This window comes from Anolis sagrei, chromosome 2 (genome assembly GCF_037176765.1).
Source record: "Anolis sagrei isolate rAnoSag1 chromosome 2, rAnoSag1.mat, whole genome shotgun sequence".
Classification (NCBI taxonomy): domain Eukaryota; kingdom Metazoa; phylum Chordata; class Lepidosauria; order Squamata; family Dactyloidae; genus Anolis; species Anolis sagrei.
Window position 1 is genome coordinate 112844915 of NC_090022.1, and position 72089 is coordinate 112917003.

General features: G+C 42.8%; 1 protein-coding gene across 1 annotated transcript; it reads right to left on the bottom strand.

Annotated features, from left to right (window-relative positions):
- Positions 1-565: 565 nt before the first annotated feature.
- Positions 566-12343, bottom strand: ASF1B (anti-silencing function 1B histone chaperone). The gene is made up of 4 exons (XM_060764893.2): positions 12098-12343; positions 7816-7931; positions 6042-6218; positions 566-2875 (listed from the first exon to the last, which is right to left on the bottom strand). The coding sequence occupies exons 1-4, from the start codon at positions 12204-12206 to the stop codon at positions 2678-2680; spliced, it is 600 nt and encodes a 199-aa protein (XP_060620876.1). The 5' UTR covers positions 12207-12343; the 3' UTR covers positions 566-2677.
- Positions 12344-72089: the final 59746 nt, after the last annotated feature.

Sequence of the window (72089 nt, forward strand, 5' to 3'; positions counted from 1 at the left end):
CTTTTTGACCATAATTAAATATTAAGTTCTTGAACCAGTTTTGCCCTTTATAGAGGCAACCTCGCTGCTATGAAGGCAAAGAAGACTTTCTCTAAAGTGAAGTGAGTTCCAGATTGATAGAACTCTATACCTTGTACTCAACTCCTTGATTCACACCTGGAGTCGTCATACACTGCAGGGTACAAGTATAATTGACTCTCGGTAGCTAAGATCTTCTAATAATTGAGCGACTTACTCCCTGGTTAGTTGAAGCTTAGAAATGTGCTAAGAGTAGCCCCAGTTCTTAGGTTATGAAGTCATGAACAATTGTACTAAATAGAATGGCTTGATCTCTGTAGAAGGTTGTGTTTTCATCATATTTTTTATCATGAGTGTAAAGTATGATTCCACATGCATGTAATGACTGGAAAGAGAAATTCTGGTCGCAGCTGAGGAATGGAATGGCCACATGTTAGAAAGGGAGGATACAGTGGGGTATTGGAGGAAGTGGCAGAGGGAAAAAAGGTACATTTTAAGAAGCAGTTTTAAAAGCAGCAGCAAAAGAATAACTCAGGACAAATCATAATTATTTTAAAAATATTTTTATTTAATAAAATCTACATTGAATAAAACGTAGGACAAAAACAAACTACAGAAACAACACAGTCCCTCAGGTACTGACCACACCCTGCTGATGTAAGTCTCCATAAAAGCCCTGCTCATTGTTAAGCCGTATCAGTCAAAGACCTAGTCAACTATCACTCTCATCCCCCCAGTTCAGGCTAGCTGCAACTCCCATCCCCTCTGGTTTGCCAACTCCCATTGGCCCCAGATTTGGCTGGCTGGAACTCGTTCTAACTGGTCAGAGGACCCAGCCTTCTTGTTGGACTGCAACTCCCACCATTCCCAACCTGCCTAGCGAAGGGGTCAGGATGTTGGGAGATGCACACTGGCAAGTAGGCTGAGCCCTGATTGGTTAGGAGAGACACACCTCAGTTGTGGTTGGGAAAGATGCAGCTCTTTGGATGTGGTTGGACTAACAACTCCCACCATCCTCCAAGATCTAGTTGGGTTGCAGCTCTCACCATTTCTTGACCAGGTCAGGTTGAAACTCCCATAAGCTCCAGATCTGGCCAGGCTTCAGTTGTGGGTGGGAATGATGCCGCTCTCTGGGTGTGGTTGGACTCCAGCTCTCATCATCCTCTATCAGTAACCCCAAATTCCACCAGTATTTTTGTTGTATCATGAAGGGTATGTTTACCAGGTTTGGTACAGATCCATCAAGCCATGTAGGAACCATTGTTGGCACATACTTATTTTGACTTTTATATATAGATATGTAAAATCTGACCAAGTCAGAGGTGAAAGACGTGAGTGACTTACTAAGAACTAAATTGTTGCTTTCCCCCATTATTGCTCTCTGTAACTTCTTTTTTAAAAACAAGGAAAAAAAAACTTCCTATATAAAAAAATATTTTAAAAATATGCATCTAAGAAAAACTTGTCCCACATAGCTGACTTAAACCAAAGCCATTCCATATCATACTAAATCCCACAGATATAATAGACCACACACAGTAATTGAAATATGATTCACCATTCCTGTTTGTAAAATGCAAATGTCATTATGCTACCTCTTTAACTTTTCCAAGCATAAATTTGTCAAATTGAACAGCAAATAACAATAAAATCTATGAAAGGTATACCACTCAGAATTCACACACATTTCTTCCAAATGCTTTATTGGTAGGACAGTCACTTCACAATGTGAACAAATTAAAAAGACCTGTGTGCAGTGCATATATTATCTATAATGCCAGTGAGAGAAATAGGCAGGCAAAGAAACAGGGCAAGAAAACCCTGAAAAGTAGGAAGCAGCAGGAAAGCTAAAACCCTCAATTATGCAGATACAGTTTTGTCCTATCTGAAAAGCCATTCTAATAAGGGCAAAAAAATTACAGGGATACTTGCGGAAACAAGACTTTATATATCAATCAACACCAAGAGTACCTCAGCTGCAGACTTCATGAAAAAATCCTGTCCAATACTCCTATAGGCAAGAGATGTCAAGTGGATTTCTAAACTTACCCACTGCCTAACCAAACTGATTGGGCTCAGAGAGGGCATCTTTTGGGATAGTGGCAGAAAAAGCAGCAGGTGCAAGATAAAACAAGAGATCTCCACAAAGGAAAGTTACAGCTCTTATGCAGGACTGCTGCATAACTGGGAAAGAATATTAGCTCCTAAGAAAAGAACCCCACTTTGTGGCAGAAGCAACTCTTCCAAGGCTTAGCTCTTTGATGGAATTGAATGATAAAATCAAAAGACTGTTTTGAAAGGAAAGTGCTTGTTGTATTAAGATTCTTATAATTTGGGTGCTCAGAGCATCAAGGCAGCCCACACTGCTCCCAATTTCAGGAAATATGGCAATGGGCTCTTGTTTATTCACTCACCTGGACAAGATGCTTGCCAAGCAGGAATGGCAGGAGGGTTCAAGTCCCTATTAAGAAACAGTATGGAGAACCTTCCTGTCATAACCCCAACAGGAAGGAAGTGAGCTCTGAAATGTCTGTTTAGAGAGAGGTGTCATTTAGGACTTTATTCATCTCCACTGGTCACAGGTAACCAAATCCCCAGTTACCACATAAATGTTTCAGTTGGCCTTCTCTACGCAAGGTCCTTAGGTCTTTGTCTTGGGTCACATACAGTCCATGGAATTCTCGGGCTGAAGAGCCATGGAAGGGGCCAACCCTTTGATGTATGCACAGTTGGGAGGAAGGAAGCCATCGGGCTCTGGGTCTACATTTTCAATATTGTCCATCTGGTCTCTAGGACTATCCCAGTTGATGTGGAAGCGGGTGACGCGGGGATTGGAGGCTAGGATATTCCTCTGCAGCTAGAAATAAAAAGAACCGTCAAAATTACCGTATATTCCGGCATATAAGATGACTGGGCGTATAAGACGACCCCCAACTTTTCCAGTTAAAATAGAGAGTTTGGGATATACTTGCCGTATAAGAGCACCCCTCTTCCATCGCACACCAAATAAAAATAAAAACATCTGATTTGATTTCAAATCCAAGACTATCAAAGCAGTATCCAGCTCTTCAGCTTAGAAATGGAGATGAGTGCCCACCCCCAGAGTCGGACACGACTGGACTTAATGTCAGGAGAAACCTTTACCTCACCTGTAAACTCCTGTATGTTTATTATTTATTTAACAGTTGTGGGTCCATGGAGCGTAATAAAGTACTATAAATTTCTACCTTACCTTACCTAGAGTGAGACCAGGGCCGGGTCCAATGTCCTTTCCCCAACAACAACAACAATGGAAACCTAGAATTGGAAGGGACTCCAATGGCCATCCAGTCTAACCCTAATTCTGCCAGACAGGAGCACACGTCCAAGCCGTCCCGACAGGTGGCCATCCTGTTCTACTTAATAATAGCAATAACAACAATAATAATAGAACCCTAGTGTTGGAAGGGACCTCAATGACCATTCAGTCCAACCCCATTCCTGCCAGGCAGGAAGGCACAATGCAAGTCCTCTTGACTGGTGGCCATAAGACTCTGCTTAACAATAACAACAGAACGCTAGAGTTGGAAGGGACTCCAATGGCCATCCATTCCAACCCCACTCACTCCTGCCAGGTGGGAAGACACAATGCAAGCCCTTCAACAGATGACCATCCAGTTACCATATATTCTTGAGTATAAGCTGACCTGAATATAAGCCGAGGCACCTAATTTTATCACCAAAAACTGGGGAAATTTATTGACTCAAGTATAAGCTGGGGGAGGGAAATGCAGCATCTACTGGTAAGCTGAGGGGACAGAAGTTGCCTTAAAGCCATCTTGTGCAGCTTCCAAAACCCAACACTTGAGAAGATTTTGCACTGCAGCCAGATATTTCCAAGGTCATGCCCAAAGGGCTTGATGAATTTTTGAGATGGATCTAAATCAGGCATGGGCAAACTGTAGCCCTCCAGGTGTTTTAGGCTTCAACTCCCACAATTCCTAACAGTCAGTATTTGAGAACACAGAAATGCTGGACCACTCTCACAACCACCATGTCAGATGACACAGGGAAGCCATTGAAATCCACAAGCATGTGGACAATTTCAACAGAAAGGAGGAAACCATGAAAATGAACAAAATCTGACTACCAGTATTTTGAAATCCCCTCTCTAAAATCAGGATAGTAAATAAAAAAACAACATTCAAAAAGAAGGGGAAATCCAGACAATAAAAAATCAGGACCAGCTAATACCTCCCAACAAAGGATTCCCCCAGGCAGGAAGCAGCCAGGCTTTGAAGCTGCAAGGCCATTCAGTGCTAATCAAGGTGACCAATGGCAACATTCCCACTTACCTCAAGCAGACAAGAGTTCTTTCTCCCACCCTGGACTTTCCATAGATATATAAACCCCACTTGCCAAGTTTCCAACAGACCTCACAACCTCCGAGGATGCCTGGCATAGATCAGGGCAAAACATCAGGAAAGGACACTTCTGGATCATGGCTATACAGTCTGAAAAACTCACAGCAACCCAGTCAGTAGGCTGTTAGGAATTGTGGGAGCTGAAGTCCAAAACACCTGGAGGGCCAAAGCCTGATCTAAATGCAACTTTTAGCATTAAAGGAAAATGTGTTCATGATTTTCCCACTTAATACACACATTGTTGGCATGGCTGGAAATGGGTTAATTTCTCCTGCTATTAAAAAAAAGCATGTTCTGGATATGTCTCAAAAGCTAAACTATCTTAGAACATTTCTGTTATTTTTCCAGAGGTATATCTGGTGATGGGAGTTTGTGCTCAACAAAACCGAGCCTTTTGTGTTTTTCTACAGTACAATTGATGTACCCCGAAGAAACGTAGGATGCTTCTCTACCAGGCATGGGCAAACTTTGCCTATGCCTGGTGTTAGGAATTGTGAGAGTTGAAATTCAAAACAATCTGATAGAAAACTGGGACTTGTAGTTTGGTATGGTACTGGCTCTCTTAAACAGGGAAGGCTAAGGACCTTGTAATACTACAACTCCTGTGATTCCATGGCACTGAATCTGTGGCAGTTTTTGGGGGGGATTCCCCTTTAAGAGTAGTTCGCCCTTGCACTGGGACTTCCCCTTTAAAGCTGCCTTGTTCTTGGCTGCAGAAACAAAACAAAACGGGGGAAAGAGACCTTTTTCTTCCTCCCTCTGCAGGCTATTTAAAACTTTTAAAACTTAAGAGCTGCTGTTCTTTCAGAGGGAGCTGAGCACAGAGAAAGGAAAGAAACCCCAAAGAGGGGAGAAATAAGAAGTTTCTCCAGCAGGACTTTCTCGGAGGTGCCTTTGTTTTGACTCTCCTTGAGTAGCCTGCCTGCCTGCACTGTTTGAGGAAGGAGAGGAGAGGGAGGAAGAGGCCTGAGCTGGCCGGGAATGGCAGCCTCTTTTTCCTTCAGGAGGAAGACGGGGAGGAGGAGGAGTGGCAGGCCTGGCAGGGATGGTGCCCAGCTGAGCTTGTGCAGGGGCAAGAGCAGCAGGCTGCGCTGCTTGGGGATGGCGAGGGGGAAGGAGGATGGGGAAGACGAGGAGGAGCGGGGGTGGTGGCCAGCTGAGCTGCGATGCCAGCAGGCTCCCTTTGACCTCTGCTGGCTGCCTGCGTCCCTCGCTCTCGGCATCCTCAAGTGGCGGAACTTATAGCCGGCGCACAAGACGACCCCCCCCCTTTTTAAGATGACTTTCTTGGTTTAGAAAGTCGTCTAGTATGCAGGTTTTTACGGTAGATGAAAGATGGACTCAAGGATGGCAATCTTACCATTATTTTCCAAGAATCCCAAAGAAGATGTTGTATATAATATTGTTTCCTTATAGGAGTGAGCCTCAAGCATTTCCAGAAAGACACACAGGCCCACCCATTCTTCTCTTCAGATTTGATGTCTCAGTTCTCTCACAATTCCACGGAGTCATGCCAGAGTAGTATTACACTAACTTTCAACAGGATCTAAACCCAGAACTCTGGGACTTACCTTTTATTTATTTATCATGCCAGTAACTTACCAGTAACCAACAACTTACCTGGGAAAAGTCTGGCTTGAGGGGTGGATTCTCCCTTAGCTCAGGATCCATATATTCATTGTTAACATAGTACCCAATACGGATAAATTCCTGTCCCAGGTAAGTACAAGTGATGAGTATTACTGTAACTCCCACAGCATCACTCTCAGGGATCAGATCAGGATTGGGGGCATTGGCCTAAAGAGGAAAGGGAGAACAGAACAAAATAAATGACAATTGTATCAAGACCCTCCTTCCAAAATGCCCAAAGTTTTTTTCCTATTTAGTCCTACTCAGTGACACATATCCAAAATACTAAATAGCTGTTACCTTTGAGTTCCTATAGACTGAGCAGAAATGTCAATAAAAGTCTATGTGGCCCTTGCCTAAGCTATTCACTACACCACACTACTCCATTGCAAAGCATAGGAAGTTGCTTTACACCAAACTAATATGTTGGTCCATTTAGCAGAGTGATACCAACTGGCAGTGGTCCTTCACAGCTTTAGAAAGGACTTTTGGGGCTTCTCCACAGCTTTAGAGAGGCCTTTTTGGGTTTAACTTAAGAAACGCCAGCAACTGAACTTGGGATTTTCAGACTGCAATATACGATTTCATTCACTGAGCTACAATTCATTGACCCTAAAATAAAGATACAACCTGGGATGGGCTATTTTTTAAGAAAAGAAGTTGTAAATGACAAGACAACAAATATCAAAATTTTATTAGTCTCATACTTATGTCTGCTCCCTCTGAACCTAAGGACTGTTCACTTTTTCTTGCCTATTTCCCTTTTAACTTGTTTTAACAAATTACACTTATCTTTATCCCAGTCGTATTGTCTAACATCTATTTTCCACTAAAAGTCCTGTTATAATTGATGCAAACATTAATCTGTTTCATGTCCTATCTCCTAATAACTTCAAGTAATGATTTCTGAATGCCTTGTTTTTCTTTTGACCTTTTGAAAAAGGCTCAACTGTTCGCAGTAGTTGCTTTTCATCTGAGCGCTTTAGAATATTTTTTAAAATTGTAACATTTTGAGCTGTCTTAATAGCATCATTGTGGGAGAAACAGAATCTAATTCAAATAGCATCAGCTGATCTTCTGCTGAAACACTGGGTACATGAAACAGTTTGGGGTGGGAATCCTAACATCATTGATTTCCTGGCTGAAGGGTCAGGAAGAAAGTGTTCCTTTCTCTTTGACTACATTACAGAGGGGTCAACAAAACATAATAAAGAGGATGTACAGAAAGGCCTAACAACTGTGTATGTTATAATTAAACAAAAATGTAAGATGAATCATTGGCATAAAGAAAAAGGGGCACCAAATATTTGCAGGGTCATTTATAATAATAGGCTAATATTTCAGGATATAATGCCAGCAGTATGGTAGATTGGGTCAATGTCCCTAAAAGGCAAAAGATCTTGTCTGATCTTGAAAACTAAGCAAGAGCAGCCCTGGTTACAACTTGGATGGGAGACTGTCTTTGAACACCAGGTGCTGTAAGCCGTATTTCAGAAGAAGGAACTAGAAGAACACCTTGAGTCTTCCCAGTATAAGAAAAAATGTGGAGTTGCCCTAAGCTGACATGTGACTTGAATCACATATACACACAAAAGTGAAAATAATTGTAGTGAACCTATTGGCTTCCATGTTTTTAGATTCCCGTTACCATTATTCCTGATCACTGGCCACACAGCCTTAGTCTGTTCCCTTATTCTCCTCTCTTCCCACCATCCACTCTTTTGGACTTTCCTCTCCTTTCTCCAAAATATAGTTGATAGCTTACTTCAAACAAAAACATATGTCTCCCAGCTGGAACAGGTCCCACCAACACTGAGTCAAGAACTTGGTCATATTCCTCACTCTCTGCAGAACCCACATAGATGATCTTCCACTCCAAGTCTGAAAGATAAAAATGTAGTCAGCAGAACCGTAGGTACTATAATCTTCGATCTCTGTGGGAAACATATTTATCCCCATCCTCAGAAGGCAATACACTAAGGAAAAATTGAGTTAATGTCAGTGTTTGAAGAACTATATATACACATGCTTGCAGAATGTTCAAGAGCTAGGCCGAGGATGTAAGAATAAGCAACTGTCAGCTCTTCTAATTTCCGATGCGTTGTAACTTCTGGTAGACATAATTGCATTTCACCAAGCCTGGGCAGGGAGAGGAAAGTCCCCTTCAACAGATGCAACTATCATAGAGTAGCTGAGTTAATTAACAATCAATTTTGTGAAACCCATTTTCTTTAGGGAAGTTGGACACAAGGAGAGCTGTCTGAGAGTTTACTGCAAAAGCGAGACAAACTCTAATTGACCCATGTCCATCACATCACCAAGACTCTTTTCCTAATCCTTAGAGCACTTTTGGAGCCTTTAAAGGAGTGTTTCCATTTTTTAAATGTGGACAAACATCAAATAAATATGCATGTGAAGCTCTCAGATTTTTTTAAAAAAAGAACTCCAGGCAAGTTGCCTGAAGCATGGAGGAGGAACAAGACTGACAGTTAACCCTGAGTTCAGCTAGAACAAGTATACATCTATCATGCAAATTACAAAGCGGGAGGAAGCCCGGATCTCAACAGGGGTAAAGAATCTGCTGCAGTTTCTCTTTAAATATTATGCCTGCCTTCAGCCTTTATGGATCATCTCATTAGGCAAAAGTCAGGAAACACTGTGTGCAATCTGCTATAATAGACCACCGGTGTAGCAGTGAAGGTTAATGCTTCTCACATGTGATACTGCTAGTTACAAGAATGTATGTACAGTATATCTAAACATCAGGGGTCACAAGTAGGCAAAATGAAGCGTATCATGTTTTAACACCAAAAACAAGGGGAGTCAAAAGGGACACTGGAGAAAAGGAAGAATGACGAAAAGTAACAAAGAAACGTAGCAACCTGAATGGAATCTCAACTTTGCAATATGTGTTTGTTTTCAAGAATGTTTACAGACATGTTGTATTTTTGTTTTAGAGCATAGACAACAGTACCAAGGCACCCTAAACATGGCACCATTTATAAATTGCTCACCATTTATGAATATTTAGGAAAAGGACCTGGACTATCCTGAAAGGGGTCAGCCCAGATCTTTCTACTACAACACTGATAATAATAATGATCCCCCCCTACTATCCCTGCTCAGTCTGCCCCAGCTTCCAAGACCAGATAAAAGACCAAAATAGTCAAAAGCCCTAAATGAATTCTAGTCTACCTCCCAGAATTCTGGATTTTAATATGACTTGTGGGGATCATTCCATGAGGGGGAGAAAGCAGCAATGCTACTTCAGGGGGGCATACTGGCATGTCCTTGTCCAGGCATCCAAAAAGGCCAGAAGCAGCACCATGTCAAGAGGGAGTGGAGGGGGTTGCTGCTGCTTTTAGGTCGGACTAAATTCATGCCTTTTGCCACTTTACCACTGAGAGAGGAGAAGGGTTCTTATTTTAAAATAAGAGTTAAGGTCCAATACTCACACTGACCAGTGATAAGCTGGCCCAGTTTTTTATATAGGGTATGCTAGAGAACAGAAGTTCAGAAGGAATTTGATTTTCAATTTCTCTGTCCAGATTCAAATTCAAACCCTTTCAAATTATGTAGGCCGCTATAAGTATTTTTAAAAAGAAAATCCACGTATTGAAAATGGGCAGATTTATTTTCATTTCAATTCCACTGAATACAACTTACCCCAAGCGCAAGTATATTAGGGCTCACATATAATATATATCATGAAATGGCCAGTGTTGGTGAAAAACATATGCAATAATAAGGATGTTAGTATTTGAGGTACCAAATGACTTTTATTGCTAATGCACCTACCCCTCCGGAAATAGCAAAAATTGAAGAAACCAAATGTGCACAGTGAGAAGCCAAGTACTATTAAAAACTGCAATAGTCCCTCCTATTTTAAAGAATGATCATTGTTGACGTGTTTGTGTTGTTTTGGGCACTGAATGTTTGCCTTTTTTTCTGTGTGTGTAAACTGCCCTGAGTCCCTTCAAGGAGAGAAGGTGGTCTTGAAATAAAGTTTTATTATTATATATGGTCAACATTCACCACTTTTACCAGTTAACAAAACCTCTCTTGTTATAATAACAGCGAACACAGCTGCTGTTTATAAGGAGAGAAGGGCATTTAACATGTTCTCTGCAAAGATGCAGCATGGCCAAGGGCAGAGTATAGGTATTCTACTCAACACTAGTCAACGTGGTGGCCTATACACCAATGCCAGTCCCTGGTGAGCTTCCAGGAATGAAACAACTGTAGCCAGTGATCATTAATATGATACCATTCCCTGGCACATTTTGAGTCAGAAACTACCAGTTAATCACATCAGCTGATCGGGTGTGAATTATTAGCAATTTTCTCATCAAATGTGCCAGGGAATGGTACCATATTCTGCCACTTTGTGTCTCATTAAGAGAGTTATAGCCTTCTTTGGACAGAGTGGCTGGCTTCATGGGTGTAGATTCCAGATTACTTCCTTTTCACTTTTTCTCCCCTAAATGGGTGCACATGGTCCTCTCCTTCATTTTTATCCTTACAACTACCATGTCCTGTGTGCTATGTCCTGTGTGCTTTTCCACTTGTTTGTTTATGTGACCCCAGGCATATGGGTGTATAAAATAGGTATAAAAATGAAACATTTACAGATAACAAGTCAACATTTGCAGGGTTTGCTAAACAAGCTAATTTCCCTTTTTTGTGGAGTACAAGCTGAGACATTTTCTGCAGAGTCCACTGTAAACACTGCTTGTTGTTGCTAACAGATTTTTGTAAATGGGTGGTTTTCAGAAAACTCTTACCATGGCCAATTTTTTGTGACTCCAGCATTGAGCAAAGGGGACTCCATTTAGGGCTGGGAGCAACAGTTTATGTGGCACTGAGCTATACTAAAGAGCCACCTTCTGTTCAGTCTCTGGGCCAAGCCCCTGGTGGCACAATGGTGTGCCAACAGGACTGCTGACCGCAAGGTTGGCAGTTCAAATCTGGGGAGCGGGATGAGCTCCTATCAGCTGCAACTTCTCATGCAAGAAGCCACCCACAGGATTGTAAAACCTGGTTGTGCAGGCCTGAACTACATCATTAGGAAAATGTGATTAATATGAAGACATTGGTTATTATGTTTTTAATGGGGTGAATGTAAAAAGAGGGGGAAATGTATAGTATATGTCTGTATAACTGTATTTTCTCTTCTCAAATAAAATTTTTTGAAAAATAAATGCTTTTTATTGTATCTTGTGAATTGTTATGGCATCAAATTGCTGCCAATTTGTAAGCCATTTTGAGTTGCCTTCGGGCTTGAGAAAGGTGGGATAGAAATATCGTAAATAAATAAATAACAAATAAAAGCTCTAGGTGTCCCCTGGGCAATGTCCTTGCAGGTGGCCAATTGCATTTTCTCAAGGAAAAAAAGATGTATTTGGGCCCTATCACGCTACACAGTGATAAGGAGATTCTTCCACTTTAACTGCAATGGCAGCATCCTATGTAATCATGGGATTTGCAGTTTAATGAGGGGCATTGGGAATTCTCAGCCAGAGAGCTCTTGGGCCTCACTAGACTACAAACCCCAGGATCCTATAAGATGCCATGGCAATTAATAATAGTGCTATAACAATGCAGTGTGGCAGCAGGGCCTTTCCCCTTGCAGAAACTTCTCTATGCTACGCCACCCCACCTTCGTAGGAGGCCTTTTGGGGCCTGCAGGGTGGTTCTGGATGTGTGCACGCGCCTTCATCCTACCACTCAAGGCAGGCCTCATCCACACTAACCATTTAATGCAGTTCCAAACTGCAGCGGCCAAACAACAAACTCCCACAAAAAGAGCGCGAAAAAAAGCCCTTGATGTGCTCCAGTGCTCTGTGGTCACCATCTGGGCCTCAAACTGAACCCAGGAGTAACCACTTTCTTCCATACTGGTTCGAAACTGAATTTAAATCGTCAATGTAGACGGGGCCTGAGTGCCGAGCTCGTGGTTTTCTCAGCAAGAGGCAGTTTGGCAAAGTCTTAGCGGGGAGAGAGGGGGGGGGGAGGGCAGGGCGGTTGGCGGGGCTGGGGGCACTCACCGTGGGGCAGCGCCTCTCCGCACTCGAACTGCACCTGGAAGCGGAGCGGGTGGCCGAAGGGGCTCGGGTTCTCCAGCAGCGACACTCCCAGGACCGACACCCGCGCCATCGCAGCAGCAGCAGCACCCACAGCCGCCTTGCTCCTTCCTTTCCTTCTCGGAGCTCCAACCGCTGCCTTGCCGCCCTCGCCCCCGCCAACCACTCACACACATACTCCGCGCGCCACCGGCTGAGTGACAGATAGACCCCGCCGCCAATCCCCGCAAGGCACTCCGACCGCCTCCGCCAATCGGCTTGCTTCGCGCCTGAGTTCATCCGCCTACTCTTCCCGCGGGGCCACGCCCACTCTTCCCTCCACCAATCCGCCGCCTGGGTTTTGTCCCTGGCGGGAGCTAAACCTAAACAATCAACGCTTGCGCCCTCCTCCCTCCTTGTCCTCTCCGCGCGCCAGTCAGTCTCCGGCCGCCCAACCGCCAATCAGCGCGCGCTCTGCCGCCTCCTTCCGCGCGCCCGAAGAAGCGGCAGCCAATGGAAAGCGGACTAGAGGGCCAGCGGGTTCCACGTCATCGCCAGGCCCTTCTGTTAACAGGAGAAACCCGATAGCCTTGCCAAAGGCAAAGGGAGCAGGGGAGTTTGGGCTCCCAGCAGTTCATCTGGCGCTCGGTTTCCGTTCGCCAAGGGATAAAAGATATCACAGAATGGGTGAAAGAGCGTTCTCAGACTGGGTACATCTATACTGTAGAATTAACGCAGTTGGACTCCACTTTAACCTCTATGGCTCAGTGCTATGAAACCACGGGGTTTGTGCTTTGGTGAGGCCCCAACATTTTGGATGAGAATGATATATGTGAGTGTGTGTGTTTTAATCTATGTATTTTCATGTTCATTTGTTTTTGAATTTATTGAGGCAGATAAATAATAATAATTATTATTATTATTTGAAACACAACAAGATGAGTCCACAGCAGACAAGATCACTCTGCTGGCTGTTGAATTGGATCACACGGACACTTTCCAAGTGTCTAGGACTGTGTGATGTATCGGCAAATAATGCGTGCAAGTCCCAGTAAGGTGGCCTTCTGCAGCTGGAAGATGGTAATTTTGTCAGTGCCGATTGTGTTTAAGTGCAGGCCAAGGTCTTTAGGCACTGCACTCAATGTGCTGATCACCACTGGGACCACCTTGACTGGCTTATGCCAGAGTCTTTGCAGTTTGATCTTTAAATCCTCATATCGTTCAGCTTTTCCAGTTGTTTCTCTTCAATCCTGCTGTCACTGGGATTGCAACATCAACAATCGACACTTTGTTTTTTAACACAATCGTGAAGTCAGGAGTATTGTGCTCCAAAACTGTCTGTCTGAATTCGGAAGTCCCAGAGGAGTTTGACGTGTTCATTCTCTGTAACTTTTTCCGGCTTGTGATCCCACCAGTTCTTTGTCACAGGCAGATGGTATTTGTGGCACAAGTTCCAAGGAATCACCTGAGCAATGGTGTTATGCCTCTGCTTGTAGTCTGTCTGTGCGATCTTCTTGCAGCAGCTGAGGATGTGATCTGTTGTTTCATCTGCTTCCTTGCAGAGTCTACATTTGGGCTCTGTTGTCGACTTTTCAATTCCGGCTTTGATGGCATTGGTTCGAATGGCTTGTTCTTGGACTGCCAGAATCAGGCCCTCCATCTCCTTTTTCAAAGTTCCACTTGTGAGCCACATGTTTTTTCTTTGTCAAATTATTACTATTATTATTGTTATTATATACCTTATAAAACTTGAATTCCCACGATTCCATAGTATTAAGCCATGGCAGTGAAGGCAGTATACTGAGCACCCTTGGGCACACTATGTCCCAAACTGGACTTCCAGATGTTTTGGATTTCAGCTCCCAGAATTGGCCAAACAGGCTGGGGCTTCTGGGAGCTGAGATCTGACTGAAGGTGAATGCTTCAGAACCATTGGCTTGGCAGAAGCTGCAAGATCACATAAGGAGATTTGGTTTCATATAAGTAAAGGGTAAAGGTTTCCCCTGACATTAAATCTAGTCGTGTCCGACCCTGGGGGGTAGTGCTCATCTCCATTTCTAAGCCGAAAAGCCGGTGTTGTCCATAGGTCATGTGGCCAGCATGACTGTATATAAATACTTGCATTGCCTAAATGTCAGTGGGGCTATTGCTCCCCTTCTTCATCCCTTCTTTTTCTTTCCTCCCCTCATCTCATACTTTCCCACTTTCCTTTCTCTTCCTTCCCTTCTTTTTCTTTCTATTTCCCTCCTTTCCACTCATACACAGGCCGCCTTCACTTAGCAACAGTTATTTCAGTGACATCGCAGAGGACAATTCACCTAGCAACAGCCTTTGTGGTACAAATAAACAAACATGCATATATGCATTGACTTTTATACATATAGATGTAGATACTATCCATATCTACAACAGAAGGAGCTAGTGTGATATCGTGGTTTGAGTTGGGGTAGGATTCAGTAAGAAGAGGCTGAAAGGGTGAAAATCCCGGTTCACTCATGGGGCACATCTACACTGAGCATTTAATGCAGTTCCAAGGCACCTTGAGAGTGTTGTGTTTAAATGATGTATGCCTCAAAGATGCGCAGAAATGTGCATTAAGGGCTCTAAACAGGAATAAACAAAGCTGGGGATACTCCGAACTGGAGCTCTTAATGCAAAGCAGCACATGGGAAAACCGTTTAAGGGGCAGGCACTCCACATGTGTCTTGGGGTGCTGGGAAACAAAAACACCTGTTTCCCCCCACTGCTGTGAAGCTGCAGATCCTCAAACCAGGTCAAAGCCAGCCTCTGCAATACGTATAGGCAATGTCCAGGCCTCAACCCAGTTCCAAGACTTCACATGTAATCACATTGAACTTGCTTCTTCCTCTGCTGATTCCACAATTTTGGATTTCAGTGTCTGGGATTTTGAAGGGATGTGCAACCTGTCATGGAGGGAAACCTTTGACTAGTTGGAGGAGCCCTGCAACTATTTATCATATCAGAAACAAATTGAGACTACAGTTATCATGTATAAAAAAACACAAAGTTAAAAACTTGGCATTATGTTAAATTTCCTTTAACCAGAAGCTGACCACTTAAGTGCCTCTTTTGTCGCTGTAAGAAGGTCGTCCGTTGTGCATGTAGAGGACCTTCTCCATTCTTGCATGCCGTGGACTCCACTTTTTGTAGCTCCGTTTCTTAAGGTTGGCTCTGCATCTTGTGGTGCCAGAGCACAGCTTGTCACCCAGCCTTCTGTGTGTCCAGGAGGGAGTTTCTCATCTGGTATCAGCCACTGATTTGAGGTTCTGGGTTTTAGCCTACCACTTTTGGACTCTAGTTTGCTGAGGTGTTCCTGTGAGTATCTTTAGATCTTAGGAAGCTGTTTCTTGATTTAAGTCATTGGCATGCTGGCTGATATCTAAACAGGATGGGCCTTCAGCCCTGTAACTGAAGGTTCATCACTTCTGTGGGAGAGCCAACAGTTCATTTTCAGAGATGGATGAGAAGGTTACAGTTCTGTTGGTCAGATTGTTTTTAAAAGCAATCAGATTTCCTTTTAAAGAAATACAAAACTAAAGCCAACCTTTTAAACTGCAGTGTGGCTGTGGGCTACAGGTGCACAGGAATGTCACAATTCTTGCTTTACTGATAAACCTAATGTTAAATAATTGGTTGGGCATATATTGTTTGTGCATTCTACATAAAATTTGGTTGAATTTCAGGATTGTTTGGAAGGTCTTTAGACTTGATTCAGAAGAAATGTGGTCTGTGAAAAGAAAGCATGTTGCTGTAGAATGAAATACATTGTTGTGTGCCTTCAAGTATTTTCTGGCTAATGGCAACCGTAAGGCAACCCTATCATGGGGTTTTCTCTGTAAGATTTATTCAGAGGGAGGTTACCTTTGCCTTTCTCTGAGCATGACAGAATATGACATGCCGAAAGTCACCTAGCTGCAAAGTGAGGATTCAAATACCTATCTCCAGAGTTGTAGACCAAAGCTCCAGTCACTACTCCAGATGGGCTCTAAACATGACCAGCATTGAATTTAATTGGTTTGTGCTCTCCTGAACATGCAGCAGTAGCACACACAGGTATCCCTGTATTGTGGATTCCAATTCAGAAGTGTGGACTGGTATCAAAGGCAGCAAGGCATTGCCTCATAAACCTTTGAAGGATGAGCTTCATCCAATTTCATATTCAAATCAACTTGAAAATATTGCCGCTTCACCTTTGATGACATCTGCTCCTCATCATGAGATGAGATGTCCCTGAACAGGTCATGCTGGCTTTTAAAAATTTCTAACCAATGTTTGTACAAGCTACACTTGTGTTTCTTCTTGTGAGCATGCATTATACTGTGATAAACCTCTCCTAGAATGTTAGATTAGATGCAGATCAGGGTGAGGAATATGTGGCCTTCCAGTGGTTGTTCAACTGCAGTTTCCATCATTCTTCATTATATGGGGGATAAACATGTTCATATAGAGATGAGATTGGAAAGTCCTTGATGCCTGAAAACTGAGCATGTCTAAGCCCATTAATTTCAATGGGTTAGAACATGAAGATTTTCATGAGATTCAGCCCTGAAGGATTAAAGACTGTTTAATAAGATCAGTAGCTTGTTCTAAACTTGTGTTCAAGTATTCAGTGATTTACTTCTAATCTGCTACGATGGTGTGACTTTGCCAGTTACTTAAATCTCATATTCTACCCTCAATTAGGATAAGTTCAAGACTGATTCTAGACATCTCTATCAACTAAAAGGCTATTGATGAGAAAAGGAATTAATTGTTTGGCATGTCATACTTCAGTGAGGTATTTGTTGCCTTCTGCCCTTTGCTCCCACATCTTAGTGTAGGGATTTGAGAATGAAAGGTACAGATCAGGTCTTTGTTCTTGGATGAAATTGACCATTTGGATTCATCGCAGTCTGGCTTCAGACCAGGTCATGGAACTGAGACAGCCATGGTCACCTTAGAGGATGATCTCCGTAGAGAGCTTGACAGAGAGTATGCCCCTGTTGGTTCTCCTGGGGTTGCCCTTTGATACAGTAGACCATGGTATCTTTCTGAGTTGCCTCGCAGGGATGGGTCTAGGGGGGAAATGTTCTGCAGTGGCTCCGGTCCTTCCTGGAGGGAAGCCATTGTCCTGTGGTGTCCCGCAGGGCTCGGTATTATCCCCCATGCTGTTTAACATCTACATGAAGCCGTTGGGCGAGATCATCCAGAGTTTTGGAGTCCGGTGCCATCTGTACACAGATGACGTCCAACTCGTATTACTCACTTCCACCAGATGCTAAGGAGGTGGCCCAAGTCCTGATTGGCCACTGTGACAGTCTTGATGAGGGTGAGCAAATTGAAGTTGAATCGAGACCAGACATAGATCCTCCTGGTCAGTCACAAGGCTGAACAGAGTATATGGTTACAGCCTGTGCTGGATGGGGTTACGCTTCCCTTGAAGGTGCAGATGTGCAGCTTGGGACTCCTGGACTCATCCCAGGTTTTGGCAGTGGCCAGGGGAGCTTTTGCACAATTAAAAATTGTGCACCAGTTGCACCTGTACCTTGGTAAGTCAGACATCATCATGGTGGTCCATGCTCTTATTACATCTGGGATAAACTACTGCAATGCGCTTTATGTGGAGTTGCCCTTGAAGACTGTATGAAAGTTTCAAATAGTCCAATGAGAGGCAGCCAGATTAATAACTGGGACAGCATACAGGGAGCACACAACTCCCATGTTGTGTCAGATTCACTGGCTGCCAGTTTGCTACCGAGCACAATTCAAGGTGCTAGCTTTGGCCTATAAATCCCTAAACAGCTCTGGCCCAATGTACCTGTCCAAACACATCTCCCTATACGAGCTATCACAAAGATTAAGATCCTCCAGGGAGGCCCTGCTTTCTGTCCTGCCACTGTCACAGTCGCAATTGGCAAGGACGAGAAAGAGGGCCTTCTCAGTGATTGCCCCTCGGCTATGGAACTCCTTTCCCGGCGAGATTAGATCAGCCCCCTACCTCCTGTCCTTCAGAAAGATAGTAAAAACTTGGCTGTGGGACTAAGCCTTTGGGGCAATGCAATAAGGCAGCAATAGGAAACCTTACCATGTCAACCGGATTCGATGTGGATGATTGAGACGGTTTTAAACAGTGGATTTTAATGTCGAGATAAATGCTTTCAATGTTTATGTATGTGTATAATCTATTTATGTCCCAACATTGAATGTTTACTGTTTATATGCCCAGAGTCCCCTTCAGGGTGAGAAGGGCAGAATATAAATGCTTCAAATAAATAAATAATAAATACATGTGTTCAGGATTCAACTCAATCCTGTTCATTTTTACTCAAAAATATGTTCTCTGAGATTGCAAAAAGATGTCCCCAGAAAAACATGCCTGGGAATTCAGCTTACTACCAATTTTTTCTTAGCTCCAGAATGAAATAACAATGGTTGCATCTCAGTTGCTCAACTTTTGAGAGCCATGTGTCTTACTGCTCTGGTTCTTATTACCCATTTGCCTGAAATGGCAATGAAGTCAGTATTTTAGTCTCACCAGCAGAGAGCAGGAGACCTCTTCATCTGGGCTGCAGAGTCACGTAGACAGGATCTAGGCTAGGGTTGGTCAGATGGCAGGATACTGAAAGGTTCCTTCTTGATAGACATCAGGATGTGTGTTTAACCAAATACATTGCAGTTCTCATATTCATATATGTACATACACCTTAGTGCATGTAGGAAAATATACTTGTTGTTGTTGCTGCTGATGATGTGTGCCTTCAAACAGTTTCTGATTTATGATGACCATAACTCAAATATATCACAATATTTTATGGTGCTGAGAGTGAGTAATTTGTCCACAGTCACCTTGGCTTATCCGGGTTTCAAACCCTGGTCTCAAAAGGCACATTCCAATCTCCACTCAAATCACTATGCCAGTCTGGCTTGCATGCAACATCAAAACACCACATAGGCAACATAATACCTTTTCCTCTGGGTACACCATCAGATGCTTTATGCTGTGCGTGCCCACATGGTTCTGAACATATGTGCCTGCAGGTACCAATGTGCAAATATGCCTCCCATATGCACATACTCTTTCTCACACAGAGAGATTTGCGTCCTCCTGTAGTGTGCTCCTATTATGTTAATGGCAGAAATAATCTTGCTTATCTCTAGAGAAACCTTGAAATTCCTCTCTAGTGTTTGTAGTAGTAATGATCATAATTGTTATATTATTTATATAGGCCCCCCACCTATGCCAATTGGTGCCTGGGGGCTTAATATAAAATGCAACAGTAAAATACAATAAGGCTAACATTAGAAATCTATTTTAAAATGTTTTTAATAAAGAGATAGTATATGATGAGACATATGTTTCAAATTTCTTATAGCCCAGCAAAGCTGCTTATGGCTAAAAACCCTTGGAAGGAGGGAAACCACATACGTGTGATGCTTACAGGTAAATGGTTAGACAGCAGATGGTATAGACCAATTAATATTTGACCACAAACAAGCAGGTAACACGTGAAGAAGCTCCTAAGCATTCATGCATTTCACCACATGCCCAGAATTGTATAGCTACATAAAACACAGCCATCCAAATAATAATAATAATAATAATAATAATAATAATAATAATTTTATTTCTTGCCCGTCTCTCCTCTCCCCAAGGCGGGTTACAACATTGCTAAAACACATAATCAAAACACATAATCATTTAAAAACACTCCGTAAAATACACATATTAAAACATATTTCCATAAAATACATATTAAATTACACAAAAATGCACTCAAATGTGCACTGAACTAACAGTACATTCAGACATGCTTCTTAAAGGCTGAATCTCCACTTCAGGATCCAGCTGTTATGAACCCTTCTGAAATGTATCCTGTATTGTGGCATGAAGGATTTTGCCAAGCTACCCGCTTTCCTAACCCGATACTCCCTAAATATGCTGGACTACTCCAGTCCCAGCCAGCATGGTCAATGGACATTGGATGATGGGCCAAAATAAATGGAGAGCAGCAGGTTGGAGAAAGTTTGGGTGGCACGCCTCAGAGGTCGCTGTGAGGAGTAAAGCTGTCTATGTGGGCATGGCAGGGAAAAGGCCAAGTGAAAATCAGACATTCTTAGCAGTGTTCATCACATTGCTAGAGATTCGGCAAAGGCGAAGAAGAATAAAAGAGGGAATTGATGGAGAAGACTTTTAAAAACTGTCAACCTAAAGAGTGTGGGAAGGAACGTAAAAAGAACAGGGAGAGAGAGATGGCAATGCGTCCTGCTCTGCAGAAATGCAGTTTTATAAAACGAGGCCCAAGTGGAATACAAACCAAGCTACTTGGAATTCACTGCTCTCTCTGACAAGAAGCAACAGAAATTGTCAGACTTATTAGGTAAACAAGACAAATGGGAATAAAAGTCCTTGGGAAGAATAATTCAGAGACAAGCTCGGTACAATAGATTTTGCGAGAGAGATGTTCTCATCCCTTATTCACCCTCCCATTTTATCTTAATATGCAGATATAAGGCATGTTCTCCCCAAATGTAGATTAGGAGATATACAAACACCCTTGGAGTGCAGACCAGAAAACACAGAGATGGAGAGAGCAAGTTGTACTGCTTCAGAGCTAGAAGGGCTCTGGCGTCACAAAAAAGATGCATCTGTCAGTGTTTGGAAGGAATTGGCTTTGTTGTCAAGCCGGAATAGATTTGGGATATAAGAGATGGGCTTGTGAAATGGCAAATGCAATCTGCAGTCCAGTTTTTTCCTAACCCGCAGCCCATTCTTGTCCTTCCTTAGAAATGTACACGTGCAGTCTCACATGCTCCTTATCCCACACCTTGCCAGCTGCCCCTCTATGTGGGATAATTAGCTGGGGCCTTGCAAACAGAATCAGATTGTTGTCGGCATCACTAATAGCTTGGAATGATGTCAGTTTGGAGCCATTTCAGAATCATCAGAGAAGGAAAATTGGAAATTCTAATGAGGAGACTGTAATTTTGCTGCTAGATATAAGGGGAAGGGCAGTATAACGGCTCATCTACTTGCAGGATTTGACAACACACATGTTTCCTAGTGAGAAAAAGAGTGGTGTGGGCCCATCAGGTGGCCTGGAAATTCACCCTAATTATTCCAGGAAATAATTGGAAGCCTTCATTGTGATGATTTCTTAGCAGAAGCAAGTCCAGTGAGAAGTAGATTACAACCCCCGTTTCCTCTGGAGATACATTCCTAGACTTCATGTGAATATGTGAAATAGCAGATAATAGCAAACCCTATTGAAATTAAGGATTTTTGACCTGAGAATACCAAGAGTCATGCTGGAAAACCTAGGAGAGGACACACTTTATGGGATGTGGATAAATGCAATTGCAGGGGTCCATGGTAAGATTTCAGGGTCTGTGAACTTGAATTTGAAAAAACAACAACAGCTCATTATCTTTATTTTCTCTGATCTCTAACTGAAATCTGGCATTTCCTTCACTTATGAATGTATGCAATGAATTACAGTAGCATTCATTTTATATCACATTACAGTTGTTGCATATCTCAAAAATTGCTTATGCTCATTTATGCTTTGAAATTATGGTAGTTGTTAGATCTGGTGCTAGATCACACATGGTGTTGTGTGCCACTCTGAGAAGGGGATCTGTGGTTTTCACCTGTCTGTTAAAGGGGTCCATGGAACAAAAAGGGTTAATAACCCTTGGTTTAAACCAGGCATGGGCAAACTATGGCCCTCCAGGTGTTTTGGACTTCAACTCCCACAATTCCTAACAGCCACAGGCCCTTTCCTAACAGCCTGAGGCTGTTAGGAATTGTGCGAGTTGAAGTCCAAAACACCTGGAGGGTCATAGTTTGCCCATGCCTGGTTTAGACTAACCTTCCCCAATGTAATGCCCCACCTGACATGCTTTGGGTTTCCCATTGGCTTCAAACAACATGATCAGTTTTAAGACATGCTGGAAGTTGTAACTCAAAATATAAGGGGGTGGTGGTACTAGGTTGTGACAGGATGATCTGTGTCAGATTTGGGAAAAGTTCAGTTTTTGGATAACAAATTTCAGAACTCTCTAACCAGTTTAGCCAGTGGGCATACAAGCTAGGGGATTTGGGGGGGGGGGGCGGGGCGGGGAGGGGAGGATGAATTCCAAAGTAAAAAAAGAAACTTTCCTAAGCTCTGATGTAGACCATAAGAACTCAATCAAAGTGGAAATTATCAGCTATTCTGCTTTCGAACTCTTAGTTTTGAATGGGACCCCCCTTCAGGCTGTTGTCTGCATCCTCTTTATTATTTCAGCAGTTTTCTTATTAGACAAGAAAACCCTGCCTATAGCTATCATGATGATCTCAAACATGTGCTCTCTGTAATCAAGAAAGAGCAGGGCCAAGCCATGGTTGGGAGTTTCAACTTGTGATGTGGTTTAATTTACTTTAGCATAGAGCTTCGGGGTGTGTAGACCTCCAGACGTTGTTGGACTCCACTTGCCATCAAGCTCAGCCAGGCTGGATGAATGGTGGTGAGGGATCATGGGAATTGGAGTCAAAAATATGAAACACCATGTATTCTCCAGTCGTAGCTTAGCGGATGACATGGCCACATTGTGTGGCTAACAACACAATGGAATTGAATGATACTGGAGTATGATTAGAGGTGTGAAAGACAGTAAAGACATTGAATGTTTGCCTGTATAAATGCTGTACTCTGCTCTGAGCACCCTAGGGGACAAGGGCAGAATATAAATAAAGTGTATTATTATTATTATTATTATTATTATTATTATTAGTGAACCTTGAACTGATGGTTTGGGACTGATTTCACACACAATTTACACATGGTATTTTTGTAAAGAGAGCACAATTTTCTCTGTTGCAAGCAGTGCGGTATGCAGAAATGTTGTTTTCTGGGAATAAAATGCAGCTCCCTCCGCAAACAATTCAATTTTCTATACAAAAATTGCACACACAAATATCACAGAGAATAAGTATCCAAGTCATTGAAAATGGGGCTATAAAGAAAATCCTTGTAGCTCAAAAAAATCCTAAAATTTCTTGTTGCTTCCCTCAAGGATGAAATTATTTTAAAAACTGCCTCCCTATGAAAATAGCTTGTTACAGATTTATTTATTTACAATATTTCTACCCTGCCTTTCTTGAACCTGAAGATGACACCATAGGCAGATAGCAATGTACTTATAATTGGTTCCTTTAAAAATACAGTTAAGGGAGAAACAAGTTCCATGACACCAGTACCTTAATGAGGGACCATATTCATCTGTTTGCATTGTAACTGTGCCTTCTAAGTGCTTTGTTAAGTGAGATAAAACCTTGCTGCTGAGGCCTCACTCAATGGCAGCTGGTTCAAGTACTGGGTCAACAGCACCTGACTGCTGTGGGCTCAGGCACTTTTATGAGGTTGAGGCAATGATGAGGTGGACAGAAACGAAGTGCATTTTGCTCTGCAGGCCAGTGGCTGTTGATAAAATTATTAAATCCACAGTAACTATAGTCAACCCTCCACATTTGTGGCTTGCACTTTGGTGGATTTGATTATTCGTGGAGTTGATTAATTGGGTCTCTCTGACAATTTCTGGGTCCTATAGCATGACTCTGTGGTCAACTTCCGCCATAAAAGTGCACTGGAGGACCTAGAGAGGTGTTCTTACAGAATCATGCAATTGGGAGAGACCCCAAGGGCCATCCAGTCCAACCCTCTGCCATGCAGGAAAATACAACCAAAGCACTCCTTGCAGGTGGCCATCCAGCCTCTGCTTAAAAACCTTCAGAAATTGAGACTCCACCATGCTCTTTCAAACAGCTCTTACCTTCAGGTGGAATATTATTTTCCTACAATTTGAATTCCTTGCTCCATGTTGTAGTAGCTTCTAGAGCAGTAGAAAACAAGCCTGCTCCCTACTCAATATAACATCCTTTCAGATATTTAGACATGACTGTCATGTCTCCTCTCAGCCTTCTCTAGTGCAGGCCAAACATACACAGCTCGCTAAGGCACTCCTCATAGGGATTCATGGTATCCAGGTCTTCGGTCATTTTGGTCGCCCTCCTCTGGACACCTTCCAGCTTGTCAAGATCTCTCTTGAATTGTGATGCCTACAACTGTGCGCATTCTTATTCCAGGAGAGGTCTGACCAAAGCAGAATAGAGTGGGACAGGGACCGGATCTACATTGCCATATAAGGCGATTCAAAACTGCATTATATGGCAGTCTAAATCCAGCTTACTACTTCCCTCAATCTAAACACAATCTAAATTCTTCCCAGAATTGCATTGGCTTTTTAGTTGCTGTATCACACTTTGTTAGGTCAAAATAGTCACTGGTAAGACCTTAACCCTAACACAGCGTTTGTCAACCTGGGGTTGCAAGGGGGTTTCAGAGAGGTGGCCAAAGACCATCAGAAAACATATCTTTCTGATGGTCTTAGGAACCTCTTTGGCAGAGAAGGCTGAACATTTCTCCACCTGTCCTTCTTTTCCTTTTTGGAAACAGACAGCGAGCCCTCTCACCAAATCTCTCCTCCGCGGTGATTGGCTGGCCTCTCCACCAAGGGGAGGGTTATTTTTGAGACTCCAGGTGGGGAGGGGAGAGCAGGCATGCTTGGTGCATGGCAGCATGGTGCACATGTGTGATGAGGGAGTGTGCGAGGCTGGAGGGAGACTCATGCCAGCGAGTCCCTTCAAGGCATGGGGGTTCTGTGTGGGAAATTTGGCCCAATTCTATTGTTGATGGGGTTCAAAATGCTCTTGGATTGTAGGTGAACTATAAATCCCAGCAACTTCAACTCCCAAATATCAAGGTCTATTTTCCCCAAATTCCACCAGTGTTCACATTTGGGCATTTTGACGATTAATACCAAGTTTGGTCCAGATCCATCATTGTTTGAGTCCACAGTGCTCCCTGGATGTAGGTGAGCTACAACTCCAAAACTCAAGGGCAATGCCCACCAAACCCTTCCAGTATTTTCTGTTGGTCATGGGAGTCCTGTGTGCCAAGTTTGGTTCAAGTCCATTGTTGGTGGAGTTCAGAATGCTCTTTGATTGTAGGTGAACTACAAATCCCAACAACTACAACTCCCAAATGACAACCCCACCAATATTCAAATTTGGGTGTATTGGGTATTTGTGCCAAATTTGTTCCAGCATATCAGATATTTACATTATGATTCATAAGAGTAGCCAAATTGCAGTTATGAAGCAGCAATGAAAATAATGTCATGGTTGGGGGTCACCACACATGAGGAATGGTATTAAGGGGTCGCAGCATTAGGAAGGTTGAGAAACCCTGCCCTAGCAAATGTGCGGTTAAGTTATTTTATAGCTATTTAATGCTGGAAGAGGAGGAGGTTCCTTTTAGGAAGGAAAGGTAACAATAAGCAACACAATAATGACTCTGGGTTATTCTGTCTTGAAAGAAGTATTCCAGTCTCTTCTACACGCTGGCCTGAGTTGGAGTGATTCAGAAGGTTTTCACGATGTGTATGTGATCACTGAGCTGTTAGAGAGAGATCTATGTTTAGTCTGATTCTCTCCCCACTCCTGACTTTTCCCTACCCCAGACCCCTGAGGAGGCCTGATGTCCAGTGGCCGCAGAAGAGGCGATTCCCCTTTCCCGCCCTCAAGCACCAGAGGGCGCTGCTGAGACACTTTGGGAAGCAGGCCTTTTGAGTGGGTGGGTGGGAGGGGAGGCATTTCTCCACATCATATCAATGTTTTGTAGAAAACCTCCGCTTTGTGCCTTTCTTATTGAGAAATTACCAAGTTTCCTGTGGGAAATTGGAGGAGGGGCTGCGTCTTTCTTTATTTCACACACCAAGGCTGTTTTCTAATAATAAACCCAGAGGCCTTGGAAGACCATTAAAAAACCCATCATTCCCCCCCCCACCCCGTTTTAATAATTTTTGCTATATTCCTTTAATTTTGATGTTTCAAATGTATAACCGAAGAATCCCTGCCGAGTGCTGCTCTCTACGCAATATTTAAAAATATATATCACTACCATCCAACATGAAAGCTCCATTATGTTGTGACAATCTTCTCTTCTACCAGCAGAGATCCAGCGGATCCTCGTATGTGTTTGAAGCTCCGTCCTCACCGCTGGATCCTTCATGCCTCATTTTATTCTGATTTGTTTTTCCTTCCTTTGTTCCTGGGCTGCTCTTTTTTGCCTTCCCACTCTGGTAAAGGGATACATGATGGAGAAGGAGCAAATAGCTGCTTGGGATGCCTCTTTGTGAATGGGGTTGCTGTGAGTTTTCTGGGCTGTCTGGCCATGTTCCAGAAGCATTCTCTCCTGATGTTTCGCCCACATCTATGGCAGACATCTTCAGAGGTTGTGAGGTCTGTTGGAAACTAGGCAAGTGAGGCTTATATATCTGTGGAATAATGCCCAGGGTGGGAGACAGAACTCTTGTCTGCTTGAGGCAAGTGAGGCCACCTTGAGTAACATTTAATGGCCTTGCAGCATCAAAGCCTGGCTGGTTGTTGCCTGAGGGGATTCTTCGTTGGGAGGTGTTAGCTGACCCTGATTGATTCTTGTCTGGATTTCCCCTGTTTTTGAACTGCTGTTTGTGAACTGCTATAAGTCAACATTTAGAAGGATCCCAGTCTTCTATCTGCAAGTCTGGCTGGGCCCTTTTGCTCAACAGCAGGTTTTGAAGTGGAAACCCTGGTTCAAACTTGGGGCACCACACCAGATGTAGAATGAATGCAGTTCAACGCCACTTTAACAGCCATAGCTCAATGGGATTCTTCTTTTATTCTGTTCTATGATTCTGTGATGTATAGTTTCATGCAGTACTAGTTCCCTCTGAACAAATCTTGCCAAGTAAACCCTAGGATAGGTTTGTCTTAAGGTTGTCATAAATCCAAAATGACTAGAAGGCACACAACAGCAAAATCCCACTGTGTACAGCAGATGTAATTTGTGTGTGTGTGTGTGTGTCAGGAATGACTTGAGAAACTGCAAATTGCTTCTAGTGTGAGAGAATTGGCTGTCTGCAAGGACGTTGTCCAGAGGGCGCCTGAATGTTTTGATGTTTTACCATCCTTGAGGGATGCTTCTCTCATGTTCCCACATAGGGAGCCGGAGCTGACAGAGGGGGCTCATCCACACTCTCCCCAGATTCGAACCTCTGACCTGTTGGTCTTCAGTTTAACCCATTGAGCCACTGGGTAACTATCTGTAGTTGCCAGGGGTGGGGTTTATGATGTAAGCTGCAGGCTTGAAATATCATTTACAGATGATACCAGGCTCCCAAAACATTAGTTTTTTCCAGCTGTTCTTAAAGGAAGCCTTTTAAAGATGCATGCACAGTCTAAGAGTGAATCTGCACCATAGAATTAGTGTGGTTTGACACCACTTTTAATCCGCAGTTCAATGCTATGGAGTCCTGGGAGTTGTGGTTTGGTGTGGTGCCAGCATTCTTTGACAGAGAAGGCAAAATGCCCTGTTAAACTACAACTTTCATAACTCCATAGTATTGAGCCATGGCAGTTAAAGTGGTGTCAAGCTGCATTTATTCGATACCCCTTATCTCTAGTATGATGTTAGTAGGTGCCTTTGGTAAACTATTGTCTCGTAGCCTCATCCTTTTCTATAACAGAACACTAATATCAACCAGCATGGTATAGTTAGGGGTTGGATTACGACTCTGGAATCTCCCCTCAGCCCTGGAAGCTCACTGGGTGACCTTAAGCAAGTCTCACTCTCTCACCTACAGAGAAGGACAAAGGCAATCTCCGCATGAGCAAATCTTGCCAAGAAAACCTTGTGATAGGTCACCATCAGTTGGACATTACTTGAAGGCATATCTCAACAGCAGCAGCAGTAGTATACCTTTGTAAATGTTTTTGAGATATAGCGTGTGGAATATTTTGAACTCTCAAACTCTCTTTAGAAATACTATATACAATTCGTCGATGTAGAAAAGGAATGGCCTTCCAAATGTCAAGAGTGTAGCTCCCAGTTTTTTCATCATTGGCTATGTTGCCTAGTGCTACTGGGACTGCCAGCCAGATAACACCTGAAGGAAGAGATGATTTCAGTGCCTAATTTTGACCATGACTTAGGTCAGTGCTGTTTAAGCATCCTGTAGAAAGACTGGCAGGGTTTTTTTCCCACTCTTCTTGCGTGAGAGAGTTGGCCATCTGCAAGGACATTGCCCAGGGGATGCCCAGATGTTTTACCATCCTGTGGGAGGCTTCTCTCATGTCCCTGCTTGAGAAGCGGGAGCTGACAGACAGGAGCTCACTCTGCTCCTCAGATTCAAACTGCCATCCTTTTGGTCAGCGGTCCAGCCTGCACAAGGGTTTAGGCAATAGTGCCACCGGGGGCTCCAGGTGCCTGGGATTGACACCTTGTCTATGCCCGTTGACTATAACTATTCTCACTCTTTTGGAAACTCAGTACGGACTGGTGGCTACAAGCTTGCAAACCAGCGCTGGTCATCATTTCAAAAATCTCAGCTAACACCATTCAACATTATTTACATGATAACTGGACTTCAGTTCCCATCAGCTTGCCCAGTAGTGAAGTTGATGGAATTAAGAGTCCATCAGCATTTAAAGGGCCGCAGGTTCCCCTTCTTTGCCTTAAAACATAATTTCTGGGTTCTGCTTCTTGTGATATGGTTATTTACAAGATCTACTGACCAGAGAAAAGCACAACATAAGTGGTGTAGATGAACACAGCATTGAGGACCAGAGCAGCTCAGGGAGCAGGCTCACTCAGTCTCAACTCAAAGAAGTGGTTTTTGCTTCAGGACTGAACCCCCTGCAGGAACATGTTAGGATCTGAAGGAACCTTATTTGCCTTGATCTTGTTCAACAGCTGTGTGAAGAATGTTTCCCAAGCTATTGAAAATACTTCAGAGATAGGCTGTAATGCAGTGGTTCTTAACCTGTGGGTTCCCAGGTGTTTTGGCCTACAACTCCCAGAAATCCCAGCCAGTTTACCAGCTGTTAGGATTTCTGGGAGTTGAAGGCCAAAACATCTGGAGACCTACAGGTTGAGATCCACTGCTGTAGTGTATCTCTATCTTTCTTAAAACTGGAATGACCGTCCAAACATTAAATGGCTCTCTTTTCATCTGTTTGTGTGTACGCTTGGCTTGTGGTCATTACTCCATACTTTGTTGACAAAAGTAACAGACTGGATTTTAGTAGATGGGCCAAACACCATGTGGTGCTGCTGATGATATCCAGACTAGGCCAGGAGCAATATTTTTATTACAAGACTCGAGACTCAAGACTCCTAAGCATGGTGTACCAATTACTTTATACTTTGCTCAACTTCCCAGCCCCAGCCAGAATTTGTTTTAAAAGTATTTCCTCAATCCATCTACATTTAGAGACTATTTAGGGCAATGGTCTTGCACAAGCTGGGAGAATGGCACATTTTTAAACATTGCTCTTTTTAAAAATCATCTCTGGAGACATGCCTGTGAGCTGCAAAGAATTCTGACCGGAGCTAATCCATTTGACAGGTCTTACATTCTCACTGGAGGATTACATGGAAGATGGTAGCCAATATGGTTTGATGAGGAATGTTGCAGCCACGCACTTCGCCCAACAAGGAGAAGGCTCTGCGGGAGGAATGACATCTCTTGTGGGCAAATTGTACCTGGGAAGAGAAGATGAATAAGGAGCCATTGCTCCTCATAAAGTATGATGGGGGGGGGGGGGGATTCCTTCCCTGCTGTTCTGCTTTAAACGCTAGGCCACCCATCCTTGTACCTGAAATACCCCCAACTCAGTACTGACATTGAACAGATGATTGGCCCTTTCAGCCAAGTGTTTCCCTCTGGTTTAACTCCTTCAGGATCCCCCTTGTCCAGCCCACCTCTGGGCAATGGGATGTTGCCCCTCCTCTCTGCTCTGCAGACGGCTGTGCGGGAATTGGCTGCATGGCTGACTGGCAGGGAAGGAGCCAGTGTGTCTGGCATCGATTAGTTTTTACTCAGTTTCATGTGAGGCTTTTAGGTCCTGGGTTGCTTCCCCAGGAGAAGGGGGAAGTGAGCATGGGGAAACCAGGGTTTCTTGGTATGGGGAGGTAACTGGACTTAGGTTCAAGGGAATCCAGATTTTGGGGGAATAGAGAATGGAGATGGGAAATAGAGATGCAGGATGGAGCCACTGAGAGAGGAAAGGGATGGGGGTGGGAAGGGCTATGGTGAGTCAATGCAGCTCCGACACAAAGCCAGCCTTCTCTAGTCTGTTACCCTCCAGATGTTTTCAACTGCAACTTCCATGCTTCTTCATTATAGGAACTGTAATTGACAAATATTGCAGTCTAACAATATTGAGAGGGGGCATCAGGTTGAGAAGGGCCATATTTAACCATAGAAAGCCAACACAGTTCCATTGAGGCTTTTATCAAGAGTTAAGGCAACTACTATAATAAGGTAAAGGTCAAGCTTTTCCCTTGACATTAAATCCAGTCGTGTCTGACTCTGGGGGTTGGTGGTCATCTCCATTTCAAAGCCAAAGAGCTGCCATTATCCGTAGACACCTCCAAGGTCATGTGGCCGGCATGACTGCATTGAGCGCCGTTGCCTTCCCACTGGAGCAGTACCTATTGATCTACTCACATTTGCCTGTTTTCGAACTGCTAGGTTGGCAGAAGCTAGAGCTAACAGCAGGAGCTCACACCGCTCCCCGGATTTGAACCTGCAACCTTTTGGTCAGCAAGTTCAGCAGCTCAACGGTTTAACCCACTGTGCTACCGGGAGCTCCAACTACTGTACTATTATACTACTGTGTCTGATTTTAGGTAAATACCACCAGCTTGTAAGTTCTCTAGAGAACTCACACCAAATAATGGAGCTGCTTTTCTCATATAAGAACAGCTGTCTTTGCAGTCTCAAGAGGAAGGCATGCTGTATATGGTCAGGAGCCCTTTTGTTTCCCTTCTTTCTTGATATATTCTAAGGTGAGCATTTGAAAAACACGTTCTGCAGCTGCCTCCTGACAAAAACGAGATGCTTTTTAATTCCTTGTGCCATCTTTGAGACTGCTTAAACCATGATCTAGTGGCAGGTGGCTTTATTGAATTAGAGCGTAATGCTTCCTCGTTTGAGACTTGTGCAGTTTGTTTCAGCCTTTTTACTGAGACAATTATACAATCTCTGCTCATTTGAAGGAATCTTGTCGTAATGTTCATTAGGCTGGTCAGACCGCACTGCTCCTCTGAATGTCAAGTTCTGTGGTGGGATTTCTGCTGTGGCTTCTTTTCTCAGAATTCCTCGTTATTCTCTTTGCTGCCTCTTTTTTGGGGTTTTGTTTTGTTTGGACCTTGTACTGAGAGAGAGGCTGTCTGTACTTCACATCTTCTATAGTTTATGCAGATGCAGTTGTTCTAAACAGGAATCTGTTAAGAGTTGCTCAGATCATTGCTGATATTATACACCCCCTTCTCTTAGGACCTTCCCAGACAATTACAAATTTGCATATTCTTTTGATACTATATCCCAGTTGCTTCTAGTGCCACACCAACGGCACAGTATTTTAAACTTGATTGCCTTGTTTTGAAAGAGAACTATATTCCTATCTAGTGGTTTTTTTGTTCCTCTTTTAAATAATGACAGTCTTCCTGTCCTAGCAGGTGAAGTGACCTTCCAAGTCAACAATAGTAGATGATGATGGTAAATGTACTGCATTCAGTGGAGCTCTTCAACTTCGATGAATCATAAGAGCAACATATTAAAAACACCATAATAATAGTGATTATGATGAGCTGGCATTCAGTATTGTATATTTATTGTAAAATCTGTCTATTACATCCAAGCCCATCTTAAGGGCCAGCAGCTGGATAAGGTGAAGAAAGTCTATTTAGGGCCCTTCCAGACATGTCCTCTATCCCAGGATTTGATCCCAGGATTTCTGCTTTAAACTGGATTATATTAGTCCACACTGCTAGATAATCTGGGATAAACAGAAAAACTGGGAGCAGATCCTGGGATATAGGGCTTGCCAGGAAGAGCTCTTAGGTCCCTTCCACACAGCCCCATATCCCAGAAAGCCAGCCTAGCAGTTCGAAAACAGGCAAATGTGAGTAGATCAATAGGTACTGCTCCAGTGGGAAGGCAACGGCGCTCCATGCAGTCATGCCAGCCACATGACCTTGGCGGTGTCTATGGACAACGCCAGGTCTTTGGCTTTGAAATGGAGATGACCACCAACCCCCAGAAAATCCCACAATATCTACTTTGAACTGGGTTATCTGAATCCACACTCAGATAATGTGGGATTTCCTGCCTTGATATTCTGGGATATAGGGCTGTGTGGAAGGGCCCTTAGTTTCAAGTTACAGTGCATGGAGGATTATTTTTCCACTCTTCTCTGGTCAGCAAGCACAGCGAAGGAAGGCCCCTGATATCAAAAGCAAGGTCCACGAATCAACAGGGTGTTGCCCCATAAGAAAAGAGCATCGCTTCACTTGAGTCTCTTCCTCTTTTATCATTTTCTTTTTCAAATTAATATGAGTGTTTCCATATATATTTGCGCAGAATGGGAGTGTACAGCTTTCAAAAGTTAAAAATGCATTTTTAAAAAATGACAAGATGGTGGGAACATCAGAAAGGTATGTGTCACAAATTGCTAGAGATGTCAATAGGCGCCATGATGTTTAAGCAGTCGCTTTCCATATAATCACAACTGCAGAGGAAATACTCCTTAGAGGTGGGGGAAATTAATAAAATGTGTGTGTCACAGTGATCAGACATTGACATTTGCATGCTGTGAACATGCTTTTTTCCCAGCAGCAGAAGCACTCTTTTCAGAAATGACTGTTAGAGCCCAGGCAACAAATGAAGGATAACTGTGTATTTATTGCCTGAAGTAAAGATCAGTCGAAAAGGTTCTTGATGACTGGCCCACATACCAAGTTTATAGAAACTGACTATCATTCTGTTTGGATTGTTCCTTCCGCTTAGATAGGGATTTAAAAAAATATATTGGGCACTGTTTAAATTCCAAAGGATAACACGCCAATTTATTGCTGATGAAACTTAGGGCCTTTCCACACAGCCATATAACCCAGAATATCAAGGCAGAAAATCCCACAATATATGCTTTGAACTGGGACATCTGAGTCCACACTGCCATATATCCCAGTTCAAAGCAGAAAATGTGAGATTTTATTCAGCTGTGTGAAACTGGAGTTGGAAGACTGTATTTCTGATGGAAGTCATCTATTGATAAAACTGGGCTTTTTTTTTTTTTTTGCAAGAGCTTGAGAAACTGTCATATTGGACCATAACTCCAAGATTCCCCCAGTCCTAAGGCAAAGACAAGGAGCGGGGTGTGTAGGGGGTTTCTGTCCAAAACATCATTTTCCTAAACTGTAATGCTTAAACTTGTCTCTCCAATCTCCCGCCAACAGTCTTTACCTCAGGGCTCCTCTTTCAAATATTTTCACCTCTGCCTCTAATTCCATGGCATTATTAACATTAATGGATTTAGCAAAATATGTATGCCACCACGAGTGAAACCCCTGAGGAGAAAAATTCCTTTGTGTATACCCAATAGCACCACACTTTTTCTCTCTTTCAATAGCCCCTGTCCCCCAAAGGAAAAGACTGGCAACCCAGGACCCCAGGTCCATATGTCAGCTGCTCACAGGAAAGGAACAGCCAACGGAGTAGGCAGGGCAAAGCCTTCTGCAGCCGCCTCATGACCCCCATTCGGTTCAATGTCATGGGAACAGTCAAACACCTGGATACACAGGTACATAAGGAACTTCACAATCTGCTTGTCATTAGCAACACATATCTTGGGCTGCCCCTCACATGGCTTGTTATTGTGAATTTTTGGCATTTTTAGAGCATTCAGCTTTGAAGAAATCCAGGCGCTGATATTTCAGAAGTGCTTGTCTTATACTCATAAACATGTATTGACAACATAAGTAGTGTTTATTCATTGTTGCAATACATATCAAACAGAGAATTGTTCTTTTTTTTTCTTCAAGTGCATCTTCCCATATGTGTTTACCTGAAATTTGAGTTCATTGTCTGAGGCCCTGCTAGATGTCCCCCTCCTATAGAGGTGAGGTTGGTGGCTGTGATCCAGGGTGTTGAAGTTAATGTGGTGGAGATCCTATTATTCTGCCCAACTTTAAATATACAGAAGAGGAACATCTAGTCATGGTCTGCATCTGGCCAGAAGATCCTCAACCTGGTTTACAGAGATTTCCTGGTTGCCCAGCTCTAGCTTGGAGGATGGGGCAGAAGCCAGGGTTTTTGTGGCTGGCTTTATCACTCCCTTGCCATCCTCACACAGGGAAGCGAGGAAGAGTGAAACACGATCAAATGGAACAAAAACTCAGGAGGAACTAGTGGCGCTCAGGGGGCTTGGCCATAATAATAATAATAATAATAATAATAATAATAACAACAACAACAACAACAACTTTATTTTTATACCCTGCCAACCATCTCCCCAAGGGGACTCGGTGGCTTACAAGGGACAAGCCCAGAAAGTTACATCTAAAACACAAGCATTTAAAAACATTACATAAAATATAAAAACAATCACAATCGTAAACAACATCAAAACAATATGGTTGAGCAAAGGTACATAGCTGAGTTTCAGGCTCAATTAGTGCAATACATCCTGAAGGGAGCGCAAGGAAGTGCAACAATCAAGTAGACAGGGCTGGAAAAACTGTCATCAAAAGGGTTGAGGTAGACGATAAAAGGGCTGTCGTAAAGTGCTGAACTTAAAGTAGGGCCATGCCCTCTAACATAATGTAGAAGGAACATAGTGGTGGTGGCAAATAAGTAAAATGATTTGATCAATTTCTTGCTATTGATATAAATATAAAAACATTACATTTTACAACAGGGATGGAGAAAGTGCAACCTTCCAGATGTCACTGGGTTGCGTCTCCCAGACTTCCAGTGAGCTCCACCAAAATCTGTGAAAAAGTGGAACAATGTAAGAAAACCTTCCAGTTGAAAGGGATCCATATTAAAGAGTTTTGACTTTTGATCACCGTGGCTGTGTGATGGGAATGTATGCTTTCTTTGAGAGGTGCTGTACTAGAATATCCTCTTCATCCTCCAAAATCCTATTTGTCCTGATGAACACATTCTGTGAGTCTCATCTTTTGCAGACATCCCTTTGCAGAAAACACACAAATACTTCTGTTTTATTTGATGACAGTAAGATTGGGAAAAGTTCTATTCAGTTTGTACTACTATAATTTAAACGTCATTTAAATATCATTGATTTTTTACTAAGCAGGTTCAAATACAGATCATACTAGATGGAGCTTCTGGGCATTGTTGTTGTGTGACTTCGAGTCATTTCCATCATATAGAGACCTTAAAGTAAACCAATCATGGGGGTTTCTGGGCAAATTTTGTGACGAAATGAAAATCCAGTGTAGTTCACGTTTGATCAGCCCACACACTGCCTTGCCAGAGAAAGAAAATATTCCATGCAGATGAACAGCAAAGAACAAGTAGTTTATTTTTTTTGTAGTTCAGAACATATTTACCATCATGTGATCAGTGGCATCGACTCACATAATGTCCTTTTATGAGAGATTTAAAATTGTTTTTCTTTGTCCATGTGGATAAACTCCTTCCAGCAGCTCATGAAGCAAGAGTACACTCCAACCTCTGCCTCTCTCTTTCAGCTTCTTTGCACCTGCACAGCTCAAGCCTGAAAAATGTAACAGTATCCAAAAGCCCCAGGTTCAGCCAGCTCCCTGGGTGTTGTCTAGCCAATCAGCTTTGTGCATCTTATTTTACAGTTGACACACACACACATACAAACTGATTTCTTGCATGCTCCAACAAAATTTATTTAGAGAGGATTTACCTTTCTTTAAGGCTGAAATAATGTGACTTGTCCGAAGTCATCCAATGGAATTTCATGGCCAAGTGGGGATTTTAACCATGTCTCTAAATCATAGTTCATCACTCAAACTACTACACCACATGGATTCTTAACATTGTCTGGAACTTCATATTTTACCAATCTCTGAATTAGATCTTTGGTGGCCCTGCAGTTTGAGATGAAGTAGAGGGGTCCTAGGGAGATGATCTGTTTGGTTGTGCCAACCAGGGTTCCCAGGTCTCAGAACTTGCTCCTGAATTTCTTTGTCAAGAGCAGGAGAGAGGAAAGTATGGCTCAGAGCCATATGCACTTTCTAGGGCCATTGTTTGTAGTCTTATGCCCCTCAAGGATTACAATATTTCTGCAAACCTTGTAAAAAAAATTCACATCAAAATACCCCCAAGCATCTTGTAGGACTGAGTTTGAGGAGAATTTTGCCACGTTTTTGCCCTTCCACTCCCCAAAGGCCATTTTAGACTGGATATGTCTTTCTAAAACAGAGTGTGAACAAGATAAGACTTCCAATCAATTCCTGGTATAGAATTTTTTTTACACACGCACCTCAAGCATTGGGGGCAAATTTTATTTTATTTTATCATTTGCTGCAGCAAAGTGCGGTAGCGGTGGTGCAGCCCCCTTGCTTCCCACAGTTACCCATTTCTACTCTCTTTTTCAGATCCTAGAGCAGGAAGTTGCCTTGAAATGTGTGCAGATATTTTTCTCAGACTTGCTATTTTAGATTTGGATGGCAAACTCTGTGCAACCATTGAGTCTGGATGGCCTTCTGTTGGGTGTGCTTTGCTTGTGTATTCCTGCATGCCAGGATGGGCTTGGACTGGGTGGCCTTTGGGGTCTCTTTCAACTGTATGATTTTAATCCTGGGTTGTTGTAGGTTTTCCGGGCTATATGGCCATGTTCTAGAGGCATTTTCTCCTGACGTTTCGCCTGCATCTATGGCAAGCAGCCTCAGAGGTAGTGAGGTATGTTGGAAGTAGGAAAATGGGTTTATATATCTGTGGAAAGACCAGGGTGGGACAAAGGACTTTTGTCTGCTGGAGCTAGGTGTGAATGTTTCAACTGACCACCTTGATTAGCATTTAATGGCTTGGAAGTGCCTGGGGGTCTTTGAGAGGTGATTTGATGTGCCTGATTGTTTGCTTTAAATGAAATAACCTGTGTAATATCCCTGGCTTGGAGGTCCAATTGATGCCAGTAATCACTTCATTTATATGTCAAGTTAAAACTTACCAATTCATCGCAGTCTTTGGACCTTATTAATTCAAACCAATTATGTCTGAAAAACTTTTTATTTTTCTAAATCTGTTTTTTAATTTATTATTTTGTTCAATCTGTTTCCAGTTTATGCACAGTGCACCATTGGTATTTGTGGAGGGTTGTTTCCAAGCCCCCCCCCCCCCAATACCAAAATCCATGGATACTCAGACTCATTATATACAATGACATAGTATCTCTTACATAACATGGTAAATCAACATATTTGCTTTTTTGGATTTTTTTTTGTAAGGGAAATATTTTAAAGCCTTAGATGAGTGAATTCATGGATACAGAATCTGTGGATACAGAGAACCGACTGTAAATTATTTTATTTTAAGCTGTTTGATCTGTTTTAATGCTATCTGTAAGCTATTCCGAGATCTCTTGATACTGAGCAGAGTATAAACATTTTAATTAATAAAAACATGAATATATTATTCTAATTAATAAGCAAATAAATAAATACCAGGGGTCATTACCATGTCTCAGGTTTTAGTGCTAGAATCTCAGGGTCAGAAATAGTCTTGATTGGCACCTCTAAGTGGCACTCCATTTGTGGAAGGTTCTGCAGAAATACGTTTTCCTATTGCCAACATTATTGACCTCTTGGCACTTAGAAAAGGCCTTTTAATCCCCCCCCCCCCCCCCGCCACCAGGATAACAGTTCAATATTAGTTCCATCTTGCTGCTAATTTCATGCAACTTTTATTATTTTGTGAATCAGTTTATTAAGTGTCCTTTGTCTTTACATTTTTTTAATTAAAATATTAAATATTAAAATATTAAATATTTTAAATGATTTTTTTAAATAGAGGGGGATGAACTGTAAGAAATACATATGTATGTGTGTATGTGTTTAGTTTCCCTGTGCTGAGGGGGAAAATCTGGTTTATAGCTTTAGTACATGGGTGGCAAACTCCCAACCTGAAGGAACTATATATTTTAACCCATGGCCTCCCCTTGACCCTGCCCTCCCATGAAGCCGTTATGCTTGTTTCCCCATAAAATGATTATACTTAAGAAGAAATCCCTGATAAAGCCAAAGGGAGCTTCCTTTATTCCATTGTTTTGTGGGAAGTCCTTGAGAAAGCAGCTGGAGTTAAAGGATGAGCCCCTTGTGCTGCAGTCAGTTTGCCATGGGAGCAGAGTTGGCGGTAGAGCATCTATGTGGGTATGTGTGTGTGTATTTGTGTTATGCATAGATAAATCTGCCCATGCTGACTCACATCCCAGGTTTAAAAAAGTAACTGTGGCAAGTTCCAGCATGTGTCGCTATATGTGTGTGTATGTGGCCTGCATTCTAATTGTTTTTCTATGCCATGAAAGGACAACATGTGACCAGTAACTGACCTTGTTGTTATTGTATGCTTTCTGCCAAGGGGAGATCATGGGTTAAAACTGAAAAGTCTCTCCGTGTTTGGGTTTTTGCCACCCATGTACCAAAGCTATAGTCCATATTTTTTTTCTAGCATGGGTAAGTAAAACATAGATAGATAGATAGATAGATAGATAGATAGATAGATAGATAGATAGATAGATAGTGTTTTACACATACACAGTTCACCCCATCTATTTTAAAAATATTTAAAAATATTTAATATTACTATATTTTGGCTCACCTTGAATTTTTCTGCCATAGGCAGAAAAATATCTTGGACCATCTCTGACCACCCAGTTTTTAATTACTTTGTAGCTTCAATCCTATATATTTATGAACCTGGGGGTAAATCCCATGATTGGACTCTATAAAGTTTCTGTGCACAGGATTGCTCTTTTCATATGTTATGTAGCCCAGCCTTTGGGGCCTTATGTTGCTCCTTGCCTTTTATAGAATTCCCAGACAAGACGTATTTAGAAGCTCACCTAAATTCAGTATCTCACACATAGCACTTAAGCCAACTGCAATACGATTAAAATGTGCATTTATTCTTAAATGCCTAGAGGATTCAAAGTGGACGCACAGGAGACAACAGGCAGCAAAGACATTGTAAAGTGTGTATCTGCCTGCATCCTCTGACCCAGCATAATTGTATCTAAGTTTACTCCCATATTGATTTCAGTGGTAACTATTTCACCTTTGATTCATCTAAATTTCCAATCCATTGTAATTACCCCTGATTTGCATTACTTTTATCTTCCCCGCATTTCATGCCAGGAAAGATGGTGCAGCGGTCCAACATTCCATTGACCTTCTTTGCTCTTATTTTAATTGCCATTGCATGCATTTGTGTGGCTTCTCCAGGAAGGAATACATCTTCATTAGATGATATTTTATTGTACCGTTCTCCAACTTGGTGCTCTCCACATGTGTTGAATCAACTCCAGCCAGCAAATGTGTTTCATCAAATCCAGCCAGGGACACGTGAGGATGGAAAAGTACAAGGCTATCTTAGTTACCAATCATGATACTAGTCACAACTAGTCACAACAAAGTTACTCGCCATGGAATCAGAGAATCCTAGAGTTGGAAGAGACCCCCAAGGGCCATCCAGTCTGAACCCATGCCATGCAGGACTCTTCAATCCTAGCACTCCCATCAGATGGTCCTCCAGCCTCCATTTAAAAACTTCCAGAGAAGGAGACTCCACCACAATCTGAGGCAGTGCTTTCCCCAGTTGAACAGCTTTTATCATCAGGAAGTTCTTCCTAATGTTTAGGTGGAATCTATTTGCTTCGTATCTAGAACCACAGACAACAAGCTTGATACATCTTCAATATGATATCCTTTCAAATACTCAAACATGGCTACCAGAATAGAGATTTATTTTATTTGACTTGTATACCGCTACTCCCAATTTGGCTCGGAGCAGTTTACAGCAGTAGATTAAAACAATACAATTAACTTTAAAATACAATAAAACAAGAACAGACATAGTCCCGAGTTATTCATCTAAAGCTCTGACCATGGATAATAGGTGTGTACCATGCAAGCTTCTTCTAAACCAGATCTGCCCAGATTGAGAACAAGCAGTTTGGGTTGAAGGCAAAGCTACACAGGTCTGTTACGATTTTGGCCAAATAGGGTGCATGTACAAGCAATGTTCCTCAAAAGGTACAAGCACAAATTCACAGAGTGCATCCTCCCCTGATTAGCTGAAAAGCCAGGCAGGCTAGGATCCATGCCGGAATGGCCGGGGGATTCCCCTGATGTTACAACCTGCTGAAGGAGGTTCCCGTGTTGGAAAGAAAGACAGCTGGTAGTTGGTCAGTTTGAAGGATCAATCTAATGTAGCAACACCCCCTAGAAGGGCGCAAACTTGGAAGAAGTGGCAAAGTGGATATGCAGATGAATCTTTGATTTACTCAAGCGTCCAGTTCCATGTGGGACAAAGGGCGCAAGACCCAAAAGACAAAGATGGCAGATCCAGACAATCAGAGGCTTGATTGCCCATTCAGAGAGTTAAGGAGCTCATGTTTGCTGAGCCCCCTCTTCCGTGGGAGTGGCATACTCTCAACCTCATGTTAAATGGACAAACATTCTGAGTTCATCTTGGTGACATAGAGGATCACCTCTTTGCATATATACACAAATGCTTTGTTATTACCTGACTTGGGAAGTAGCTGGACGGACCCTGGGCATGATCTCTATTCCCAAGGGATTATGGAAACTGAGGGTTGACCCAGAGAGGTAGTTGTCTTCTAGATATATTTTGATACATTCATTTGATACCGTTTATACATTTCATACTTTTAAGAATTGACACAGTACATAAAAGATACAAGCTACACAAAAATCATCAGGTTGATAATTTATTGAATGGTTAGATTTGCTAGAGTTCTTAGGGCATAGCTACTGCTAGGCCCATCCCGGAACCTCTAGTGCATTGTTTCTCAGCCTTCCTAATGCCTCGGCCCCTTAATACAGTTTCTCATGTTGTGTGTACTTTATGCCTGTCATTTTGCTACTGTTATGAATCGTAATGTAAATATCTGATATGCAGGGTGTATTTTCATATGGGGGGGGGGTTGATTTTGTCACTTGGGAGTTGTAGTTGCTGGGATTTATAGTTAACCTATAATCAAAGAGCATTCTGAACTCCACCAATGATGGAATTGAACCAAACTTGACCAACTGAAAATACTGGAATGGTTTGGTGGGCATTGACCCTGAGTTTTGGAGTTGTAGTTCACCTACATCCAGAGAGCACTGTGGACTCAAACAATGATGGATCTGGACCAAACCTGGCACGAATACTCAATATGCCCAAATGTGAACACTGGTAGAGTTTGGGGGGTGGGGGTGGGGAATAGACCTTGACATTTGGGAGTTGTAGTTGCTGGGATTTATAATTTACCTACAATCAAAGGGCATCTGAATCCCACCAACAATAGAATTGGGCCAAACTTCCCACACAAAATCCCCATGACCAACAGAAAATGCTGTGTTTTCTAATGGTCTTTGGTGACCTTTTTTGACACCCCCTGCGACCCCCCCCCCCCAGGGGTCCTGACCCCCAGGTTGAGAAACCCTGCTCTAGTGACTTCAACATTCTGTAACTTTGGAGCCGTGGAAAATGTTTTAAAAATAAAGAAAATCATATGTCTTGCTTGAAATCTCTTTATGGTCTATAAATCTTTATGACTTGACAACATGCTGTCACCTTTTAACTTTCTCTTTTCCAGGGTAAACATACTCATCTCCTCATAGGTCATAGTTTCCAGACCTTTTACCATTTGTGGCCCATGCCTCTTACTTTTGCTCACTCAATCCACCTCACAGGTTCATAAAAATGTCTAGCTTCTACACAGAGGTGTACCTACAGGAAGAGTCAGTGTAGTGTAGTGGTTACAGCATTGAACTAAGACTGGAGACTATGGTTCAAGTCCCTGTTCAGCCATGGAAACCCACTGAGTGATCTTGAGCAGGTCACACTCTCTCAAACCTCAGAGGAAGGCAAAAGACAGTCCCCTCTGAACAAATTTTTGTCAAGGAAACCCTGGGATAGATTTGTCTTAGTGTTGTCGCAAGTTAGAAATTACTTGAAGGCATTCAACACCAAAATCCCTTCCTGTACAGCAGGTGTAAGTAAACTACATGTAAATGCCAGGAGTAGGATTTACGTTCTGAGTTGCAGGTTTAACCTGCTGTTTACAGGTGGTACCAGACTCCTAAAACATTAGTTTTCTCTGTTCTTGAGAAAGAGGCCTTTAAGGATGCATCCACTGTCAAAGTGAGCTGTCTTATTTATTATTGTTGTACCACTGCATCCTTGCTATTTTAGATGTCTATCAGCTAAATTGCTGTTGAAAAGCCAAATAATTGAACTGGAACCACAGAAGGATCTTGCATTTATCAGAACCTTTAAATTTGCTCCTTGGTATGCGTCAATTAAGCAGCAACTTGGCTGGGAGAATATCTCCCAGAAATAGGCCATGGTAATGCCCAGAGGCTGTTTACTGCCTTGTGCTACGAAATAATGGCATTTGGAGGGACGCCATTCTAAAAAAGCATGCACCTAGAAATCCATTATATTTGGGGTAACGTGGTAAAAAGATTTGTCACCATATTGTGCTGTATCATCTTCATTTTAAAAAATAATGTTCTTGAGCCATTTCCGTGTTAAAGTTGCAACATGCAAACCTTAAAAACATTGCATTTCACACAATGTAGATGGTCTGCTGTGGTCAAGTGGTAACTTTAGGTCACAGATAAATTTATGCCATGAAAGGGCAGCTCCCTTGTTTGCACTGGTGTCTGAAAAAGACCTTATTGCCTTTCCTTTCCTTTTTGATTTAGTGTATGTGTGCGAACCTTTGCATGCATCCTACTGCACACATTCCGTTTAATATTTCACTTCATCCTGCTTAACTAGCTTCACTTTACAGCCTGCCCTCCACATTTTCTGGAGTTGGGGGCACAGGACCCCCATAAAAGTGAAAATTTCTATTTTAAATTGAGTTTCTTGTCTGGGCACTTAGGAAGATCTGATTAAAATTGTGAGGACCTTATGAGGTGTTGTGTGTGTGTGTGTGTGTGTGTCAGGAGTGACTTGAGAAACTGCAAGTTGCTTCTGGTGTGAGAGAATTGGCCATCTGCAAGGATGGTGCCCAGGGGACACCTAGATGTTTTGAGGTTTTACCATCCTTGTGGGAGGCTTCTCTCATGTCCCCATACAGGGAGCTGGAGTTGACAGAGGGAGCTCATCCACGCTCTCTCCAGATTCAAACCTCTGTCCTGTCATTCTTCAGTCCTGCCAGCACAAGGGTTTAACCCATTGCTCCACCGGGGGCACCTATGAGTGAGCAGAAGGACATTTTAACACATCAGTTTGTGACATCTGCACTCCGGAGGGAAAGATATCAGAAAGGTTTAAAAATCTTGAGTGGAATTCAGAAGAAGTTTAAGTCAAATACTGACTTGTGTGTTTATTTTATTCATTTGTTTAAACCAAAGCTGGGACTACATTAACACATTATATTTTGGGACTACAACCTCTTCCTCAAACCCACAATAGGCATGATAACTTTGTAAACGACGGATTGACAACCATCACTGATTCAGAGGCCAATTTGATGCATCCCAGGGAGTTTGGAGGGATTGTGTTGTAGATTTTTTTGGGGGCTATATAGACATGTTCTAGAACATGGCCATACAGCCCAAAAAGCCTACAACAACCCAGTGATTCCGGCCATGAAAACTTTCAACAATACTCTGGAGGGATTGAAGGGCACAGTAACAGCTCTGAGTATGCAGCCCCACAGAATCACTTCACCTACCACTGCTGTAAGTGGGAGAAGTATAGGAAGAGACATAGGCTGAATTTACACTGGCATATAATCCAGTGTAATCCCAGATTATCTGCTTTGAACTGGATTATATGGCCGTGTAAACTCATATAATCCAGTTCAAAGCAGATAATCTGGAATCAAATACTGGATTATATGTTAGTGTGGATTCAGCCATAGTCTGAGGAATATTGGTATAAACTGGGCGAAATAACAACTCCAAGGCCAGGTACAAGAGAGATGGAGAACAGAGCTAATATTCAGAGAAGGCTAGGAGGCATCAGTTCCAACAAGGTCTGCTGGGGAGGAGATGGGTGAAGATAGTCTCTGTTGAAGACACTTCACAAATCAGCCCCGTGGTTGTGATTTAACAGCTGCCAGACTGGTACAAGGTACTTTGCATGATGGTCTGCCTGAGGAGGGAGGTTTTCCCTAACATAAAGGGATGTGTATCCACTCTGCTGTAAATAACAAAGGTAGCTATGATATATTGTATTATTAGCAAAACATAATGCAATCCTGCTTCTCTGTATTGTAAAGCTGCAGTGCAGAGGCAGCTAAGAACGCGAATGAGTAAGTGTGTGGGTCTGATCCATTCAAATCGTCATGGTGTCACCATTAATCCCAAGAGGGTGTAGAGAGCCTGGCTTTATTAATAAACAGTACCCTCCCCGTCTGTCAGATGGTGAGGTTCCATGAGCCAGGTGATTGTATGGCTGAAGGGTAGGAGTCTATTTGGTTTAGCCCTCCTATTCTCACTCCATTTCACCCCTCTCTTTGCATTTTTCTTTGCCAGAGAAACCATGCCTCTCAGTTTGGGTTGCGGGGGGGGGGGGGGGGGGGGCACAAGAGAAAAGGGAAAGCGGCATCCGATCAGCAGAAATGCTTAATGAGAGCCTGCATTGCACATAATGAACCACCCTCCAGTGCCTGCCTTCCCACTTTGCCCATTTGTATACATTTTCATTAAAAATGATACCACAAGGGATGACTGCGAGTCACACATCATGCTTAAAAATTGGGGAATTCTGAGAAAGCAGAAGCGGAGTCAACATTCCTCTTGGCTCTAGGGCATTCCCTGAGCCTCATGTTTCTAGCTTTCGCTCAGCAATGGTACATGGAAAATACCCCAAAGCCAGATAGAATGCTGAAATTCTATTTACCTCTGAGATGCTAGTGATTTCAGGTGATACCTCTTAACACACACACCTGCACACCAAACACAAAGCTACTATGCTTACATTCCTTCAGGTCCACTATTGAGTACCGGGCATATTGATAAGAGCAAATTGGCACAATGGCTGTTTATTATCCTTGTTGGACTCTTTTACATCTTTAGGAGACACAGAAAATAACCTTGTTAGATTAGTTGAATAGCTTTCTCTCAAGAATATCTCGTAAATTGTATACTCTGCTCTGGCCCTACAACTTGGATCCCAGGACTGGGGGATCAAGACCCCAAGACTAGGCAGGAAAGGCTGAGCCTTCCCAAAACTATCAGGCAAAATGGGGCTCCATGTAGCTAAGCGCCCTTAGGAATGAGCAATCAGAACTGTACAAATTGATGATGATTTTGCTGTTGTTACCATGTTGAGTTGGATAATGTCTGTTGTATGTCATCCTGTGATTGTGTCTGATGTTCATGTTCATGATGGGAATAATGTTCATAATGGGAATGGTGATGATATTCCTGATGGTGGACCTGAGTCTGTTGGCATTTATAATGATTCATGGGAGAGAGTTGCCTCAGTTGAGTCAATGTTGTTATTTTATCACGGTCTTGCTTTTAGGTGCTATTAGTTTCATGTACCAATTTTTTGCCAAGCTTAAGATTTGCCTATGAGATTTTCCTGCTGTCTTGTTTAATGGATTCAAGTGTCCATTTTCATGGATTTTATGTACTTGCGGCTCTTGTTTTCCTTTGAAGCTTATGGACTATTTTATATATTGGACCTTTATTGTTTTTTGCTATTTTTACTGCTTTGCCTACATATATTCTTCAATAAACTGCTTGCTGATTTTACCAAGCTGGTGTGGTGTTTCAGGTGTTCCTGCTCTGGTGTATGACAATGTCAATTATAACAACGATTGCTTTAAGGTAATGCCTTATGTTTTGTTTTGTAAAAACATACATGCAAGTAGCCAAATTATAACTGCCAATATATAGTGTGTCCCCCCCCCCCCCCTCAACAAGTTTTGGGGTTCCTGTACCACAATCAATACTAGCAATTATTTGGATACACCAAAAATCGCCAATCCTGATATTGTGATATTCATGTTGTGGAGTGGGGAAAGCCACATGTACCCATTTTCTCTGGGGGGAAATAATGTTTTCTGGACATGCCTTCAATCACCAAAGCAAATGCTGCCAGAAGTGCGCTTCCCCCCTCAGCCCTCGTAATGGGGTACAGAATGGTCAGCCTTCCATGTAGACACAATCCTACCTAATTCCCCAGAGCAGCTGTGTAAGCAGAAAATCATTCAGAGGTGTACGCTATGTAGCATTGTGCTGTTATTAAAGGCTTACTTACATTCACTCTGGGGAACCGCATATGCAATTTGTCGTGTATGAACATAGCTCTTCCCATGGCTCAACATGTACATTATGCCTTGTACAAACAAGCATACAGACTGGATGTTTGGAAGAAAGACTGTACCCAGATACAACAACCAAGAAGCAATAGACCATGTGTGGGAAATTATGTATTCAAAAATTAATATTTTTACTGTCCATAAATCATTTCCCGACACATAATTACTCCCACTGTGCCCACACAAAGTATAATCCACCATAGATGGGTTTGCGTGTGTATTCGCAGGCAGCATACAGCATTACTGATCCATGCAAACACATATGCATCAAGAATAAACTGGATGGAGACTGCTATTTGCATATATAGTATTCCACAGCCCAGATAGAGCAGAATCATTTGTGCCCAGAGTACACAGGAATAAATGCACATGCTAAAATATTAAACACAAAGATGCACACACCTGGGCTATGTATTATATTGCTACTTCATTTCCCCTTCATCTCGCTCCACTCCAACGCAGTTGTCCCAGAAACTGTGAGGTGTAGATAAATATTTGATCTTTCTTTTGTTTGACAGCTGAGCAGGAGTTTGTCAAAGTTTGAATTTTAATGCGGAAAAAAAGATCACCCGAAATGCATCTAATTTAGAGAAGCAGCATTCGGTGTGCGTAGGGAGTCCGGCTCTACAGAGGGGTTTAGTTCTCATCTTACATAGGTCAGTAAAAGTCTCATACCCAGGATGCCACCAAATAAGCTGGACATTCTCACTCACAGAAAACAGGCCTAAGCATTTGATCCAGGAACTCATCCTTGATCAAAAAAGGATCACATTAGCCTCAGAACAGCAAACACCACCACCACAAAAGCTGAGTCACCACAAAAAGAGAAAGATGTTTACGTATGTACCCGCTGAAAAATTGTGAAAAATATACCAGCTTACCAGCCAATTTAAGCCCAGGTAACCTCAGAAGTGATGAGGAATTTAAGTAGCACAGTCTCAGCCAGGAGTGAGGCACCTGTGGCCCTCCAGATGTTGTTGGGTGGGCTGTGTTTACAAGGCACAGGCCTCATAGTCCAAGAACATCTGGATGGTACCAGGTGTCCTGTCCTAGGTAGAACCTTCTTGAGTGAACATGTAGGTGAAGGTAGTCATTTTGGAAGCACATACAACTAGCAGCATCAGGAAGAAGTAGAGGGAAAATGATGAAGTCTTGGGGTAGGCAAAAAGAACTGCCATGCTCCAGTGAAGTCCATTTTGAATATTTCAGCTCCATGCTGACCAATCTTTCATCCCCAAAGCAGGTGGGACTGATTTTTAATGGATAACCAGATAAATCCACCTGTCTGACTTTGTCCTCATTTTTTCCTTCCCCCCACCTCATTGATTTTGGTCTTTTTTCTCTTAGAGAGGCATCCTGCACCAGCTGAAGGTCTAGATTTTAGAAAACTTGACGATTGTCCACCATCCAGTTCTGCAGTGGCAGGGAAAGTATGGGAGAGCAGTATGCGTTCTGTCCTAGAACTAAGACGGTGGGCTAGTTTCGTGGCATTGTGTACATATAGCAGCTACTAGGAGCCCCTGGTAGTTAAACCCCTGTGCCGGCAGGATTGAAGACCAACAGGTCGCAGGTTCAAATCCAGGGAGAGGCGGATGAGCTCCCTCTATCAGCTCCAGCTCCTCATGTGGGGACATGAGAAGCCTCTCACAATGATGATAAAAACATCAATCCATCTGGGTGTCCCCTGGGCAACGTCCTTGCAGACGGCCAATTCTCTCACACCAAAGCAACTTGCAGTTTCTCAAGTTGCTACTGACACGACAAAAAAATAAAAATAAAAAAAGCAAGCTACTTAACTCATAATGGTCTTCACCAAAGGCTTGGTGTTGCTGCTACTCCAGTATCTGTTGTCTCATGTGACTCCACCTAATAGGCTCTGGCCTCTGAATGTTTACTCTCTCTATAATATTTCCACTCTGCAGAATTATAGTAGTGTGACACCACTAGCTCCATCCCATGTAATCCCGGGATTTGTAGTCTGTCGTGGCACCATAGTATTGAGCCATGGTGGTTAATGTGGAGTCAAACTGCTATAATTCTGCAGTGTGGAAACAGCCATATTCTTTACTTTTATAGCCTGAAATATATGGCACGAACCCCTTCATTTCTAACTGTAGCCATTTTTTAAAAGGAGGGTGAAGTACTAGCCTGCAGCCTGCAGTCAAATAGGGAATGAGAGAAGATATTAAATCCCAGGCGACTGAAGCTGAGATCCACAGTGTGTAATTTCATTCGCTGAGACTTGCACTGGGTCATATTTTGTAGAAACACATTTTCTCATTTCTGTACTCATATGACGGTGCCATAGAGTCCTGAGGCAAAATTTTGCATCACATTATTATGGTCTTGTGAACCCATCATTAAGGCTGAGGCATTCAGGTGTAAATGCTTGTCCGGCTGGAAATCAAGAGTTCACAATTTAGCAGTAGTGTAAAAGAAGATTGAAGAGCAGATACTATTTGTCTGGGGGAAAACATGTTATTTGCAAAAAGCTAAGAATACTTCATTTGTTCCTTGAGATAAGAAGGTGTACCAATTGCTAGCCACAGAAGAGAGTAGGAGCTTGAAAAATGCTAATATACATGGTAAATTTTCTCCAACTGGGTGAACAAGAGCAAGAGGGACAAACTTCACAGGGAAAAGAAGTGCAAGGAAAGAGGGTTATCACTTTCTGCTAATGCCAGAAGCCCAAACTGAATTTGAGGTAGATGGTATTGACTATTTAAGGAAATAAAAAATTCAATCATGTATTTCCAATTATTTATTTTCTGGTTTTGTTATGCTTTTGTGTAATATTGTGTGTACTGTACCGATGAGTGTGGCCTCATGTAAGCCACACTGAGTTCCCCTGGGGGAGATGGAGTGGGGTATAAATAAAGGGATTATTATTATTATTATTATTATTATTATTATTCCAGTGGCACATTCGGATCTTGGCATGATTTAGATTATATCAGTCCAGGCCCAATCCATTATGGTTCAGACATCAGAAACAAATAGAGGTTCAGGGATCCTGAGTTGCCAATTATGTCACATTGACTTGGATTGAAAAACCTCAAAGACTATAATTTTATTTTACACACTTCCTCTTAAAATCTGGAGACATGGGATAACCCAAAAAGATGATTAATCCTGTACCATTTCAGACTGATAACTCTAGATTTTCATTTTGTTTGCTTGTTTGTTCATGAGTCTGTATGTGCCTGCAAGGCACCTGTTGTTGTATGGGAGCCCATGAATTTTTCAGGGGGCTTCTCTTAGGCAAGGAATGCTTAGAAGTGGTTTTGCCACTTCCTTCCTCTGGAATACAACCTTTAGTACCCAGTGTTTGCAGGTGGTCTCTCATCCAAGTACTAATCAGGGTTGACCCTGCTTACATTCCAAGATCAGATAGTGCAGTTAGGGTATTTAGGCTAGGCACCTGTACTTTTTACAGTGGTCCAAACTCAGCAATTCATTTCAACTCTGGCAATTCATTTTGTGTTGTTTTACCCTCATACTATTCCATAAGTCAGTGTTTCTCAACCTAGGGGTTGGGACCCCTGGGAGGTCACAAGGATGGGGGGTTTCAGAGGGGTTGCCAAAATCCATCAGAAAACACATATTAGGAACCTTTTGGCAGAGTAGGCTGAAGATCTCTCCGAGTGTCCTCTTCCTTTTTGGTGTTGGTGAACTACAACTCCCAGAATTTAAAAACAGCCCCCCCCCCCCACAACTCCACCAGCATTCAATGTTGGTCATGTAGGTAGTGTGCCAATTTTAGTGCAGATCCATTGTGAGCTGGGTTCAGAGTGCTCTTTAAGTATAGATTAACTATAAATCCCAGCAACTACAACTCCCAAATGTCAAGGTCTATTCCTCCCAAACTTCACCAGTGTTCACATTTGGGCATATTGAATATTCATGCTAAGTTTGGTCTGGATCCATCATTATTTGAGTCCACAGTGCTCTCTGGAGGTAGGTGAAAAACAACTCCAAAACTCAAGATCAATGCCCACCAAACCTTTCTATTATTTTCTCTTGGTCATGGGAGTTCTGTGTGCCAAATTTGGTATTAAGGGGTCGCAGCTTTAGGAAGGTTGAGAAACACTGTTGAAGTTTAACAGAGATATAATGTACAACAATAATAACAAAAGATATTACACTTGGAAGGTTACTCCCCCCCACCTTCCCCAATTACTTTATTATATTAGCAAATTGACACAGTATAAGTAAATGTGAGTTGACAAGAGCATGCTTTTTTGTTACCAACAGTCAAACTGGTAAGACCCCCAACATTCACCTTCCTCCCCCTTAAGGCATTTGGCAATCTGAAGTGGAGACAGAAACTTCTTTCTCAGGATCTCACACTTCCCCTATTTCATTTCCTCCAGATCTTGCGGAGATAATTATCTTTGGAGCGGAGCAATTGAGAACTACGGCTGCTGTCCAACTTTATTCCTTGTCTGCCAATCTTAGCACTGCTGCCTGGCTGCTTGGATTGTTATCCTGCCTCTGCCCTGAGCAAGACCACGCACTTCTCTTAAGATATTGCAATAGACTCCTGCCACTGTAAAGTGTGTTTTTTAAAAGAACACACACAATGCTGCTCATTTGCTGTTTACAATGAAGGCAGATAGCAACCATAGGTTCTGCTCCCACCTCCAGGTCGCCCAAAATACCACATTTTAAAATTCGGACTACCTGCCTTCTATCTGACATCAAAGTAATAATACCTAGAACTAGAAGTACAAGCAATTGCAACATGGCAGGGGAGAATACATTTTATTTCTGGAACTCATACAGACCCATTAAAAACGAATTAACATAAGGGCAAAGAGAGAGTGAAGCTAGTATTCAACAAAACAAAAGGAGGCTTTTGAACAACGCTGATGACAATCAACATTTCCCCACCCCTCACCACACCCTTTTCATGATCTCTAGTAAACACAGAATGAAGAGATGCCAGGATTATTACAACTGATTATGTAACCTCAGATGCATAACATCATGCTGCCAGATAAGTACTATGATCAGAGAGTGACCCAAATGGAACAACAGAGCTGTCAGTGAGTAAAACCCAGCTCCTCGCTTCTGCCTCTGCATCCTATGACTTTGGTAGTATCTTTACATGACTGTATTACAGATATACCCTGTGGAATTTTCCTGCTACCTTTTAGTACAGTTGGATCTCCATACCCACAGATTCTGCATCCACAGATGCAATCAACCATAACTCATTTTTAATGCCCAAAATCAAATCCTGAACACTACTCTGATGTGTAGGAATTCCGTATTGTAGCCTCCTGCCATTTCGCAAACTCTGTAGCAGTTCATTTTATATAAGGGACATCATTTTACTACGTTTTACTGAAGTCGAACATGACCCCCCCCCCCCCATAAGAGATAGTAACTTATAGTTTTGCTAAGGACAAGGACATCAGGCTGGACAATAGGGGTCAAGTCTTGGTCAATTTTGCAAAGACACTAACATGAGACCCTTCCCATGTCAGATAGTGTGTACATTTAATCAAGGTTTTATGCCCTAGGTTTCATATATAGCAGAAGGTAGCTCATTTATTAGTGAGAAACCACCTCCCTTTACACTTATGTACTCTCTTGAACTTTTATGGACCTTTTCCCCTTCATGGACTTACTTTCACCTATGGACCTTCCTGAAATGTCTATAACATGATTTCTGTATTTCTATATTTCCTCCCTGTGTATCTGACCCTTTCCTGACCCCTTTTTGCCCCATCTCCCTTTTGGAAAGATGTATAAAAAAAACATAAGGAAGTCGCTCTGACCCTGGAGGGGAAGAGATTAGCAATCAAAAGAACCCTTATCAAAAGACACTCCTTGCATGGATGATAACAAAGGATCGTGCCCCTGGCCTCGGAGGTTTGACCACCAGGGGTTCGGCCACTTGGCAAATCTTAATTATATTTCAATAGGACAGGGGGAAGCCTTCGGAAAGCTGCCCCCTCCTGACCTGTCACCCATTCAATCCCACTCACTGAAGACATCTACCTAAGTTTCCCCCATTGTTCCTCTGTCTTGGTGTAAAAGGAAAACCCGGATTATGTTGGTATCGCCAACATTAATGTTTATTGCCATCACTCACAGCACAATAGTAAGGCTTAGCTCGCAGGCCTTGATAGGACTCACCAAGCCCCTTGGACATTTCCTGAGTTTCCATAATCCACTCAAGAATGTATTGTATTCCCTTGTCCCGCCTCCCTCCCTCCTGATTCGCTGGAGCGCTGAGGCAGCAGAAGCCTTCTGATTGGCTCTGACGCACCACAGAAGCCCTGTGGACCAGGTGTTTGGGAGGCGACCAAGCCTCCTTCCAGCTGTTGCAGCGCCAGCCAATCACCTTCAAGCTGGGCGAGGGGTGGGGAGTGGGAGATTTGAACCACACAACTCTGTATTTCTATAAAAATGGTGTTTATTTGTGTACATGTTATGCTTAGCTTGGCGAATGATTGCTGCTCTGCATCCTTTTCAGCTGAATCACTAATAAACCATCTCGGTGGCTTCTGCTTCAAATTGGTGAGATTTATTTTCCAATATTGGCTTCTCTTTTCTCACCAGGCAACCCACAATGGCTTGGCCCTAATCCACAGCCATTCTAAATTGCTCTACAACAATTGGATATAATGGGACTTGAACATCCATGGATTTGGTATCCATAGAGGGTCCTGGGGCCAAACCCCAGCAGATACCAGGGGCCTAACATATCTGGATCTCTGGGTGGATCTAAACCACCTTGAATTGCACACTTAAAACTTGTTGTGCAGGCATGTTTTGCCAGGAAAGCCATCACATGACTTCTAATGGGACTCTGTGAGGCTCTGTTTCCACAGCGCATAGAAACGGAACCCCAAAGCCATCTTTAGTAGTTGGGATTTTCCCAACTCCAAATGAGATAAAATGGCAGAATATGGGGAAAAGACGGACCTCAATGCAAAAAGGATGTGGGATGGCTGACTATTCCAGAAAATGGGGAAAGATGGGAGGGAATGGGGTTCCTTCTACTATCCCTTGCTTTCTACTCGCTGGTGGGGCAAGGTCCTAAGACTGAAGTCCAAAACACCTAAGAACCTAATATTCTCCCCCCTCTTGTCTTAATGTTCAACCTGTGAAGTGGGCTTTCCAAACGTTCTTGGATCCTGAGCTCCCAACGGTCCTAACCAGCACAGCCAATGGTGAGGAATACTGAGAGTTACAGTCCAGCAATATTTTGAATGCCATACTTTACCAACCCTTGCTTTAGCTGATATCCAGAGAGGATTTGCTATTTTTCATGCTGTGCACTTATTAGTATTCAAAAATGTCTCCCTAGTTGTGAACACAGCAATTCTCTTTGCCATGTGGTCACGTGATACCCACTCTGTTTTGAACTTGTCCACAGCTGTATGTTATACAGTAGACTCCTGCAATGGTTAGAGGATACCTCTCATCCATAAAAATGTACCTAAATAAAAACTCCAACCATCACTCAGGTCAAAAAAGAAGCACAATTAAAGACCTGGTAGACTGTGCAAACAGGATCTGCAAACTCACTTTTTCCAAGGTCATCTGAACCACCTAAACTGGGCTCTGCAGGTTAATGAATATTCTATGACAGACATCAGAAGAGCTGCAAGACCAAGAACAAGGCACAAGAGCCAAGACAAAGCAACACCTAGAGGAAAAGTGTTCTTACCATACATTAAGAAAACTACTGATGGCATAAGGAAGGTGATGAAGAAACATAACCTACAAACAATCTACAGATCCACTAATGAAATTCAACAAATGCTACATTCAGCAAATAATAAGAGGGATCCTCTAACCATTTCAAGGGTCTACTGTATACCATGTACCTGTGTACAAATCTACAAATCTATTATGTTATTGTTACTATCTGATTGTTCTATTATGTTATTGTGTAAGCATTTTTACTTGATCTTGTTATGCATCTTGTATGTATTTTATCTTGCTTTATTGTAATTGTTTGGGCTTAGCCCCATATTAGCCGTCTTGAGTCCCCTTGGGGAGATGGAGATGTGGTGCAAATAAAGGTATTATTATTATTATTATTATTATTATTATTATTATTATTACATAGAGACCACCAAACACAGCTCCCAGACACAAATCAAAGAAAATGAAAGGCACTGCAGACTAATTCAACCAGAGAAGTCAGCTATAATAAAGCAGTTGATGAACCAACCTGGACACAAAATATTATTTGAGAACACAGAAGTGCTGGGCCAGTCTGACAATCATCATGTAAAACTACACAGAGAAGCCATTGAAATCTACAGGCACGTGAACAATTTCAACAGAAAGGAGGAAACCATGAGAATGAATAAAATCTGATTACCAGTATTAAAAAAAACACCAGAACCGACAGTAAATAAGGATACTCAGAAAAAGGGGAGCTCCAGATAGCAAACAATCGAGTGCCAGTTAACACCTCCCAAATAGAGTATGCCTTCAGGCAAGAGGCAAGGTTACCTTTATGCAAATACCCAAACTGATTCATTTTGCAATTTCATGGCTATTCAATGCTATACAAGGTTGCTAATTGCAACATCCACACTTGCTTCAAACAGACGAGGGTGCTTTCTTCCGCTCTGAACATTTCACAGTTATATATATATATTCACTCCACTTGCTTCACTGTTAACGAAACCTCTGAAGATGCCAGCCACAGATGCAGGTGAAACATCAGTAGAGAATGCAGCTGGAACATGGCCACACAGCCTGGAAAACTCCCAGCAACCCAAGAAGAATGTTAATGGACCCACGCTCCACACAAAATGGCTGCATCCTAAAAAGATACCATGTGAGGCTGAGGTATTCCTTAGCATTATCTTGAGCATCATGATTAATCTGGTTCAGCACACATGTCTTTGTGAATTCAATTGATTTTTTGGATGCTGAAATGGATTCTAATATAATTCCCTAAAGAGGAATTATCTTATCTGACAACAGAAATGTTTCCTTTTGCCCAGCATCATCTTATTTTATTAAGAGAGTAGCAGCAGCCTTTGAAAAACAACTGTCTCGAAAGTCTTGAGATTTTAGATCTTTGCCAGAGCGTAAAAGCATCAGACTCTTTCTCCCCATCCCTGAAATGTACCAAGTACCGGAAAGGTGGCCAGTGGCAATGGCCCGAAGAAAAGGATCAATTGTTCATTTAATCCATTCTAGCACATAAACATTCCTCACTTCAATAATAATTTCTTATTATTTCCAAATGCTTAAAGGAGCAACACTAAGCAGTTTGGTGCCATTTCTAGAGCTCAAAGGTGCAGTTTCTTTCCATTCTACTGTCAAAGAATTTACCGAGTGGAAGAGAAACAACAACATAACATGAGTCAGTGCAAAAACACAGCATAAATGTCAGCATCGGCAGCACACTCTGGCATTACAGTTTACCGTTATTAAGCTGCAAATCACATATCAACATTGTGCATGCATTTAACTAGAAGAAGGTACCCTGGGAAGCCGCTACCAATTTTGTACATATTGCAGAATAGCAAAGGTGTGATTATCACACACGGCCATTTATGCTCAAACATCAGGTTTTCCCCAGTGTGGAAACATCAGTAGTCAACATTGTTCGGCAGTATTTGAATTGTCAAGGGCAAGGAAGGCAACTGTTAACAGGTTATCATTCAAACGCTGCCTAATCTTGGGCAAGTCAAATTTTCTCAGGACCCTTCCACATGGCCATATAACCCAGAATATCAAGGCAGAAAATCCCACAATATCCGGTTTGAATTGGGTTATCTCAGTCCACACTGCCATATATTCCAGTTCAAAGCAGATAATGTGGAAGAGGCCCTAGGCTCCTTCTACAGTGACATATAATCCAGATTATAAAAGTGGATAATCCACATCATCTGTTTTGAATTTGGTTATATTGGCAGGGGGTTGGACAGGATGGCCCACGAGGTCTCTTCCAACTCTATGATTCTATATGAGTCTACACTGCCAGATAATCCAGTTCAAAGCAGATAATTTGGATTTTATATGACAGTGTAGAAGGGGCTTCAACTGTGGGTAAGTGAAACTATGGGCACTGGTCCCACCAATACCTGGGTCATACTTCATTTTGGAAGGAAGGGGAAAAAGAAAACATTTTGCATCCACTTTATTTAATGACCTTCTCCTGGAGGCCATCTTGGTTTGGGAAAGAGATGGAGCTGAATATTCTCTCCTCTCAGGAACTGTGGATTTCATATCCAGCATTTAAAAGGCATTGTACGTAGCAAAGAAATGCAGCTGTTTTTCTGGCATTGTAACTATTTATACAGGGACTTCACCATGGTTAATGGGGTTCAGCTTGCTCTCAAGGAGGGCATGTTCCACTTACTCTCAAATTCAAGACATGTTCCTTGGCATATTCTGTGGGCTATTCACTGTGCAGTTGGACCATCACAGAAGTTAATCTTGGTAGGAGAGGCACCTGCCTTGAATCAGCCCCCAGCTCCTCTGTGAAGGAGGTCCACTGGGACCGCTTTGAATATTTTACAACTCTCTTGAATTATTAACTGTGTGTTAGTGACTTAATTGAAGGGGGTGTGGCTGTGCATCCCCCAGGGTGACAGCAGTGGATGGTCTTGGAAGACAGTTAATGTGTCTGATAACCATGAATTAAGAATGGCAGCCCTGTGTGATGAGGTGTTGGTGATGGTCCCACCTCCCACAATAGAAGGGGGTGGGCATAGGGGAGGGAAAAGGGCAGGAGACACCAGATGCTGTGGCAGAGGGGAAATGAGCTATATTAAGCCATCTGCTTCCCAACCCCTTCCTGTGAAGAGGCACCTATTCCAGGAGTTGCGAGCAGGGAAGGCGGGGCGGGCAGGAGAGGAGATCAAGAAGCATTGAATATTTTAGCTGATGGATTTACTGTGGTGGAGTGGAGAAGAACCATGGTACACCACAGGAGGCAACTGTCCTTTGTTTCAACTTTGGTATCTTGCTTCACCCCTCAGGTGTGAGTCCATGCTCAGTTTGGGGAAACAAAGGAGGCACAGCATGTGTTTTCCCGTCTAGTGGAAATTGTCCCTCCGAGAAATCTTCCTCTCATGGGTACAACTGAGAATGGGAAAATATTCACCCTGTTCAGAAGGATTAATTCTCAGGTTCTTATAAGATGTTGGGCACCAGCAGCCCGTGGACCACACAGTGATGCGGAGAGCCTTCATCCCAAAACTGCAAGAGAGACACCTCCTGTAGGGAAATTGGGATCTACAGCAGAGTATAGCTATATATGAGCTTATGGAAGGAAACAGGGGGGAAAATACTCTTGACATCATAGCACACATGTTCTTTCTGTCCCTAATGACTCTATATACAAATGTTGATGCATCTTCACTTCCAGCATGTCCAACCATGGTTGGAGCATGAACTGCAAGTGGCAATGCAAAAACCACTAAAAACCCAGGTGGTGGTGGTACAGGAAATAAGGTAAAACAATAAATCGTAGCTGTTGAGAATCCCCTCTACAAATTGAGAATCCCCTCAACACCATATTGTATAAGAAATGTAAAATAAACTAGATAGGCAAGAATAAACATAATCCCCTCCTCCAACCTTTCGTGAATTCAGCTGAAAGGAAATGTAGAATGTCTTCTAAGAGCTTTCCCTTCTCCAGGTCCTTCTCTCAGACAGAGATCATGAGGTTTCCCTGTTAACTTGTTGTGTGACCTTGCAGTGCGGCTGCTTTTGAACGAGTACAGCGCTCCTTGTCCTCAGCACTCTCCTGCCTGCAAAAAGATAGAAATGAGATACAGGCACCAGGAAATGAGAATTGCTTCTGCTGTGGTAAATGCAGGTAAGGAAATTGGCACTAGGCTGAGGTGTCTTTGATGCCAGAAATTTGGAGTTTTTCAAGGACTCTGGATACTGAGGGAAGCCTGGTGAGTTCTGCTAACCGATACTATTCTGAGATGGAAATCAGGATCTCAACCAGGGAAATGTTAAACAACAGAAGCTCTGTTCAATCTGCAGATTGGACGCTTGATCGGCAGTAGATGCTCAAAGTGTACAAGCGTACCGCATGAAGAAAAAGCAGGCATTTTAATACATAAGAGTTTCTATGCATTAACATTACTGTGGTTTGAAATTTCCTCTCATTCCCCTGATTGGTCAGCACCAGAATGCCGTCCAGCATTTCCTAGGCCTCTGATTGGTTGAGAGGCAGGCCTTAGCTGGTGCACATGCTGATTGGATCTGTTAACATCTGGGAAGCAGAGGACTTCCTTTGGCCACTGTAGCATCAGGACCCAGGCAACCATCTGGGATACTTGGGGGTTAATGGTGGGGACCCTCGAGTGAGCTCAGTTCTATGCGAGCCCACTTGAGCTGAGCCAAATATGTGTATGTGGAAGGGGAAATGGGCTTCATTAGATTGTGGTTTTGCTACTGCTCTGGGAAGGGTGGAGGACGGCCTCATGTTGTAGATGGAGGCTGTTGCAGTTCATCCTAGCCCTGCGTCCCTGGGAAACTATATCTTCCTTTAAGGGTTAAACTATATCTCTTTTTTATTAGGGGTGGGGATAGCCATGTTCAATAACATCTTCAGCCCTGTCCATATATTCCTACACTATCCAGTAACTTGGAGCACATTTACACTGACCATTTAGGTCAGTTTGGAACCAGCTTGGCAGAAGCAGGGGTTTTTTTTTTTTTTTAGTGCTGATGATAAGTTTGACATTTCTGGAACAAGTACAGGACCATGAAGGTGGTTAAATTAAAAATGGAAGGTGACTTCAAAGTGATGTCAGAAACCTCAGTATCCACAGCTTGACAGCTGCCAGAGAATGCACAGTTCCCCATTTCCCATTTCTTCATGAGTGCAAATGAGTGGTCCAGAGGACTATGAAGAGAAAATAAGAAAGGAAATTGACAATTGGCGTTCAAGATAACCAACTACCCACCCCAGGGGTTGATTGCTCCCCTGCTGCCCAGCTAAGCCCTTGGAGCATTTTTTGGCAGCCAGATCCCCCCCCCCCCCCCTGGTTGCAAATGTTATAGAGTGCCTCCTCAATGCTGGGTGTTTACAATACACTTTAGATGCTTAGATGCTGTGGAGCCGATTTTGCTGTGCAATGTGGTTTACATTTGTTGCTCACTGATGCACATTCAGGGGCTTATTTCAGACTTTCCCTTGACTTTGCTTGGCACACTTTTAACCCTTTAAGTCACACTGCAGCATGCTTTGATGGCATGTGTTATCTAGCTGCTGATAGCTTCAAACTGCATTGTATGATCAGTATAGATGAGCCCTTGGAGATCTTTTGTTACGACAGAGCCTGGAAATGTTACTTTTTGGACTACAGTTCCCCTCAGCCTGGTCATGTTGGCTGGAAGATTCTGGATATTACAATCTGAAGAAAATAATTTTCCCAAGCTCTGGTCTAGTTTGGATTCCTCCATGTGGTGTTTCTGAAAATACCTGCAGAGCTTATGGTCAATAGACATAAGTATGGAAAAAACCCCAGGCCCCTGGGGAAACAGAGGACCAGAAGTTGGAAACATTTCTTCGCCTTAATTCAGGGGAGAGAAATCTGTGGTCCCTCAGATCTGAGCGGCAGGTCCCAGCAGCCAATAGTGAGGAATGCTGGAAGTTGCAGCAAGAAATATCAGGAAGGTTACACAATTTCTACTTGTCTTCTCCTTCCCAGTACAGCTGTTGTTTCCTTCTTGAAAGGCACAAAGGAAACAGATTTGGAGGAAGAACAGACAGCCACATTGAATGGCAATATACAGGGTGTAGCAACATCAAGTCCTCAAGGACTAGACACTGTACATAACGTATGTCTCCATAGGTATTATAGCATCCCTGTAACATTTTGTGTGTTTGCAGTATCCTTCCATATTGCTTTTGGATTTCTGTCAATTGCTTTTCTCTTAGAGGAGGGTCAGAAAACGCCTTTGAGTATTACCATATATCCTGGTCATTTTCTTTTTAAACCCCCTTATATTTTCCCATTGCTCTGTGCTTTCCATTCCTAACTCCACCCCCACCCCCCAACATTAAGGTTCAAAGGCTGGGAGGAGCGGCACAATGCATTTTAATTAGTGGAATTAGGTGTCCTTCCTCTGGAGCTTCCTTTCAGGTCACCTACTTGAGAATGAAGTCCAATGTATTGGAGGGAGGGGGAGAAAGATTTACCTAACTTGGTGTCCCTAAATATTTTTAGTTGACAACTTGGATCATGCCCATTCACTCTTGTTTGCAGCAGTTGAAGATGGTGGGGGTTATAGTTCTGGAGGATGGCTGCTGCAGAATATGAGTGTTGACCATGGGTTTTTCCAGACTTGGCCATTAGAAAGAAGGCAGGCAGGCAGTAGGGAAAGGCACACAAATATTAGTTCCCCTGGGAAGCCAAAGGGTCCCCTTTCTGATCTGGAGGCAAAATCAAAGGAAGCAGCAGATGAATTGAAACATTGCTCTTATGGAGTTGTAGTCTGCTGAAACCTTAAGTATTTGAAATGATGGTACAAGTAACACCTCCAACAAATTGCCAATTAATTTTAAAGAAGTGTGTGTTGTATTCAAAGCTTGGGAATGTTTTCTTTTATTGTTTTACAGCTCCCAGAACCCCCTAGTTAGCATAGTTATTAACATTTCCAAGTTCTGGTCTTAGCTCCATCTTGGAGGAGATGAGCCTTCAGTTGAAGAGGCAGTGGTCTCCTTCTAAAGCCGGATCTCTGGCAAAGTGGGCAGTCTTGCCCACTGCTAACCCTTCTGAGGGGGAATACTCGGAGCCAGGGCAAGTTGCAGAGAACAATTGTCTGAAATTGTTGACAGTGAAACATTCTTAAAACCAGGATGTGGGGAAAGCGTGGCCCCCTTGAGTTTTTCCTCCTCCTTAAATGGGGAAGTCTCTGCAAAAGTGAGTTGCTGAACAGTCCAGCTTCCCTTTTGAACCAGGAGATCTAGGTTCTCCTTGATGCTCCAGGATTCCTCTTCTCATGGAGATGTCCCATAATAATGTGGAGACAAGGTTAAAACCAGAGCTTCCTGTCTGTATTGCTAGCTAAGAAAGTATACAACATCTAGCTGCCAATTTGCAATAAAGCAGCTATTGTAAATTTAATTAAAACTGGAGAAAGAAGAAAAAAGAGCCATACCAGACAGAACACAGCCAACGTGACCTCTTTTGGCTCCTTCTTGGCAGAGAGACATGCTCCACCCTCAGTGCTTTTGGCATCAGGTCTCTTGAGAGGTCCAAAGTCCTTATGGACAAAGAAAGAAATGTCAGTGATACAAGATTAGAAAAAGATTCCCCAAAGCCACATGCTAATAATACCCACCCTTTTGCTGTAGTCAAACTGGCTGATGTTTACGCAGCCTGTTAGGAAGATTCTCATTTTCTTCCATTGGTCCATCCATAATTGTTGTTACAAAACACTTCTTAATAATTGTGATATTTATAAGCCTGCTGCTCCAAGGTTCCTGGTTCCTTGTTTTATGAAAATTTTAATTAAGGCAGAGCCAAAAGGAGGCACTTCTCATAACACTGCCAGACAAAAGCAAAAGCATATCTTTTCCAGTAATTTGTCAGTGGTTCAAGGGGGCAAGAAACGCTTAGCCCATGTTGGTTCCAAAAGCTTTGCCTTTATTTTTGTGTGGCTTTATGACTTCATTTTCACAGTCTCAGATGAACCACTTTGTGATCACATTCACTGTACGACTGGCCAGGATTGCTAACATTATTATTCCCAGGAAGATCTCACAAAATGATGCTGAAATAGCACAAAGCTGAGAAAAAAACTGAACAGCAGATAAGGTGAATATTTGCATAAGTTGTGATTCTGTAATTTCCTCCACTCCTCCAGCCCTATTCCTGCTCTGAAAAATGAAATAGACTTAACATTTGGTTCAGCCTTAGGTTTTTATGTACCAGAATTGGGAGCATCTGCACATCCTCTCCCTGTGCAAAGATGGAATTTGGCCAAGGAGCAATGAAGGAGTCTGAAAAGGCGCTCCCTGTATTTCTAATTTATTTCTTCAAAATCCCTCTGCTTCTTGCTGGGTCTGTGAAACACAGGATAACAATTAGCCTACACCCTCTCTTGTTCATTTTTAACCTCTTGTTTTGTCCTCACTTCAAACAACTGATTTCTGTACTCTTTTCGGCAACCTTTTTTTGTTGTGTACCTTCAGTCCATTTCCGACTTATGGTGACTCCATAACAGGGTTTTCTTGGTAAGACTTGTTCAGCTTTTGGCTTCACCTGAAGCCGAGAGAGTGTGACTTGCCAAGGTCATCCAGTATTTTTCATGGCCATGTGGGGATTTGAATGCTGGTCTCTAAAGTTTAACCTTTTATATCTGTAAAAATACTATTCCTGTCCACTCACACTCTCCCACTTTTCTTCTTTTCAGAGTTGACATGAAGTCTGTATTCTATCTTTCAACATTATAACAGCTTACATAAAAGAGTATTCAAAGAAATCCGCCTGCTACTTCATGAGATAATTTTGACTGACATGACTATATGTGAAGAAACTGTGAGATTTGTAGTTTGGAGAGATATTCAGCTTTTGAAACTTGGGAATTCTAGTACACTCTGCTGTGAACTACAGCACTTAAGCATTCTGAAACTGAATTCCAAGTCCTTCACTTGTGACGAAATGAAAATCATGCATAGTTCAAATTTGACCATTCCCCACACTGTCTTGCCAAAGAAAAGATATGCCATACAGACGATCCATAAAGAACAAGAAGTTTACTACGCGTAATACAGAACCACATATGTACAATTATGTGAATAGTTGCATTGCCTCACATAATGTCCTTTTAGAGAGATTTAAAATGGTACTTTCTGTGTCCATGTGAGAGACCTTCTTTTAGCAGCCAAGAAGCAAATCAATCTGTCTCTCTCTCTGCAAGCCCTTGCACAGCTAGCTGCCTGAATATGCAACTGTTGCCAAAAGTCCCAGGCTCAGCTAGCTCCTTGGGTGTGGCCCAACCAATCAGCTTCAAGTGATTTTTACATGCCCCAACATCACTGAGCTAAAAATCCCAGAATTACAGTGGGTGGAGTTATGGGTAATGAAAGTAGCGGTAATGAAAGTAGCATAACTGTCATGTTTACTTTGTGGAGCGCAAGAGGTTATTGTAATGTGCAGTTCATCAAATGGCTATATTATTTGAAACAAAGAGGTCTGCCTGAATGGTTGTCTTATGATTTTTGTCACATATATGGTTTGAACTGCATTTTGCTTTAATTCCACCCTGTACTGGGACAATGACAGGATACAAATTAAACAAACAAACATTTTTATTTGTATTGGTATGTGTTGGTTTAAAACACATTAAAGGATCACCGAAATTCACTTATCTGGAACTAACCATTGTCCTTTTAAAAATTTAGTGGCAGCATCCCCATGAAGAAAGCCAGTGTCATGTAGCAATTTATGCATTGGACTGAGACTCTGGAGAGCATGGTTTGATTTCTTGCTTGGCCACAAAAATCCACAGAGTGACCTTGGATGAGTCATAAACTTTCAGTCCTAGAAAATCCTGTGATCGGTTCATCGTAAGTTGGAAAGGCTTGAAGGACACAACAATAACAACAACCATCCTGTGATGTAATATACGGTACTTTGTTTGCTAAAGCCTTCCCATATGGTCAGTGCATTTCTTACATTATGATGGGATATGGAGAGGGACTACAGCAGAGGGATAGAAAAACTGTGTTCTGCATCCTGGCTTTCAGGTGTTTCTAGGGATGCCAAGAGAGTATGGCATTTGTCTATCTGTGGCTGCATCATGCTGCTCTTTCATATTTAGTCCTTGTCCTTAGCAGTGCCGATTTTCCCCAAATGAGGTCAATGCACTGTTTGTCAGGCGCTGCAGACAAAAGGTGAGAGACAGTCTCTGCCTCAAAGAGCTTTGAGCCTGTGTTGAGACAGAAGGGGAAGAAAGGTTGGGATTGAACCCAGGCATCCTGCCTGTCAGCTCAATAACCAGTGAGGGAGGAGAGAGAGCGGAGGGGAGCAATGAGAGTAGATGGACCAGGAGAAAAGAGACACAGGAACTAATCACAGGTTGGCCAATTGCATTGCCCCCCTCCCTCCCTCCCTCTGCCTTTCCCTTTCTTTTCCCTCTATCACACACATGGGGCAAAGTAACTACAAATGCTAAGCATAACAGCATTTTAAGGCATGTTCCTGTTTTGGCTTTAGGTGTAATTGTGTCCGTCCAAAGCGTGACTTCCTGCTGGCTAGAAAGAGATAGCAAGAGAGCTCTCAAGCTGCTAAATCCTGCCATGCTAGCCCTGATGTGGCTCTTTTAAATTAAAAAAAATCACTATTAAAATCATTCAAATGGAATAATGCTAAAAATGGGCTACTTTCCTTGGCTTCAGAGAACTTCACAAATGTGGAGTGCTATCCAGCTCAAGTGAAGGACCTTTAAGTCCTATTGATTTTAATGAGTGAGAGGAAGAAGAGACTTACGCTCATGCCTAACTTCATCCTCTTGAAATCAATAGGCCTGTTCAGTGTCTCACATGAGCTCTACTGTATTTGTGCGTATTCTTTTCCAAAACAAGAGAAGGGTTTCTTTGTCTGTGCAAAAGAGAAAATTTAAATCTAAGCTAACTCATGCTCAAGAAGGGAACGTCCAATCTATTAAAACACAGCATTCAAGAAGTGGCCTGCTTTTAGGAGCCTCTCATATTCCAAAATGTGAGTCTTCCCTTTGCTTGCTCTTCTCTCCATAGGGCGGCAGGTGGGGAGCAGGTATGTTGACTGTGTACTGTACAGTATTGTCAACTTTCAATAATATGCCTGTTGGGGGCGTGCTCCAGATATGCAAAAATTCTATTATGCAAAGGGTCCCTGAATGGCTCCATCACATAATATTATACCTTTTTTCTCACCACTTTTATTGAAAGTCCCAAATTGTGGGGGTAGGGGGCATACCAAATGGCTGTGCGTGTTTCTGTGTGATGACGATTGAGGACACTTGCCTGGCAACCCAAGAGTGACTCTTAATCCAAACAAATCCACCAAGTAGCAGGCCAAAATCCCTTCTCTGACTCATGTTCTTATACTGGAGGTTCTCAGGAGAGCTCGGAAGTGAATCATCTAATGGGTTTTAAGGAACAAGTGTCTTTGGATGAATGGCAGCTCTGTCTCTCACTCTTAGGTCTCAAAAGTCAATGAATGGCTCAGAGGTGACTATGGACTTCATCAGACGGTCTTCAGGCTCCAAAACAGAGCCCCACAGGAGACTCACCGAGGCCATCACATGGCACAAGGGCACTTCTGGTGGGATTGGTGTGGCTCCCTTTCCTAAGTACATGGAAACAGAGCCCGAATACCATCTTCAGGAATTGGGTGTTACCTGACTTCAAGCAGCAAAATGCGGGAGAAAGCAGGGAAAAGACAAGGAAAGGTGTGGTAAGAATATGGGCTGGTTGGCTGACCCCCCCCCCCCAATCTGATGAGGTCCTCCACACTGTACATAGGGACTGTGTAGTCAAAATGCCCAACCTTTCCCTCACCTGTCACAATATTGTTGCAAATAGCACACTCCTTGCTGGGCCATTTTTGCCCTCATAGGGTTTGCAATGGTTCAAAAGTAGTACTTTGGGGAGTAAGTCTACCAGTTCAAGATCATCCTGGGCTCTGAGGTTTCTGGGCCAATATCTGAGACTCAGAGATGGCATTGGTGGTATCTTTATTCTTTAACTACCAACCACAACTGTTAACAGGTTATCATTCAAATGCTGCCTAATCTTGGGCAAGTCAAATTTTCTCAGGACCCTTCCACATGGCCATAAAACCCAGAATATCAACGCAGAAAATCCCACAATTTCTGCTTTGAACTGGGTTATCTGAGTCCACACTGCCATATATTCCAGTTCAAAGCAGATAATGTGGGATTTTATTCAGCTGTGTGGAAGGGGCCTTAGCTTCACAGGAAAGCAAAGGAACTCTGCTCTCTGAACACATCTTGCCAAGAAAACCGCATGATAGGTTCACCTTAGAGTCACCATACCTTAGAAACAACTTGCAGGTACACAGTAATCTGCCTTCAGGGAGACAAAATGAGGGCATTGTATCCTCAGATAAGAATTCTGACCTCAAATGAATTTTTCCTTCAAATTTCTAGCAGTGCAGAAAATGAGATACCGAAAATCATTTACACCCAGAACTCTTCTGTTTGCTGTGTCTGCCTTTCCTTGGCCAATTGCCTGCCCCTTTTCCTTTGAGGCCTAAACGGTATTTCTCAACTAAAGTTTTATGTTACAGCAGTGCTAGCATTTGGGTGGTTGAAGTAAATTTCACAAGGGAGCAGAATTCTTATTTGGAAGGGGCAATGCCTTCATATTGCCTTCCCTTTAATATTTACAGCTCTTTGGAAGAAAGGCAGAATATAGGTGTTAATATCGAAACAAATAGTAGCACTCCTCACAGCATCAGCAAATGAGGTGTTGCCTGAGAAAAGCAGTTTCTGGGAATGGAGGATTTGGCCACAGCTAAGACATGCCCAGTCATTCTGTCAGAGCAATTGTTGATGTCTCTGTGTGTGTGTGTGTATGAGAGAAACCTATAGATGCAGTCAATCACATGTATCTAGAGGTGAGTTCAGGCCCCTTTTACACAGCCTTATAAAACCCAGATTATCTGCTTTGAACTGAATTACCTGGCAGTGTAAACTCACACTATCCAGTTCAAAGCAGATAATCTGGAAAAAAAATATGGAATAATTGACAATGCTTTCTGAGTGGGAAAGCATTGAAAGATGTCCATTTTCAAACATAACCTGCAATATTGATATAAAGTAATTCTGACTATTACTAATTGCCATGACCATTGATTTTTCACAGCAACAACTGGCCCAATGTAAAATATACTGGAGTGTGCTTTTGATTGCAATCAGGTGTAGGTATGACCCATTTGCGCTACAGTAAGGTCTAGGGTGGCAGGTGAGTTTGGATCCCCTCATTCTTTACCGGTAGTTCATTTCTGACAAATCCAGTATATGATGAGTATCCTTTATCCAAAATGCTTGAGACCACTAGTGTTTTGGATTTTGTTTTTTTTCTTCTTCTTCAGATTTTGCAATCCTTGGTTTTACACAGACATAGATAATACTGAAGGTGAGACCTGAGTCTATACACGAAATTAAGTTTTTGGAATACTGAATAAGGGATGCTCAACGTGTATTAATTTCTGATGTCTTTATAATACCATGTCATTATGCTGGGTTATATTGTTTGGGAAACGGTTCAGCAATACCTGTGACAATAGCTGCGTGTTGATGTGGTGTATCGCAACTTTGTCACCTTTGTGCTGTAATAACATGATGTGCCCTTTTTTCATCTCCACTAAGGCCATCATTACCACCTTGTTTATGCTTCACAATTGGGTTGCTTCATTTTTTAAAAAGTATAGCCATAATAACGCAATTACAGCACAATGTCATTGAAGCACACCTTTCACTGCCCAAATGTTTTAGCACGAGAAACTGTACGGGAAGAGAAATGAACCATACGATTCCTGCCATTTAAAAAAATATTTTTAGCTTGTTAAATGGAAAAGTGCTTCTCCCACAAGTCAGGTGTTTCAAAAACCGTTTCACTCATACTCATTAAACCACAATAACACAATTATGGCACAGTATCATAGCACTATCACAGTATTGCCATATAAAATTAATATGAATTAAAATAATTTACAAAAATCAACACTGTGGCAGGTTGCATTAAAGGAAAGCAATTGAGAAGCAGTCCATGCTGTAAAGGCATTTGAATAGTTTACAGGTCAGGATCACACCATTATTGTACTATAACAAGAAATCATTTATATTAAAAACTAGAAAAGGGTTTCAGAAGTATAGAGAGCAAAGCTATTTTCTTGGAAAGTCTTGTCCTCACTGTCTAGTCACTGGAAATAGCCCGAGGTTTCAATGCTGGAGATTTTTTAAGGAACCCTCATGGAAGGTCCAACTAAACCAAACTAATACCATGCCCACCCACTAATTGATCGTTTTTGCATTGAAGCAGACTGAGACATCTGCAATTAGACTGGATGCTGACTCATACTGGGAAAGAGGATCATTAATTGATTGTTTCCAGCATGCCCAACGACTGTACAGAACAACAACACTCAGAGAATCACAACATCAAGTAATATGACTAACCACTGCTAAGACACTATAATGCAGTGGTTCTTAACCTGTGGGTTCTCAGTTGTTTTGGCTTACAACTCCCAGAAATCTCATCCAGTTTACCAGTCAAAAAGTTAAGGCTGAACTTCAGTGATACAAGAGATGCTTTATGTACAGCATTTTCTGGGGTCAAGTCTAGGCAGATATGGGTCATATCTGGAATCTTGAAAACCTGCTTTGGGTCCTGGTGGAGGATAATGTGGCTTTGCATATGATGCTGGATTGGAATGTCCTTCACCATTGTCTATGTTTCCTAAGGCAGATGGGAGATGCAGTCCAAAAATATCCAGAGAGCCAAACATTCCTCACATCGATGTAGATAGCAGTGAACTACTATGTCCAAATGTTTTGACTCTATATCTGGCAGCTTCCTGCATTGCTATGAAGACATTTTTACCATCTCAAAAGGTGTTGCTCCCCAGTCTTCCTCTGATCAGACTCTTAATCATTTAAGAGTTCATACCTCCCTCCTCCCTTTTTTACAATTCTGGGGCTAGAAATCGAAAAGGAAAATTCTCAGAGTGCCTTGGACCGCGAGAAGATCCAACCAGTCCATACTTCAGGAAATAAAGCCCGACTGCTTATTGGAGGGAAGGATATTAGAAGCCAAGATGAAGCACTTTGGCCACATAATGAGAAGACAGTAAAACTTGGAGAAGAGAATGATGCTGGGGGAAATGGAAGGAAAAAGGAAGAGGGGCTGACCAAGGGCAAGATGGATGCGTGGTATCCTTGAAGTGACTGGTTTGACTCTGAAGAAGCTGGGGGTGGTGACAGCCGACAGGGAGCTCTGGCGTGTACTGTTCCATGAGGTCACGAAGAGTCGGAAGCAACTGAACGAATGAACAACAACAATCAGAGAGGGTATCTCTGCATTGATTGTGGGTTCTTCCTACATGCTGTGATTCACTTCCTTGGAACCCTTTTCCACCTCCCATAACTGAGTGCACTTCGGGAGGAAGTCTGCTCATGTTTTGGCACTGCTCTGCCAGAAAGTAGTCAAAAGCCTTTACCTTTTCATCAGAACTGTGAAGTGCTGTTGTCTTTGTGTAAATCTGTAAAATATTGGAAATGGAAGCCTTGTGCGAATAAGGGGTGTATGTGCAAGCACATGTGGGGACCTGTGTATAAAATACAGATCTGTGCGTTCCAGGGGATATTGAATGACTGAAACAGAGCACAGATTGATATAAGCACTGTGATTTCAGAGACAATTTTCACCTTTCTCTGCCTGGCTTGCCTAAGCTGTGGCCGCTAAGTGTCACAAAGTGTGGAACTCCAAGGATCAATTTTTTTAAGAAATCTTTCTCCCCAGGATGATAAGATGAGAAGGCAGGCTGCATCTCTGTTCTCTGCTTACAATGCTTTCCCTTTTTTGTTTTTTGGGATTTTTTGGGGGGGGGGGAGGGGTTTAAAGAGAATGAAGCAGGTCGATGGTGGGAAGGCCAAACACAGTGGCAGCATCTTTCAGTGGACTCACAGAGGGTTGTTGCGCTTCACCTTAGCTGCTCCAGGCCCTCCTAGGATGCCAAGTCCAGGACATGATTATTTATCATTTATTGAATGCTGTCAGTGCTGCAGAGCCCCAGAGAGAGACAGTCTCTGCCCCAAGGAGGTTGCTGTCTGGATGAGACAGGCAGGGCAAGGCAGAAAGCAGAGGGAGGTGGCTGGGGAGGGTGGTGGAGGCCAAGCTTGCTGACAGATAGTTGGCTGCATTTGAGGGATCACTTTAGCTGGGAACACACGGGGCCAGCTGAAGACTGAAAGCATGAGAGAAAGGGGAAGGGGGGGGTTGCTTAGGAATGTGTATTTCTGAGCGTGAGGGGAGACACAGGAGAAGGAGAAGAAGAACACACAGAGATGAAACGACTGTGTCTGAAAGTAGACCTCATCAGCAGTGGGCGGGGGTGACAGAGATGGCCTGACTTTATTATCTTATCACCCCACATGGTCGATGGGAGGGGAGCATGAGCCACTCTCTCCAGCCTGCACAAAATCACACATAACTAGAGCAATGCTTGAATTGCAAGGAGACCACAATGGTGGTGGTAGTGGTGATGGAATTTCTGCATTTCCTCCTACCTCTGATGTTGCTTCCTTCTCAACAACTGTTTGAGGAAGCTATTGGGGAGCCATACCTTTGGGCCCACCATACCTTCCTGTTTGGATCTACCATTCCAAAGGGGTCTCCACATGACCTCTTACTTACTTAGGCGATCCCTCATTGGACGAGTAAGATGGATTTCCTTGTGGGTCCGTATGTGGCTGTGGAGCCCTATTCTTGCTCTGCATCTTCTTCCGCAGTGAGGGCATTGGGTTCCAGGTGGAAGGCGGTCCCGGTCGGGGTTGGCTTGACGCGCTTTCCTCCTGGCACGTTTCTCTCTTTCACCCTCCACTCGTGCCTCCTCAAATTCTGCAGCACTGCTGGTCACAGCTGTCCTCCAGCTGGAGCGCTCAAGGGCCAGGGCTTCCCAGTTCTCGGTGTCTATGCCAGAGTTTTTAAGGTTGGCTTTGAGCCCATCTTTAAATCTCTTTTCCTGTCCACCAACGTTCCGTTTTCCGTTCTTAAGTTCGGAGTAGAGCAACTGCTTTGGGAGACGGTGGTCAGGCATCCGGACAACGTGGCCGGCCCAGCGGAGTTGATGTTGGAGGACCATCGCTTCAATGCTGGTGGTCTTTGCTTCTTCCAGCACACTGACGTTTGTCCGCTTGTCTTCCCAGGAGATTTGCAGGATTTTCCGGAGGCAGCGCTGATGGAAACGTTCCAGGAGCTGCATGTGACGTCTGTAGACAGTCCACGTCTCACAGGCATAGAGCAGGGTTGGGAGGACAATAGCTTTATAGACAAGCACCTTGGTCTCCCTACGGATGTCCCGGTCCTCAAACACTCTCTGCTTCATTCTGGAAAATGCTGCACTTGCAGAGCTCAGGCGGTGTTGTATTTCAGCGTCGATGTTGACTTTGGTGGAGAGGTGGCTGCCAAGGTAGCGGAAATGGTCCACATTTTTTAATGTTACGCCATTAAGCTGTATTACTGGCACTGGAGAGGGATGGGCTGGTGACTGCTGGAACAGCACCTTGGTTTTCTCAATGTTCAGTGACAGGCCGAGCTTCTCATATGCTTCTGTGAAGGTGTTTAGAGTGGCTTGTAGATCTTCTTCTGAATGCGCACAGACGACATTGTCATCAGCATACTGGAGTTCTATAACAGCTGTTGTTGTAACCTTGGTTTTGGCTTTCAGTCTGCTGAGGTTAAACAGCTTGCCATCTGTCCGATAGATGATTTCCACTCCGGTGGGAAGCTTCCCATCAACAAGGTGAAGTATCATAGCGATGAAGATGGAGAATAGAGTTGGGGCA

Excerpts from the sequence above, each read along its gene's own strand:
- ASF1B (XM_060764893.2), bottom strand. The coding sequence starts at position 12,206 with ATGGCGCGGGTGTCGGTCCTGGGAGTGTCGCTGCTGGAGAACCCGAGC. Across the intron at positions 7,932-12,097 it reads CGGAGAGGCGCTGCCCCACG|ACTTGGAGTGGAAGATCATC; the intron begins GTGAGTGCCCCC and ends TTTATCTTTCAG. Across the intron at positions 2,876-6,041 it reads TCAAGCCAGACTTTTCCCAG|CTGCAGAGGAATATCCTAGC; the intron begins GTAAGTTGTTGG and ends TTTTATTTCTAG.